At 36.2% G+C, this 72089-nt stretch overlaps 1 protein-coding gene and 1 long non-coding RNA gene across 2 annotated transcripts; one reads left to right on the top strand and one right to left on the bottom strand.

Moving 5' to 3' along the window:
- The first annotated feature begins 15967 nt into the window (after positions 1-15967).
- LOC121429587 lies at positions 15968-46141 on the top strand. Its single transcript, XR_005971950.1, has 4 exons — positions 15968-16136; positions 41262-41527; positions 43843-43896; positions 44885-46141. It is a non-coding gene; the product is annotated as an uncharacterized LOC121429587 (long non-coding RNA).
- A 1253-nt stretch (positions 46142-47394) lies between these two features.
- Positions 47395-48612, bottom strand: LOC121405726 (early nodulin-75-like). The gene has a single exon (XM_041596671.1). The coding sequence runs from the start codon at positions 48610-48612 to the stop codon at positions 47395-47397; it is 1218 nt and encodes a 405-aa protein (XP_041452605.1).
- Between the last annotated feature and the right edge of the window lie 23477 nt (positions 48613-72089).

The raw sequence follows: 72089 nt of genomic DNA, 5'->3' as shown, positions 1-72089 counted from the left end.
CAATTTTGTGGGCCAAATTTTTGGGTTACGTTCGTGTTTCCGAAGATTCGTTATTCCGAAAGTTCGAATATTCCGAAGGTTCGTTCTTCCGAAGGTTCGTAGTTCCAATGGTTCGTAATTTCGATGGTTCGCTAATCTGAAAACAAAATAATGTACGTTATTAAGAAGGTTCGTTAATCCGGAAGTGAAATAAGGTTAATTAATCAGAAAAATGAAATAATCTGTGACGAAGCCGAGAAAACATGAAGGAATAGCGTGATGGAGTAGAAAATACCGTTGCTGTTCAACTGTTGTGAGAATGGGAAGGCAGTGGCGGCGGAACAGTGGCGTAACTACGGGGGGGGGCATGGGGGGGCACGTGCCCCCCCAATCGGATGGCCAAAAAAAAAAAAAAACGGGGAAAAGGAGAAAAAGAGGGAAAAAGGAAGAGAAACGTAGTGGGGGAAAGAAGAAATTGTTGTTTATCATAGTGTTATATTATGTTATATAACATAAGAAGCATTTTTCACAACTTTATGAAACATTATTTGCTTAATTGTGTCTTCATTGTTTCTGGTGCTCGCATAGACTTTTTAACGAGACATATAAAACTGCTGTACTAAAGCCTCCCGTTTTCAAATCAATATACAACAAAATAATATATTTCCTCGCAATTAGAGTAATTATTGTTTTAAGTAGTGATATATTCTTCTTTTTCATGACTACTGAAAGTTATTGACCTATTTTAAGGTCTTAATATAAAACATTTCCTGTCCGTGCTAACGTTCGCATTAGTGGATTGGTGAGATTTCTGCTCTTCATGAACTCCTAAAATCAGTCCTTAAAATGTCAATTTTTCTGATCTGAATATCAAAAAATTTTAGCTCGCGCTTCGCGCTCGCATCATTTGGTTAGTGAAATACGTGGGGTCTTAGTGAATTCCTACAAACAAGCCTTGGAATGCCCCTCTTCATGTTTGAATTTCCTAGATTTTCAGCTCGCGCTTCGCGCTCGCAGTATTTCATTGGTGAGATGCGTATGATAATCATGATTACAATGACTTCAAAAAGTGCTCCATGTGTTTAGATGTAATTCTAACAAAATCAGCAAGCGCTTGGCACTCGCATTAGATGACTATGGTGAGATATGTATACTCTGACTTAATGGATTCGTAACTATAGTCCTTAAAATATCCATGTTTTGAGGTCAATATATACAAAAATTTCAGCTCGCGCTTCGAGCTCGCATCATTTGGTTAGTCAAATACGTAGGGTCTTAGAGAATTCCTACAAACAACCCTTAGAATGCCCCTCTTTAGGTCTATATTTCCTAAATGTTCAGCTCGCGCTTTTGCGCTTGCAGTATTTGATTAGTAAGATACGTATGATAATCATGATTACATGACTACAAAAGGTGCTTCATGACTGTGTTTAGATGTAATTCTAACAAAATCAGCAAAGGATGGCACTAGCATTAGATGACTATGGTGAGATATTTATACTCTTAATGGATTCTAAAATATAATCCTTAAAATTTCCTTGTTTAGGGTCAGTATATACAAAAATTTTAGCTCGCGCTTCGCGCTCGCATTGTTTGTTTAACGAGACAGTTAAGTATCATGATTACAAAACAATTTCCTTATAATGCCAATTTTTAGCCCTCAATATAAAAAATTTTCAGCTCGCGCTTCGCGCTCGCATTATTTAATCGGTGAGATACATATTCGTTTGATGGCACTGCATGTCCTTAAAATATCTCTATTAGGTCAGTATACCTGTCAACTGAGCGCGCTTCGCGCGCTCCCTAAGTGACCCGAAATTTTTGCTGGTGCCCCCCCCCCAATGCCGTGACCCACGGTACGCCACTGCGGCGGAACATATTTTTGTTTGGAGGCAAGGCCAAAAAGGGCACTTACATGTACATGTCAAAATAAACATTTTGGTGCAAACGGATATTTGCGTCATGAGATTGTCATATCTGTGTGAAGTAATTAAGTTGAGTGAAGCTGGTGGCTGTTTTGCCTAGGCCCCCAGCCAAAAAGAGGGGGGATCGATGTCCCTGTTTGAGGTCTCAATCGCTCCTATTGAGGTCCAAACAATTTAGGTTTGTAAGTGGTACACATTTAATCAAGAATGGATCTATTAGTAGATTTTAACTTGCAAAAAACAATTTCAAAATACATCAATACTCCCCTATAGCGTAATTGAAAGGTCTGGTAATGAGAGATAAACATTATGAACTATAGCATCATAAAACTTAGGATCACCCCTCTGAGAGAATTCTATGTACGTAAACGCTCCTGGTAACGATAGATCAGCCCCTTCCCACAGGGGCGGTGGAACCGGGGACAGGGGGCTCATGCCCCTCCTCAAGAATTCCCTGTAGTAAAAATGCCCTTTTCCCAAAATGGAAAATGCCCTTTTTTCAAAATTGAATTGGCCATTTTTCGAAATGACATACCTTTTTTGAAGTACAACATCATACATTTCAAGTGAAAAAAATTGGCTCGCGCTTCGCGCTCGCATCAGTTAGGCCTATTAAAAGCTACTCACCATATTTCTGGTTATAAACATGCTTAGAATGTCCAGTTTTCAGATTGGAATATAACACATTTTCAGTTTGCGCTTCGCGCTCGCATTATTCGATTGGTGAAACGTATATCCTATTCATGAGTCACTTAATGCAGTCCTTAACAGGTTCCTTTTATTGTAAGTATATAAAAAAAATCAGCTCGCGCTACAGCCCTTCAAAGATTAAAAAAGAACGACAAGTTTTCCCATTTATTCAAGAATATTCTCCTCAAGCATTTTCGCCTAAACATAAAACACCCATTTTGTCGGCTTATAAGGTATTCACCTCACGTTTCTCTATTCATCCTCTCCTCTCCACGAGTGCTCTTGTGCGTAGGTTTGCTTATAAGAACTAAACCTTTGTCGCTCTTCCGTCTTCTGCACTTCCAGAAATAGTTTGACCTTTCATTATTGAAATTTCTACCATGCAAACCAATTCAATATCGAAAGCAAGAATATATTTATTGTCCCTTCCTGTCAATGAAGGGAGAACAATTTGAAGTGTTTCGATTATTTAGTGATTATGATGAGTGATTTCCTTGGCTCTTATTGTAATGTGAAATAGCCGCGTCATGATGACGTATGCGGCCCCTCCTCCTCTTCCCGGTCCAATACCCCACCCTGTGAAATGATATCTTCAAATCAATCTACTTAGGTAAGTCAATGCGTTTTTCATGATTAACATCTACTTTTATTCATATAAATATTTCTAAATTCTGCGCAAATCTTTCTTCACGAACTTTTCAAAAGTCAGTGGTGTTCACTCAAGCGGGAAGATTTTTCGACAGTTATATCGCCATTTGATTAAAGAGTTCTGTACTGATGTTTAAATCTGGAAAAAGCTTCAGGATATTACAGATATATAATTTTACGGGATTATTTCTAAGTGTATATCTTTTATACGCACTATATAGTCATGTAAGTAGGGTTTGTCATTACCTCCATAATAAACAAATGTTTATGATATGCAATACAATAAACATTCTGATAAAGGTGTACATCCTTCGCGGGATGCAGAGTGCGCATGCTTTAGATTTCTTTCAGTGATCACTGCATAAAGGGGGAAAATCAATGAATGCATGAATATGTATGAAACTGACAAAGTACAATTATCCCTGGCGACAGTTCCTTAGCGCGGACTTCATTTTACGATCTTTTTGAAGATCTAATAGACGCAATAAATCAGACTGATTATTATTGCTTTCAGTTCTGACGATATATCAATACGACACATTGTTTCTATGGAAACCAATGCACAACTTCGTGTTCTTTCACTTCCAAAACTGAAGAACATAAAAGAAATATTCTTTTATCATTATCTATAACCTAGTTCATTAAAGGAAAGTGATCTTTGAATTCATTTATGTGGGTTAGCGTATTGAGAAGAGGTGAAATAACGTCACAAAAAGGCTTTACGAAATAAAGGGAAGAGGAAAGGGTTTCTCCTTTTCCTAAATTTCTACATCATTTTCCCTGAATTGAGTTCATGTGGAATGATTTATGTTTCTCATTTTATCTTCTTTAATTGTCATATATATGCACTCGCCACATTTCTACCCCACCTCCCCGTCTCTCCATCCCCCTTTATCTGTCTGTCTCTCTTTCTCTCTCTCTTCTCCCTTTTTAAGCTCTTCCCGTCTTTGTATGTCTCTTGAATATTCCTTATCTCCCATCTCTTTCACCCCTTTCCCCACTTTTTACCATTACAAAAATTGTAAAAAATCTAAATCATCATTACCTCTCTAATTTCCAATAATCTAACTATTTTTCCACCAGCAGTTGAATATCAAACTTATATAAAAAAATAATACTTCACTTACCCTCATAGGCGGCGGAAGCGGGGGGACGTGTCCCCCCCCCCCTAAATTTGAGGTGGGGGGGGGACGGTCCCCCCAAAAATGTTATAGTTTTAATATCTTACATCTTCAATACCACTTCTAAGTTCGTTCTTTAGTCACCCAAGAGATAAGGGCTATTGGTGTAAAATTTCATTCCTGCTGGCAATAATATGAGCGGCAACCGACAAATTTTTCCCGGAGGTTGTTGGGGGTGACTTCGAAAGACTTCCGATGGATAAAATGGTCACGCATCCGTGTACGACGAAAATGGACCGTGTTGGATGTCAAATTTTGAGACACGAAACCAGTTGCTGGGAGATACAGGTGCGTGCATGCCAATGATCTCATGATTCTTGCAGGTCAAGGAAAAATACATTCTATGAATTGAATATAAAGCACTTTGAAATTTCAGAATGGCAATTAAGTAGCCACCATGTATTACGATTCTCCTTCTCTCTCTCTCTCTCTCTCTCTCTGAATTCCTTTAATTCACATACCATGTCAGGTCTTTCTTAACTGCTATTTGCTTTAAAGAGTCTTCTTAAGTTCTGAGTGGAAAATGTTATATTAAAGACCTTTGAAGGGCATGTCTACGGCTGAAAAAAGATGCACAGTTTTCAATCTTATCCCTAAAAGCCTTATAGAGTTGAGGGGCATGATTGTCAAAAAAGGAATTAATAAAAATATGAAAGTGGTCGTTCTCACATCTTATTTTAACTTTTTTATCTTCAGTAGATATGAACTCTCTTACGATTAAAAATCGGATTAGACATCGTGATACGAAAAAAATGTCACATTAGATAATGAGAGGCATTCAAGAGTGTGCCTTACATCATGTACATGGGGCATTTTTTCATAAGGCGACCACTCCTCATGATGATAATAAGAGATAAGAAAGCATGGCACAGAGCTGAAATGAGTGCGTTGGGTCATTTAACTAATTAATAAGCTATCATACGTTGTACCTTCATATTTTGCTTCGGGTAACGTTTCTACTGTTAGAAAAGCCTGGCACCAACCCTGGAGGCAGTATACTGAGCCAGAAAATTGAGACAGACATGGCATATGACGATTTTTTTAATAAAAAAGTTTCTAGCGAGCGAAGCAAGCAAGAATAAAGTAATTTGATCTTCAATATAAAACTAATATTTTTTGATAGATTTTGACTTTGACAAAGTATTAAATGAAATAATATCACCTTTAATTCATTGCATTTCCTTTACTTCCCTTGTCTCCTTTTATCTCTGTCGTGAAATTTTTTTGATCCATAGCCCCAGAAAGTGGAGGTTTATTATAACGGTACAATTATTGATACATGATTGAGAGCTAGAGGTCAAAACTTCTCTTGTTTTTTAATTGCGGTAATGCGGTTCCTTAAATCAATAACAAATCAAATAATGATTTGCAAGACTTGACAGTCATATTATTCACTTAAGTGCATCGATGAATGGCGATAGCTTTCGTCGAATCGTTTTTCGTTTTTCATTGTCCCAATCAGACACTGACATGAAAGATGTCGTAGATGGCGACAGACATTGACTCGGATTCCCTGGGGGATGTTGGCTCTCAAACAGAAAGCAATGGTAACATCCTAATTAAGAGGAATGATTGACAGTATAAAGATTGAAGATAAACAAATCATATTCTGCCGTGGGATGAAGGAAATTACACCAAGTCTGTGATCCGATGCAGGATGAAAAGAAAACGGAATCATAAACTTTGAAATGTTTTTCAATGTAATCGTTTATTTCTCATCAAATGAATAAAAATATGAATTCATTTCCGATTCAAAATCAAGGGTGATGCACTTTTACATTTAGATGCGCATGCAAGGATTTTGACCTTCCATACATGCAGGAGGAATTTGACAAAACATGAAAAGAAAAAAAGGTATTTGCAAAACCATTTCCCAGAGAAAACACGCCAGTCGATTCTTTTGCAATTAAAAATTAAAACTTAGAAGCATTAAACTGGTAGGAAGTAATTCCTTAAGAAGCTGTGTGCACTCTTAACGCTCAGCTTGGTCGGGTAATATAGAAGCACCTTGAGCACCTAACAATGTGGATATGTACGCAATATAAATACCCTATATTATTATTATTGATTAATTAATTAATCTATTTATTTATTTATTTATTTATTCATGCATGTTCACAATGTACAATGCAAAAGAATACACAGATAATATATAAATATACATGAAACACAAGTAGCTAATGAACATACAAAGGTGTTGCAACATATGCTAAAAGCTTGATTGGTTGAAGCACCTTTAAACTGGTTTTGCATCCAAGAAAACAAAATAAAAATGCAAGAATAAGAAAGAGAAGAATACAAAAGTGATTGACTGCCAAGATATAACAATTAAGGTTCAAGTTGTTATTAATATATGGTAATTATATTTCTTAATCTTCAGTTACGAAGAAAAGTAAGAAAGAAAACAATTACTTGTCATGTATACGTTACTAGCACTTGACAAATTCTGTAATTTTGAAAGGAAATTGTGCTTTACAGCCAATTTAAAAGAATGTGAGGTTTTCAAATTTCGAATATTAGACGATGCATATTAATGGAATGAAGCGGACACTGAGCTAAATTGGAATGTAAAAACATTATTAGCAGACTGCAAAAATGACAATTGTTTCAAAAATTGTATATTGAAATTATACATTAGTTGAGAAATAAGAAATATAGATTTCAAACATGAAAAAAGAATATGGTTCCATTAATTATGATAGAAATGTAAAATTACAGATTAGACTGAAGAAGCTTAAGACTTTACTTTAAAAATCGAGGTAAAATCATAATCAGTTTCTCATAAAACATCAAAAGTAGATATATTTATATATATTCCATAATTGATAATAATATATAATATAACATGGACATGCTAAACATATACTAAGAGAAAGAAAAAAATACGACCCCAAAAGATAAAATGAAATAAATAAATAAATGAATGAATGAATAAATAAATAAATAAATAAATAAATAGATAAATAAATTAGATAATTAATTAATAGATAAATGAATAAATAAATAAATATAAAGCACAGGAAGTACCAACCCCTCTTCCGACTATTTTTGTCCAAGTTCACAACTATCAAGAATGACAATCTACATCAGCGCGCTTAGACAAGAGTGTGAATACGAGAAAAACGAAACAATAAAAAGAATACAAATACAATTTTGTTACAAATCCGGCATTGTTACAAATCCGGCATTATTCCAAAAATCTTTCTCATTCTCGAAACTATATAGATCATCTTGTTACAAGAATAAAATATAAGGTTTAATATCACCTGTCCTGGATGAAGATAGCTCGGGTGAAGGATTAAAGTCAAGAATTTGGATGAGCAGGTGATAGCGGTCGGTAGAAGGTATGATAACTTAGAAGACGATTACAAGCTTATACCTATATACTCTCCATTTGATTTTTAGTAGGAAGATATGATAATTTGAGAAATATAAAATCCGAAATTACATCTGTATATACATGATCTGTTTATTAGAATATCTGGAAATCTCAGTCGATACGTGAAGAAATAAATCTAAAGTTTATACCTGCTGACAATGTAATATGATCATTATTGTCATGTATATATTAAATGTGAAATCTGAAAATTTTCTAAAGCTGATAGGCTATATAAGCAAAATGAATCTTATGACTATCATCATCATCATCATGAAACTGTGTATGATATTATGATAAGCATGGTAAGGGCAAACGTTTTAAATTATACCATCGGCAAACCAAGAACAAAGATAATGCTTTCCGTTGAAGTCATAGCGAATACAGTCATGGGGAAAATATAGACTCATGCATAAAAGGGATTCTTGTACCTTTAAAGACGAGGCAGCCAAGCCAGCCAACAGGTGCCTGTAAATGATCACATATGAGATATACAAAAATATACCACGCTCTCCCTGCTATCTACTTATTGAACTTCTTTCTAATGCCCCATTTCTGTGCACGAATCAAACTGATTTCTAGTTTACTATCCCACCCGTTGTAAACCAACTTGTATTATAAAGAAGATCACTGGTTAATGAATCTTTTCAGCACCACCATGAACCTCTTACGTATTGTGGGATTGGCTCGACATGTATAATGTAAATTTTCTGGAAGCAATCAGGATGGCTGATTGAGGCTTATCGTTGCATAGCCAAAATAAATAAATACATAAAAATAAAGTAATCAATTCAGTGAGAAATAATGTTTATCATAAAGAAATGGGGCTTTGCATGCCTCTCCTATGGGCCCGAAAAATCACATTGGAGAGGCGATGTGACCTTTACTGATTTTCAATGCTGTATAAGGGCACATTCAGTAAGAGTGTTACAATACTATTTCTTTCGGGGGAGGGGGCGGGGGTCATTAATTCATCTATAATTATGTTCATTATTTTCTCTTATTTCATTTATACCTATTTTAAACATCTTAAGGTATTATTACTATAGTCAGGCTCAAAATCGATCTTTATGTATTTATTTTCTGCGGGGTGAGGGGGGGGGGGGGGGAGCATATTACCCCCGAATGCCCCGAAAAGCTTTAAAAGTACACTTAACCTGCAATTGAACATGTTAAATGTAACATAATCTGCAGTTCTCTTTTCCAATCAAGTCCATTACAAAAATGAGAAAAGATAGCGAATGGACAGAGTTTGCGATACGAGCAGCAGTGTGTGTGATTTTTATAAAGAAAGAACCTATCTGTCTCCGTATACCTGTTCTTCAGCGAGCCGTGTCATTTCTCAAAAGCCCACGAATAGAAAAGGAAAAGATAGAGGAAATTAAACCATGAACAGTTTCCGATGTTCCGATCGAAAGTGTTATTATTTTCTACACGAAATCAATCGGATAGATGTGAGTAGAAATAACTAATCGAAATCAATGATAGTGTGAGTTGCCAACTGAAAAGGATGGAGAGAAAATGATTAACCTCTACGGGAGAACTAATCCCTTTTGTTAGCGGCAGAAATTTTATTTCCCATTTTGAATTTTTTCATATTATTTTTGGACAGAATATGTATTCATTTCCTATCTCCTTCCGTCTATTCATCCCTGACGTGTTTCTCCCCCTTCCAATTTCCTCTCCATCGAAGCGTGGTTTGCATGAATATTTCAAATCACATTGCACTTGCTTGGTCAAAATGAGAATTACACGATAATGCATCTGTAATTTCTCACTGTCTCTTCACTACATATTTCCTGTTAATTATAACACTATACCACTCATGTGATAAAAAGCACGCAACACAATATCGTTACACTACAGAGTCTATGATATCATGGATATTGGTTTTATATATAGCTTCTCGCTCGCAATGTTACCTGTTGAGAGAGATGATAAGGCTAAGTTGTACATCAGTATTTAGTTAGGATTGTCCCCTCAAATCAGCTTTTATCGGCCAACCCATGAAAAGGCGGACCATGATTTTGGAGAAATATGGATAACAATATTGACAGACTCTTCAAGGTGTAATTTTGGTTTAAGAGAACGTGTCAAATGTAAAATTAGGCAAAATCAATCTCCCAGATAGTTGACCTGACCGAGTTAGGACAATGAAACCCCCAATACAATTTAAGAAACTCCACCTCAATCGAATCAACAAAAATCCAAAGGAACAACGAAAAAGTTTGCAGTCATGATGAACTGGATGTCATGAAAAACCGGATGATCAGTTTGATGATGTAGTATGTTAATTGAATACAACGGTTGATAGGGGAAATAGAAAGCAAAATAACAAATGAGGAACAATCGCTGAAATGCAATGTTTCAACAACATGTCGATTAAAAAGTGGATTATAATGCAAACACTCACGCGAATAAAGGAAATAAACCTCATCGCTGGCCGAAAAGATATTAAGTCAATTAATGCCTGGATTTACCCTATTGGAGACATTATAAAATCAGCAAGACGGTTGTTCGCTTCTAAAGTCAGTGTACTTTTGAAGATGGGTCAAAAAGGTGGATAAAGAAAGAAAGAAAGACAGAAAGAAAGAAAGAATGAGAAAGAAAGAATGAAAGAAAGAATGAAAGAAAGGAAGGAAGGAAGGAAGAAAGAAAGAAAGAAAGAAAGAAAGAAAGAAAGAAAGAAAGAAAGACAGAAAGACAGAAAGAAAGAAAGAAAGAGGTAGAAAGGGAGGTAGAATATAAGACAGAAAGATATAGATGGGGTTGGGACCGTTTGAACTGAAAATGTCATCCTATATCGATCGCCAGCGCTAAATGCTGGTATGCAAACAACTAGTTTGAGAAATTAATTACTAAGTAAGTTATTCGAAACTGAGAGAATACCTTATTATCTTATTATTTCTATCGAAGACTAAAAAGGAGTGTAGTGCCAAATTAAACTCCAATTATCTCAAGACTATGTTTGCATGACTTATTAGTTCTCATTTGTACTATTCCAAACCGCAACCGAATGGTGCATTATGTTAAAACTGGAAAGAATTCGATGTAAGTATGGGATCGAGTTTTCATTTTGCATAATTCAGTTGGCGGTTGAAGTCACAAATTGATGCTAAGGTCCGAGGGTCGAACCCCGAGCCCCAAGTCATTTATTTCGAATGATGACGTTCCTCGATCAGACCAATAAGTAATGTAAAAACCAAACCACTTATACACACACGGCTTAACCCTAAAAGGACTGGGCTATTTGAGATGTGTTGAGGACGGAGGGGGGGGGGATGATGGTCCCCTTCTGATCTCTCCCGTCGTTCGCGCGATCGCGCCGAAATTTGGCACGCAGATTCTTTACCACATTAACTACAAGCCAGTATATTAAAAATTGAAAATGATTATTTCTTATCTATTATGAATAAAATATTTTTTATTTCAGGTGTAATTTTTGTTATCTTATTTAAAGGTTTCCAAAAAAAATTGCAAAAGCCAATTTCTTTTATTACATATTTCTTTGTTTTTAGAATTTCTTTTTTTCTTTTTTGTTTTTTCATTATTTTTAATGCAAATCATTACAGACAAATTAACAACTAAATTAAATCCTAAATTAATCAAGCAGAATAATTAGAACAAAAAATAATCACCCTTTTGTAAATTTTACCTCCCATAGATTTTGTACACAAAGTAAAAAATGAGCCATTTTCGGCATGACATTTTCTCAAAAGTCACGTGACGTCGCGATGCTGTTTCTGTTTCTGTTTGTGGTAACTCCCGTAGGAACTCGGCAGGACAGCATCTTTTGCTGGTAAACGCCAAGCTGGTATATAACCAATTACCTTGGAAACATTTTACGTCTAGGTTAATCAGCCTTAGTGGCTGACATAATAGACGACAGGTATCACTCTTGGGCCTTTTTATCAAAGTGGAGACAATGGCAGAGTTGGTATTCGAACTCACAACCTTACGATTATGAGTCCATAGCTCAAACCACTGGACCACACGACCCGGTGAACCCGTATGTCGCGACTTTGGTCTCAAAAGCTGCGTGAGACTTAAAAAAAACAGTCCTAAAATTTCGCGGCGCAAAATTAAGTCCCAATGGCAGGACCTGGGAAGTGTTTCATGAAAGTACTTGTCAGACGTTTTATCAGACAAGTTCTGTTTTATCCGACAGTTACCATAGTAACAGTGCTTCTCAGCCAATCAAAATCGAGGAAAGATGTCAGATCTGACAACTTGTTGGACGAAAATATTGATGAAACGCTCTCCTGGTGTTCATACTCAGCTAAAAAAAAATAGCATACAGCTTGTGCTCATTTTGCAAAATGAATTAAAAAAATATTATGTTACAAATTTTCACGTGTTGTAAAACAAAATTGCACCTGGATATGACTGGGGAAATAAGCACATTGTTTAAGCCAGTCACTTTATCAACTAGTGTTAAAAATGGTTGGTTTAAACTATATTTTAAAGTTGTGTAAAAACTTAAATTTGTTTATTTATTTCATTTTAATTTACGTAGGATAGCCCTTTCAGTTATAGAACTGATTTACAACGAGGCCCTGCAAGGATAAAGAAGAACGTATACACATTTTACTATGGACAAGATACAATCAACAATTAAACAAATTGTTTAAAGCTTTAAACAACAGATGTTAGAGTGACGAGTTTAAACAAATTGCTTAAAATTTAAACAAAGTTTTTAGAGTATACCTGCGGAAATTCAAAAATTGTCATGGCATGGCATTCAACATGACGTTTCGAATTAAACTTCAGTCATCACGGAAAATCGAAGGAGTGTCTTGATCTATTTGCATATAGATAAAAAGAGCTTCATCCTTTATCTAAACAACCGTTTCCGGAAAAAAAATACCCGGAGGACATTTGCAAGTTGTAACCCTATATACGCTCTCGAATATTCTAAAGGCAAAAATTTGGTATTATTATGCATGAAATCAGTTAATTGTCAAATGTTGATAGGCTTGATCATTATAGTATAACTATGTCTAATTTATGTCTTGTTTTATTATCACCATCATAATCATGACCATCATATTCCTTCTTTTACAACATATTCCATTCTTCTTATTCGTTTCTTTATACTGCATGTATATAGTATTTCCAAAATTCAGATATAGAGTTTTCGACAGTTTAATGATTAATTAAATGTTTCAATAGGCCTATCTTTCAAACACCGACTTTTCTCATCATATTGCCCAAGGTTTCTCATTATTGCATGAGCAACTAGCATCAATGAATTTGTATAGCAGCGAATATATAGTTTTACTGAAAAATGTACATCGTTGTATTTAGAATAAATTCAAAATGATTTAGTATGATTATCTTAGATCACAAATTTGAACTAAAAATATCCTTATCACTATTCTAGTTCAATGAAATACCCAAATCACATCTGATGAGCTCATTTCTTCTACGAGAAACAGAAAATAATCACTGATCAACAGCAGTTCAGAGATCATAGCGGACTAGATTATTATTAGTGGGGATCTATCTCATGAGTATTAACACCGCTAAAATATAAATGAAATAGACTTATGATTACACGATTATATTTGAATTAGTGGTGAATAATAGAAGAATGCTGAAATATTGTCATGGACAATATTATAATCATGATCGTCAGTATAGAAGGTATTCGGTTGGATTCTCACCATGCATCTGTGATTGATTCACTGTGATGGATATTGGCGATGAAAATTTAATTGATCTTTGTTGTTAATTTGAGTATTTTTGGTTTTCTTGAATCAGGGTCTCCTCGATTAACTTCCAAAAAGTTCTTAGAAAAAAATCTTTTATCTCGATTGTTAAAACCTGACACAATGGTGTAATGACCCCCCCCCCAAACAAAAAATGAAGGGGGCTAGATATGGCGTATCGGGCAAAGTAAATCATTTTTTTTTTAATTAATATCAAATTTTATAACTCATTTGGACATAATGTTAACCCCAAAAAAATCATACTTCCTCTTTCCTCTTCTTTCTTTTTCTCTTTTTTTTTCTTGGTCGTGAATATATATATTTTTTGTGGGTCGGGGGGGGGGGGGAAGCGCTCTAAGGCCACCATCTACGCCACTGCCTGACAGTATAGGGGTAGACAATCTTACATAAAACAGACGGGTAGTGTAGGCCCCAACAGATATTCAAACACATGAACTCCTAAGACCATTCTGATGATACTGCGTACCTGTGACAGCATCCCATGCATATCAGGTTAATTAATATGCTTAATTATTGTACAAAATATCATCTTCATTTCGGAGGAGCGAAAACTCTTTGTTTTTTTTTGGAGGGGGGTGGTCATTTAAGAGTGTAAACCTTTTTCCCCCCAAACCAGCATGTCCCCGAACACGGATGGTAGAGCTGATGATCATTGGCGCACACGCAAACTATCTGTATGATCTCGAATCTATTTCCTCGGCCATGATATTCGAAACCACAATTCAGAATTACTACCTTTTCTCCCGTGTTACAAAGAATGATTTTTTTTTTCTATTTTACCCTACTGGCCTAATGATCACGCCTTATCCATTACATTTTCACAAGCAAGCATTAATGACACGAAACAAAGAAATACATGCTTCATAACCTTGACTATTTTCCTCCTTCGTTTCACTTCCTTTCACAGATGTCTTTTGGCCCATACCCTATACAATTTTAGGATCTTATTTGGTTTATTTCCAATTCGTCCAATTGCCAACTCGTCTACTATCATTTGGTCTACCATCAGTTCGTCCACTCATCACATGGTCTACTTTCATCAAGTCTAATGCCATTCCGTCTAATAACCAGTCGGTCAGATTGTCATTTTGTCCATTCACCAGTTGGTCTAATTGGACTATGTGTTAAATTGCGCAAAATGAATGAAAATGAAATGAACATTAGATCGATTGGTTATTAGACGAAATGGTCATGGACGAAATGATGATTAGACGTAGTGATAATTGGACCAAATGGTTGATATACGAAATATTGGTAGACGGAATGGCATTAGACTAAATGAAAGTAGACCACACGGTGTGTGGACGAGTTGGCAATAGACTAATTGGCAATTTACCTCTTATTCAAAGACGGTAATATTCCATGGACTTAAACAAAGTCGCTTCCCCGAAGATGCAATGGTGTTTTTTATTTTAAAGCAATCATAGTCATTTCAAAATTGGACATGCGGCAGTTTTCTTGAATATCTTTTTATGGTAAGGGACTTTTTGTTGCAATCTGGAAACGAAACGTAACAAAATATATTATTTTCCAATCTCGATCGTCACTAATGGAGCATCAAGAAAAATAGGAGGAGTAGATGACATGTGCATTGGAATGTTTTAAAAATGTAGCATGTATTTCAGACGGTCATTGGACATTATTGGTTTCGTTCCACATGAGATACGATGCGATCGACTTACATAATTAAACCCCATGAGAAAGAAGAGAAAATTAATCACATCTGGTTGAATAGTTTCGTACATTATGTTTCTCCCCGATTATATAAGAATTGTGACGTGAACTCGCTATGGTATTTGGAGAATAGGTATAGGTACTATTGGCTGGAAAGTGATTAGGTTAACGAAATAGCTATGACCGGATAAATGTAACGTGATATTGTTTAAAAAACCAGGATGAATATAGGCATGTATGCGTACTTTTGACATGACGCTATATTATTGATAAACAACACTTAATTTTAGTGTCGCGTCGATTATCGCCCTTTTTCGATGAAGTAAACACATCTAAACCTTGAATATTTATTTCAAGATATTTAAGATTTTAAAAATATCATTTCACTTTCTAACAAAATGTGAAAGCAACGAGTTATATCCAATTTCCAGGTTTTAGAGATATGCTCTATACCATCCCAAACATTCATCTTTTGAATTCTAAATATCAAATCTTTCCAATAGCAATTCTGTCCACCTTTCCTTGTTTAAAATAAAATATGAAAATTTTAAGTTATTACAATTAATCACTTTGCTCATCATCTGGTCGAATCCCATTTTTTTGGACAGTGCATGTGCACCACTATGTTAATGACATTCACACTGGGTTGTAAGAATGCCCAGTGAACTCGCTTATGACGACAGGCGCGATGAGAGATAGGGGGGGCCATGTGAACACTCCTCACTACGGCGTCTGATTCTTCCTCCATGGTATGTATATAAACCGCCAAAGTTGTCCGGTGTTCGGTCATTCAAACATCACGAACAAGAAGCAACGCCTCGACACAGCGACTTAGAACCAACAGACCAACACAGAGTCAACACAACACATTGGAAAAAGGCCAGACGTTTTTATTTCTACAACTTCTTGATTTAACCCATCCTTTTTTTAAGTGAGTACATCAAAATTATATTTTCTCCAAATTTTTAACTATCAGGAAAATTGAATTTGAACAATGATTTTGAATTTGGCAATTTCTTGCATTACGACTTCACTCTGTTTCAATAGTTGATAAAACTTTATTTTGTTGTTGGCTATTCGGGATTGATGATCTCTTTCATATTAAATGACACCAGATACACTTCAACTACCTAACTATAATTACAAAAGGAAGACGAATTAGTTGGAAAGCTGCTTTGAATAGATTGGATGAAAATGATTTGTGATGATTGAAGTAGGTTTCTTAGTGTTGTCAAGTGGCGACGTGTCGTATAATGTTGGTGGATATGATATTTATTTGTGGTGCCGAGTGGTAATGGGGTGTATTGTGTTTGTGATGATGATGTTAAAGAAGGTTTATTGGTGGTGCCGAGTGGTAGTGGGTTGTACATTGTTGGTGGTGGCGATGAGTGGAGATGGGGGTGTTGGTGGTGCTGAAAAAGAAGGTTTATAGCCCGGGTTTATAGGTGGTGTCAGGCGGTTATGTGTTGTACTGTGTTGGTGGTTGTGATGTCGAATTACGTTTATTGGTGGCGTCGAGTGGTAATGGGTGTACCGTGGTGTTGGTGATGATCTTAAAGAAAGTTTATTGGTGGTGTCGAGTGGAGATTATGGTGTGCCGCTTTTGTGGTGATGATGGAGTGGATGAAGGGATGATAGTGTTGATGTATTGCATACTGTTCTAAGGTGCTTACTATTTCAGTCTCTATATAATAATAGTAATATATGTGATGAAGGTGTTGATAGTGCTGGTGACATTAGTGCTGATGATTTTTATGTTCAATGGCAGTTATAAATCATATAGCTAGTTTTGTGATAGTGATGATATTCGTTATGGTTTTGTTGTGTTTAGTAGTCTAAACTGGTATACAATTTCACATGTTTTATAAATACACGCAATTAGTAGCAGTAATTCATGGTAACATAAATAGTTGTTACAAAATTACTCGATGATTAATATAGTAATCATGAATTTGAAAGAGGGAAATATGAAAACATATTCTTATCGCACACTTTACTGGATAATTATCAAGGTGAATGAGCACATGTTTCTTCTTGCACATATTTTCAAGAAGAATATTCTTTCTTTCCATTTTTAAATGTGTTTATTTTCGATCCTCTCTGAATGATTTGACTTATCCGGGGTGAATAGCATGTTTGAGAGAGTGTAGTAATTTCTTTCACTTGATGGATTTACTGCCTGGTTGATCAATATTTCACAATAATTATGGACCCTCCCTTTTCACTGAGAACGTAAATCGTGCTCTAAAGCATCGATTAAGATTGTAACGCTGAATGCGTATATCCGACAAGAAAAGGGATTGGTAAAACAATCTGTTGGTAAATAATGGTGGAAATTGAACAAATTTCTGGTAAATTCCAAACAATAATTTGATTGTATAGGACTATTTTTCTTTGAACGACAAAATTCAGCAGCACACTTGTTATTTTGTAAGACCATTGTTAGAGTTGAGTCATCATGACAATCACAGCGATATGCCACGGTGGACGGATGTATCCGGTAACACTGAGGTAGTTACATTAACTAAACCGACTCCGAACCAGAGATGTCGTTCGAAATAACGTAATCATTTTGATTGTTCTGGGGCAGGTTTTGACTGTGGTATTATCTTCAATTGTCTCTTTCGAAGAGTTTTTTTAATAGATGATTGATTCAGACAATCTGATTGCACGAAAATACTACTCATGGGGAAATGATCGGCCGTATGTGAATTCCCAGAATGTATTATTGTCATTATAAAATATAATTGGCATTACTTAATTCCATAATTATAATCCTCCTCTGAGACATGCGTGGTCTAGATTGCCAATTTTGTATTTGAAACAAGAGAGTATGATGAGGGTCAAATAAGAATGTTTGGGGATGTAAGAGAGAGAGAAAAAGAGTGAAAGAGACTGATATCGTTTTCTGAACATTATGTTTAAATTTATCTATCTCAAAATTAGATCTTTTTATTACGAAGGTCAAATTTTGTTCCATATTCATTCTTGACCAGCTAATTTGATTTGCTCATTACGCTACTGAGAGAGGGGGAGGGGGGTGTTTGTTCAGTACTTTGACACAATTTTAAGTATTATAGAAAAATAGAAAAATGCTTATAACAATTTGCTATTTGAATTTTGTACGTACCTCATAGTATTCTGTTAATCATCTATGTACGTTTCATCAATGTTCACGATTTGAGAATAAAGGTGCTGCTTGTTGAGATTCTACTCTTAAAAGTACTTTATTTAAATATTAAAATGTAATAAATGCACCCTAGAGATATGATAAACAAAATGGTAGTGTCTTTTTCGCTTTCCTTTATTGAAATCAAGGACGCATTTATCTTTTACTAACGACAGCACCATTGGCGCCACCGGTACCCCGTGGCTCAACGGTTATAGTAGTTTAGTCCATGAAAAAAGTAATGTTACGCGCAAATATGGTTTTTCGAAAGTATCACTTTGAAATATCACTTAACCTTTCATGTGTGCTTAGTTCTATATAAAATCAACTGGACAAGTCTATAAACTTGGCCATAAAAACATATTTTGTATATACATACAACATTTTCTTCTGAAGGTTAATAGAAATTAGACGGTCATTTACATAATATTCTCACTCTCGTTAAGAAAAGAATGCCTTTGATTTAATACTTGAGACAAACAACTATTATGAAATTAATTGGCAATTTTATGACTATTAAGCGATTTTTTTCTGTCGTTAAGATTGAAGGGGAAAGTTTATATGTGTGTTTGGATGGGGTGCGAGATGGAATAATGATATTGTCTATACGGATTAGGGCATATGTGTGTGCGTGAGGGCAATTAGGGTAATTAAGATTTTTGGTAAATAATGACATGATGGTGGGATTGATTTATAAAATACACCGATAATATTCAAATTGAAATAAAACATTGAATGAAAAATATTTCTGATAATACAATGATTGGTGTGAAGCAAGTAGGTTTAAGTGTAGACTTTACAAAAAGTTTGGCCCATATTTATCGTGTTTATATGAAATACGTACGTTTCGTGATAGAAAGGATATGAAATAGATTTATAAAAAAAATCAGTGATGAAAATATTCTTAAGTAGTTTATTCCAGTTTTTGAAGCATTCCTTATTCAATATTAATGAGAGAGAAAATTTATAATGGAACTCGTTTAAAAGAATATTATTCTTACATCGCCCTTCTCTCATGATTTATTGCTAAAATTTTGTGGCATAATTTACAAAAACAAAAGTGAACTAACTTTAATTAAAAATAGGTTTACTTTGATATTGATATGAGGATGCCAATAACTTGGTAACAGTAAAGTAAAAATGAAAATTGGAATGAAATTTTTGCATAAGATCATCAAAATCTCTTTCTCTATTTCATCGTTATTTGTTCCTCACATTTTTCGATAAATCAAAATACACTTCAATGCCATATTATGAAATCTCGCTTTCCTTAAGCAACAAGTTTTCCATGATTTCTTTTTTATGTCATTGCAATTTTGCTACTGATTGTGGATGACAAATCATCTTTGATCCCTTTTTTCTTTTACCCTTATACGCGAAACAAATTAATTGAAGAATCTGGATAAATGAAATGTACTTGTGTATATATTTTGTGATAGAAATGGATGAAGAGAACAATGGTAGGCGTAGCTTAAATCAAGGATCCTCAGAGCTATCTGCCCTTTGAAAAAATAGGTGATGCCGAAAATATGTCTCTGCCGGGAATCGAACCCGGGCCTCCAACTTTGAACGCCGGTGCCTTAACCACTAGACCATAGAGACGGGCTAGGGCGACCCCGATCCGATTGACCGTCAGATAAACAGATTTTCGACACTATACCAATTATAATTTCCTTTGTCGGGTGAAGGTGGGTTTTGAACATTGACAAGCCGCCATGCCTCAGCTGGATCAAAGCTATTGCTTTGATACAGTACACGTATAGGAGAAAGTATACAAATGTGTGAAGTTACACATGTACAACAGCTTTGGCAACTCTTTTATTTAAATATTTTGTGAAAGAAATGGATGAAGAGAACAATGGTAGGCATAGCTTAAATCAAGGTTCCCCAGAGCTATCTACCCTTTGGAAAAATTGGTGATGCCGGGAATCGAACCCGGGCCCCCAGCTTTGAACGCCGGTGCCTTAACCACTAGACCACAGAGACGGGTTTGTGGCTAGGGCGACCCCAATCCGATTGACCGTCAGATAGACAGATAGATAGATGCATATATATATATAAATATTCTGCTTCGGCATATGAGAGCTATGCTCCTTTTAAAATCTATGATTTTATTTCTACGGCATTTACTATACCATTTATGATATATATATATATATATATATGTGTGTGTGTGTGTGTGTGTTGTGTGTGTGTGTGAGGTGTATCTGTGTGTGTTATACATTATACATGAGCAACAGCTTTGTCAACCCTTTAATCAAATGTTCTGAAAGAAATGGGGCAAGGGAAAATGGAAGATTAAATTAAAGTTCCCCAGAAATATATTCCCTTTGGAAAAATATGTGAGACCCAAATAATGTCTATGCCGTAAATGGAACCCGGGGCCCCAGCTAAGAACGCCGCGGTGTTCCATTTACGGCGCCGGTGCCTTAACGACTAGACCACAGAGGCGGGTAAGTGGCTAGGGCGAGTCCGATCCGATTGATCGATAGATAAACAGATTTTCGACACCACCAATAGTATTTCCTTTGTTGGGTGTAGATGAGTTTTGACCAATAACAAGCCGCCATGCCTCAGCTGGATCAAAGTTGTTGCTTAGATACAGTACATGTATTGGACAAAATTATACAAGTGTGATAAATTATGTATGTACAACAGCTTTGACATCTCTGCTATTTAAATGTGCAAGAAATGGGTAATGGAATAATATATATACATCTATTTCGGAAATTGCCAAAGTCAAAGAACTTTTTCTTCCGTTTCCAAATGCAATATGAGAGCTGTAAAGAATCCAATTTTTTCCTTGAGCGTTTCGAATAGCCAATCGTACGTGCTCACATGACAGGCCGGGTTTAATGTTAGAAATTGGATCTTCTTAAAATTGGCGGTGATCTGTGCTAACGTCGAACATACCTTAGACAAAATTTAACGAAAAATGAATGGTGTCAATGTCCTTTTGATAAAAAGAGCTTTGAAAGAGGTAATATTTTCCTGTTAAGCTTCATCTCTATATAATCGATGTACTATATAGCATTACTTTTCAATAATCGTTCAAGCGCAAGTCTTTTTACCTAAAAAAGGTGAATGAAAAGATATAAATAAATAAGCCTACATCAGACTGCAATCATATTCATAATTATGTCTGTTATTTTTAAGTTGAGATCAAAATATTAATCCTTGCAAAATGGATTACATTGAATTATAATTTAAATTCTTCCTTTATCCGTATGTATCAACTGAAATTGTGATTTCAATTCTAAGTTTGGTCATACACAAACTTCCTTTTTAAGGGGTGGGTTGATGATGCTTTATTTTTTCTTCCGTCATTCACAAAATAACAAAACGATTAAAGTGATATTGAAAATATGAATATATACATAAATGTATTTTTATATTCAGGATGAAAAATGTAGAACAATTTGTTACAGCAAGAAACTTCGTAAATTACCTTCCCCCAGTCAACAAAAAGTTTGAAATGAAATTGATTCATGTTTGCTGCAATTTGGAAGTATTTTGGTACCTATCTGTACTTACCTATTTCTTATTCTTGGAAATCTTATTTCCTTTGACGAGAGCCATGTTTTGTTTCCTAATATGCGTTCTAACTATAGTGATTAATGCATACTTTATTACATTGACTTCACTTTGGGGCATTTTAATGATATTTCCTTTTCTTTCTTCCCAATATGTTCAATGAAATCCCCCAAATCAATATTGTTTGCTTTTTTCCTTTTAGACAAAATGACCAATGAATAGAGAAAAAAGAGAAAAACTTGGAACCAGAAAAGTAGATGCAAAGGGCAAACAAAAAATGAGGGGAAAATTGACAAACACAAAGTCTTAGAAATGCCCGAAGGAAATGCAACTTCCATGTTGGCCCTCTTACATCGTTAAGTTCACAGAAAAGGTGACTATTATTCAATATTTACGCCCGGTGTGAAAGAGGTACACCACTGAATTGTACTAGTTTGGGCCTCCAGAAAGGAATCGAACGTAGATCTTGGCGAAATATGTCACGTGATCTCTTAAATCAAGATGATTGATCCGACCGTTTTGTTTCAAGTATGGTAGCTTGGTTGAAGAACCCGAACGGGAACAGACGATTTTCGCCTCGGGAAAACCTGCGCAGCGTGGGACAATATCCTTTTGATTTTTGGCAGATTTTTTTTTCTTCTTCGTGTGTGAGAGCAGTAGATAAATCAATATGAGAGGAAATTTTGCTTGGAACATATTTGTCCATTAAGCCTCTGGCAGGCTCATTTCGTGTCATTTGCTCTTCAAATAGCATCCGAGTTTACATAATTGATCGAACGATATGGGATAGGAAAAAGAAGGATCCCCCGAAGTGAAACGGTCAAAATAGGATCAGGGCGAAAGATTTGTGATTTTTTCCTCTTTGTTTGCCTTAAGGGGATCTCTAGTGAGTATTGATCCAATCTGAAAGGAAGCTAGATTATGGTAATAATGATGACCGTTAGTTGGGGGAACTATATAGGGGTAACATTGAGTAGGAGATTCAATAAGAAAGTTCCTATATCCTACATACAAATCTGACAAATAATCCATAGAGTATACCTTATCCAACCACTTATAAACACAATTCTAAGGACAAAGTTATAAAAAGCTTATCATTGGCAAAGAAATACCCAAATCACTTACTATAGAAGCATTGATCCTGTCCCGAAATAGATTATCCAACTTCAATCAGAATGAAATGTTTTTATATTTCCAATTTACGAATCTATAAACATGTTTTTTATTTTACATGTTTAAAAATAAACTTCCTGGGGATCAGACAAAACCATTAACCATGTTCACAGGAAAATAAGGAGGTTAAACGGAAAAATAAGTTTCCATCTTGAATGAGAGAGGATTGCGAGCTTTAGTCATTTCAGTTAGAATATCGAACACCAGGTTGAAGAAAATGAATTTTACATAAAGGAAAAACTAATCCAACAAAGTGAGTTAAGTGTAAACCCATGTTCATACTGTATTTTTTTACCCAAAAGAGTTATCAATACGAATCTGCTTATTTTATATATATATATATATATATATATATATATATATATATATATACAGTGCGTCCCAGAAAAAACGAAACCGAGATTTAGCGATGATTTATCATAACTTAATCATAAATAAAATAGACAAATGACCTATCAATGTAAAGCTTAGAATCTCCCCTTTCATCTGGTGCTACTTAGATTATTCCTCATTCACGCATGAGTGAGTAAAAACAATTCGAAGAGAGGACGCTAAAAACTCACTTGGCGGGGGGTATCTGAATTTCAAAAAGAAAATCACATGACTAAAAAGTTCAATATCTGCTCTTTTCTTTGATACCTTAATCACAGAAAATGGTCGAGAATTAAAAAAGTTATGATCCCTCGAAACAATGCTTGTATTTCCCTAATTTCATTAAATAAACTTGTTTTCACCGGTTTCCCACAGAAGCTATCGCACGGTAACAAAAGACTTCATGCATGGCTGATCGTCAACAAAAAGGAGTGTCGAGTGAGTTTGAACCCTAGCCTCTAAAAACTCTTCATTTTCTGAAATTATTGAAATTCAAGCCTTATTTCAAATAACCAGAACTTTGTTATTTCTTTACCATTTTCTGTAATTGAGGTATCAAATTAAAGAGCAGATATTGAACCTTTTAAAAATGTGGTTTTCTTTTCAAAACACAGATACGGCCCGCCAAGTGACTTTTTGGTATCCCCTTTTCAAATTATTTTTGCTCACTCATGCGTGAATGAGAAATAATCTAAGTAATACCAGATGAAAGAAGAGATTCTAAGCTTTACATTGATAGGTCATTTGTCTATTTTATTTATGATTAAGTCATGATAAATCATCGCTAAATCTCGGTTTCGTTTTTTCTGGGACGCACTGTATAATCATATTCAATAAGTTCTGTATTCTTCCCATTTATGTATTGTATCATTTTGCTATAATATTCTTCCTTTACATTTTTAGAATCTTTACTTTCTCGTATATGTGAAAAATAATGGAAAAAGTACAAAAACTAACGTTGATGGAAGTTTGTACGTAATTTTACGAGCCCATGCTTAAAGACAGATGACGGATATAAGTCAATTTGGGGACTTTATACTTACTTAATTCAGGCATGGAATGAAGTAAGATCATGAATGGAATAAGAAGTATTGCTATCAGAGGGCGCCTTTATTGAAACCCATAGAGAAGATATGATGATATTGGAGGCATCTCTGCCGGCGGATGGTGGTAGGGTAATAATGCATAGAGGAAAAGAAGGCTTGAAAGATCGTGGCCTGGTATAATCATTCCATGTTCGGACATGATGGAGACATAGAGACTATGTTAGTGAGAGATAAAATGAATCTTCAAGGAGGGAGAAAGCCACTGGAAATGCTCATAGCTGGATGCATGGGGTTCTGCCTTTACATTCTTCACTATCGAAGTTGCACGAGCGTAAACATTTCCCATGTGTGTTAAAAATACCACTTTTAAAATTTAACAAGGTTGAAATAAGAGGGACTATTGCTTACTACCAGTTGATAAGAAATATACATGTATCTGACATTTTTCGGGAAAAAAATAGGCATTTATGAAAACATCTCAGGATGAGATCTCATACATCCCCTTCCTCCAATGAAATAATTTCAAAAGCTAAGTGAAGTTTCTTACCTTTTTGGACAAAGGGAGTTCAATGATTGCCCTTCGATCAGCGTTGAATGGCGAATCATAAGCAATACAGTTTTGTCACTCAGCTATATCAAATTAAAAATCAGAGAGAGAGACTCAAGATGAAATAGCATTCGCCTAAAATTGCAAGGAATGTATAGACACTGGGAAAAAAGTATAAACGAAAAAAAAACACGTGACGAATGAAAGAGGTGAAAAAGGGACAAGATATTATGAGGTGATTAACATATCACTTAATTTTTTGAAGAAGAGTTGTATCATCAAGATTTTTATTTTGTTTTATTTTATCTAGACCCTTTAAAAGCAAACTTGGCTTAACCTGAGTAAACCATGTAAAGTGCAATGTTAAATTGTTCAATGTGTCTCACCCTCTGCCTCTATCTTTGTTATTCTCTGTCTCTATCTCGTTCTTGCCTTTCCTCTGTCCCTTCTTCTTCTTCTCTCTCTCCTTCTCCTTCATCTATCCCACCTTTTTTTATCGTTATCCCTTTATTATATGCTTCATCAGTATGGAGAAAATCAATATTAAGCTTGAAAGTAGACAGGTGAGCAAACTCATCAAGGGTTATTAGATGAGGGATTATTATAGTCACCGCTAAGTTACTATTGCTTTTAATTGCTGCCTGATTCAATAACTCCACGTGGTGAAATACCCACTGAAATAACTATCAACAGAATGTAATTAACGATTTTCTTTTATTATTTATAAATTATGTCGGCAAAATAAAGTACGATATGGGATTTTTTAAGATTTAATTTGAGCAATTTTGAGGAGCCATCAAAATTTGATTGCTATGTTTGATTGGAAAGTATATTCGAAAAAATATTCCTCGATTGAACATAATTTTAATGGCATCATTACTTCAATCTAATTCATTATTCGATCTATGTGATTATAAAGGACATTATTATAGCATACAAAAAAGAGAGACGATTAATTTCTGACGTTCTGAGATCTATATTTGCTGGCAAATTAGTATTTTCACCTACCTGGAAAAGGTGAGTGACCAGTTCAAAGTGATATTGTTCGTCAGCCTGTTGAAGATTTATGTCGTTATCCAAGCAAACATCATTATTTCAGATTTTCTTTCCTTTTATCATGGACCTATTAAGGAATAGGTCCATGCTTTTATAAAGGGTGAATGCGCTGTCAGAGGAGGTAATATGGATTATAGATTATCATGAGAATATGAATGAGAAGCAATAGTTACTTGATAGGAATTCTGATGAATCGAGGAAACATGTAAACATAAGAAAAGGATGACCTTCAGATTCAATTTCAGTTCATTGTTAAACAAGAGTAATCTCGAAATTAACTGACGGTTCACTTTTCGCCTTTATAATGAGCGAACTATTCCCACTTTATTTATTTTTTCTTTAATCAATATATCCATTTCGAAATTGCAAGGCAGATTTAATCTCTAATAAAACTTGCTTATAATAGATGTCCGGAGTTTCTAACCGTTGATCAGTTGCACTAAATTTTGCAGAGAAAGTAGCAAAATGATGATATCGTAAGGCACTCCGATTTCATGTGGTTGAGGCACCAGCAGTATGACGGGCCGTTCATGCCATAAGCCGTCATTCATTTACTCACTCGAGTGAGTGTGTGAGTGAGTGAAATGTACGTATTTTACAATCACTCACTCGGGAGAGTGAGTGATTGAACATTTTTATCCAATCATAGAGCTAGAATCGTTATCGATTCTCCTCACTGAAGTGGTTGTATACCACACGAATGGATGTACAACCACATCAGTAAGGGGTCTCGATAACGATACTGGCTCTCTGATTGGATAAAACTCTTCAATCTCTTTCTCTCTCTCCCGAGTGAGTGATTGTAAAATACCTACAAATCATTCACTCACTCAGCATGCTTGAGTGAGTGAATGAATGACGGCTTATGGCATGAACGGCCCGTCATACAGCAGTACCCATCCCACCCGAACACACACACACACCCTCACACACACACACATACGCACATCATTCGCACGTATGTCAAAGTCACTCACACATTCACCTAACGCACCTAAGTAAATGCTACATGCACATAGAAAATGATTCAGCAGATACTACTCATTGTTCTTGTCTTAAAAAAACGGGGGCGAGGGCAGGGTACCAAATTTTACTCCTAAGAAGCGAGACACATTAGAAGAGCTTCCCCAATGGTGTTAACAGGGAAAACTATCAATTTTATATAATTGGCGTCATCGGCGGCGATCCCCGAGGGACCGGACTCCCAGAACTTTTTATTTTGTACAACAACAACTCCGAAAATTTCAAGAAGTCGCCGCAAATGAGAGCTGAAAATATCAAAATCAACCAATCCCGTATTAATTCGTAATGGACAACGGTGAAGTTGTACACACCACTGCATTTAGATGTACTCTATCTTACCTTCTTCGTGAAACCTCTGTGTTTTATAATGCACATCCTCGCCAGGGTCTGTTTAAATAATGTTTTTATTAACGTCAAAAATACTTTGAAGAAGTGTTAGCAAACCTGCACCATCAAATGGCGTGATATGAAATAATCAAGTTTGCACGTAAAGCTAGTCCAAAGTGTTATATGCACTAAATGACGTCGACGTTGGCAGCTGCAAACGATCTTTTCGACGTCTTTTCGGGTGACCGACTGTGGCAGATATTTCAGTAGAGTGGAGAGCCACCAAAAGGTTTCCCTTTTGTCTGATTTCAGATAATATTATAGGGCACCCAGCCTCGCGTTTTTTTTCATTATCCCTGATGTCCACGATTAACCTCTAACAACAAAAATGAAAATAAAACATAACGACGCAATGGCGGCGCTATGTTGACTTCAAAAGATAAATTAGCCGAGAGTCGGTTGCAAATCTCACTACATTTATCAATTTATTTTATTTTCATAGGCAAGTCCTGTAAGAAATCATTTCCCTTCTGTATTCCCCAACGCTTTCACTTTATGTCTTTCTCTTAGGAATAAATCGCTTTTAATTGCCAAAGACCGGATGGTGTTAACCGAACATTTTATTCAACAATGACTGCTAATACCAATAAATCAATACACGCATTGGGGACGCTCGCACTTGCCGTCACGGGTTTGTATTCGAAACGCCACACACTTCATGCTCGCCCGTGACTGAGTAGGGGTATATGCCAATTTCCACCAATCCTCCCAATGGAACCTGGTCCCCCAGCCGTGAACTAGGATACTCAAGTACACTGTATGCATTGTCGCTAGTCGTCTTGGGATGGTTCTCATGGCGTCTTAGGGTATCGGTTTACATCACGCTCTTCCACTCACTCTAAGAAGCCATAATGAGGTGGCGAACATCGTAAAGAATCAACAACATTTGCTGAAGAATATAAGTACCCGTTCCAGCGGGATACTGACATGAATGATGAAAAAATATGATTCTCGGTGGTGAAATTAAAAAAAAGATAAGTCCATTTGGGTCTCCAATTGTTTATATACAAGACCCTTTCTCCCACATGGAATTGTGACCATTGATCTTCTAATCAGACGTTACTTGCTGCCGTTTGCCTAAATATATGCCCCCGTTTAATTTAATTTCATTTTAAAAGTTATTTGTTTTATAGTATATATAGAGCCCATTTGAAAAAAAATCAAATTCAAATTCTGAGTTGGTGATGGAAATTTTCTATGAACTTATCATGGAACATTGTCCAATTGCAATGTTAGATTCAGGGGCGGCACCGCCGCACGGGGAAACTTTGACAAAGGGGTGAAGAAGACTTAAAGATGACATAACTTTTTTTAATGCGGATTTGCATGACAACGAACCCTCTGTTTAAGCTCTTTCTTGCTCTTTTACTTCACTTTCTCTTTCTTCTTTCCCATCTCATTTTTCATTCTTCATAAAAATCATTGAGCTGACTGCATGCCCATATGCCCCATGTAGCACCCACTGGTTAGAGACATTGGATATACGGCCTGCAGTTCACTCTTTGCTTTATAATGCATGTATTCTTCTGGAGGTAAACGGCTATATATTGATAGGTCTCCTTAGAATACAATTATTTGCTTGATGAAAAAGATGTAGGTGTCCAATCACTTCACACCGTATGTTATACGCTCTGTCTTGTCTACATTATGTTTTGTCCTACCTGGTAAAGATAATTCAAGTGTCTGGTAATGATGGCGATCCGTCAAAGACTCCTGCGACCACGAGATGAGTATTGAGATCACTCTATCAATTCTTGGTAGATTAAAACGTAAAGGGGCCCCGCCAGGAGGACGCACTCTCTCAAAGCTAGTATTAAAGACTTGTGATATCGGATGAGTGAAATAAGACGGAAATTGCTTGAACATATGATTTTGGCTTGTCCTGGGGGCCGTTTCATAAAGCTGTTCGTAAGTTAAGAGCGACTTTAAGAACGATTTGTGAACCTTTCTTACGCGCTTCATTTTCCACAAGAAAGGATCACCAGTCGTTCTTAAAGTCGGTTTAACTGCCTGACGTGTATTAAGTAGTTCATCGATACATGCAATTCAGAATGTATTTACCTGTCTATAATTTTTTTGTTTAAGTCCTTATTGTGATTATCATCGTTATTGTCACTACCGGTATTGTTTTTTCTCTGGTGATTTTAAGTCATCCTGATAGTAACAATGTGTATGATTGTGTAATATGATTTTGTGGTTGCTACACTGTAAAAACTGTGGTGTTAAAAATGACACCAGTAGGTTTTAATAGAGGACCACCCTGAGGTGTTAAAACTACACCCTAGAGATTGAACATAACACCAAAGAGTGTAAATGTAACAACAAAAGGTGTTGTAATAACACCTATGGGTGTAAAACTAACACCACCAATATACATACATACACCGTTTAACACCAGAGTTTTTGCTGTGTATCATCATTAATAACTGACTGTTCCCTCTCAGTTGATCTCTCTAATGCAAGGTAGAGAGAGGGAGAGAAGGGGAGGGGAAGGATGTGTGAGTGCGTGTGTACTTGTACGTGACGTGAGTTTGTGAAAGTATTTGGAGATTGAGACTCTCGGAAGGATCACTCTTGATGACTAATGTTACGTGATGTTTTGCATTATAGCTCATGAGAACGATTTGTCATCAGGCTATATTGATCACTGTTTAGGTCCACTGTGCATTCTAATGCTACGAGTAGGGGTGCAGAAACTTGGTTTAAGAGAGCATTTTAGCAATCCCTTCACAGACGCTTTCTATAACGCTAATTATCTTTTGTCAAAAGCCCTTCGTAACAAAGCAGTCTTTGTCGAATCGTCGATGACTCCAAACAGTAATGTCGTACCGGAGTCTGGACAAACGACATGTTTTTATCAGGTCCGAATTTTAAGACGATGTGCTATCCCGGTCCACCAACTTTCGACAATGACCTGTTATCTGTCCATTGTAATTTGGCGGGAATTTTCATTAGATTCTGAATGTTGTAGAAAGCAACGTTAAAAGCAACATGTATTGTGCTTGACGGCTTTACTTAGTCAAACAGTTTGTCGAAATGGTTTGGGAATTGCTTTGAGAAACATAACTTTAATCAACTTGAGAAGTCATAAATGACATGAGGCATTGTAACCAGGGGAAATGAACGTACGCACGAATGTCAGCTTAATGATGATAACTTATGAATCCTGAGAGACTCAATAGATCAAACTTGAGTTACGAATAATATTAACCAAACGTACTTTGCATTTTTCCGCCCCAAATCAGGGCGGAGATTAACCCTATCCATCCCGAGGGAGGGGGGGGGGCAAAACTGCCCCTCGACATTTTTTACTATAAATCTGTAACGCGAAAAGATCGCGCCGCGACGTTTCAAGGCTTTTTCAAGGCTGGATAACGCGGTTTTGAAGTTACGTAACATTTTGTAAATGCATGTCAGAAAACGTTCGAAAACGTGATTTCATGAACAAATACAGTGCAAATTCTGTATGTAGCCAAAATTCATAAATGTGTCATTATTTTTATTTTCACTTTTTAAAAGCAATTTATTTCATGTTATTTATGACTAATAAGGTGTTTCCGACGATTTCCTTCGGAAAACAATGAAAAACATAAAGTCGAAAGAGAACAAAATACATAAAAAATAAAAAAAAACAATGAAATACATCAGAAAAATGAAATTGCCATTAAGAAATATATACATGATAATAATCCTAAACAGAGTGTCCAGGCCAAAATCGAGCAGATTTCGGGCTGTAAAAAGATTTACAGTAAAATCATGACTTTATACATTAATTAGCATAATTGATTAATTAGAAATTCATTTTAATTTTTAATTGAACTGTGGAGATTAAGTCACGGGTGACGTGCGTGCCAATTTTCGTCTCGATCGCGCGATCAACGGCTGAGATCTGAGGGGGGGGGCTGCCCCCCACGGGCTATATAGGGTTAAGTCACGGTGCGCATGTTGGACGGGGGGGGGGGGAGGATGTGGCATAACTGCTTGCACGAACATGAGTAAATTGATCGGATAATTTGTTCTCTTCATCTTTACTCTTCATGTATTAGTTAAGGAAAGACTTTAAAAAACCCCAGGGCAAAATCTCACCGGGAAATATTCATGCGATATGAATACGTAACAAAAGTGACCTTATTGGCGGGAAAAGTTTTAATCCGGTTGCTCGGCTGTGATGCATTTCTTCGTCTGCCCCCGTGCTATCCCTTGAGCTTTGTCTTGTAAAGCCTCTCTCAGCCCTATGAGTTAAGAGCCCTTGAATTTTAGCCGTCGACTTCTCATCTTACCGTTTGAATATTCAAAGCTAAGACCCATAGGAAATGCTAACAAAACTGGATAAACACCTTCTTGAGAATAATGTCTAAGAGGACACACAACACCCTTGACCATGTTGACTTTAGAAAACTGCCTTGGTGGGAAAAAAAATGATTACGTCTCACATTCGAGGTCTCAAACTTTACTGTCGGGAAATCCACTTTTCATGTCTGACTACACTCTAAATTACAGGGATTTAAAAATAAGTACACATGGACTGTAGTTAGGGACCAATCGAAGTCCGGATTTAGTTTGAATCCATAAGATTCATTTTTAAATCTCTAAAGTTTTAAATTTAAATCATTTGAGATTTAAATTTAAGTCTTTAAGACTAAAACTAAATCCAGAAATCGACTGGTCCCTAACTACAGTCCAACTGGACTTATTTTAAATCCCTGTAATTTAGAGTGTAACTCTTGAAGCAGCTTTCATGCTGGAACTATCTCTAAACTTCATTAGTACATGGTAGAAATGATATCATATCAGAAACCCAGTCGTAATCATGATTATTCCCTCAACAAATTAGATCAAATAGTCCAAAAAAGAAAGGGTTTGATCTTATTACCGACATTTTTTTTAAATGATATGAATGAAGAATAGGAATTGAACAGTCACTGCACAAATAACCGAGTTTTGGAACACTCGTAGGTCTGATAAATACTTAGTATAAACCGCCTGTATTAGATTTCATTTGCCCACTATGTAACTAGAGAAGCTGTGTTTAAGTCACTTTGTGTGGTAGAATACTGGTGTAATCTTTATCAGTGTGGACTGTCTTAAGGAAATGAAGTAGGGATGAGAGATGGGATAGAATGGTACATGCATTGAGTGACATTAGAGACTTCCTATTTTCTCCCCGTATAATAAGAGGAGTTTCTGAACTCTCCATTCACAGTGGGAGATGGGTTGTGAATTTTTCGCCAAATAAGGTTGCTGAAGAGCTGAAAAGGATTTTTTTTCTTGAGTTTTTCGTTTTGTTTGTAATAATTTTGCAGACAATATCATTCATGTATAAGTCGTATACATTCATTCTCACTTTCAAAACTTCCGTCCACTCTCTCCCTTTCAATAACGTCGAACTCGACGATTTTTATAACACACATCCAATGCATGGTCAAAATGAACAATATGTTTGTACATTTCATTGAATTGAATCCGGGAATTGAATAAAGATTTTTGTTACATTCCCGCTCAGGTATTCGTGACACGTCATTAGCTCCTGTGACAATTTTCCCGGGTTTTATTTCGTACTAGATATAAGGTTAGGGTTGTAGTAGAGTACCGTAGTGATGACTTTCTTTTTTTAGCATTTCAGCGTTTTTGATACCATATTTTGGTAGAGCATGAAAAAAAAAACTACCAAAATTTGGTGGGAATCGGTTCATAGGGGCCTTAGATATGACGTAATGAATACATAATAAGCCCCATAGAAGTCAATGTATTATTGGCCTGGTTCTAAATGTAAGGAACCTGGCCAATAATACATTGACTTCAATGGGGCTAATTATGTATTCATTACGTAATATCTATGGCGCCCATGAACCGATTCCCACCAAATTTTGGTTGTGACAGTTTTCCATCATGCTCTACCAAAATATGGTATTAACAACGCTGATTTGCTAGAAGTAAAAATTGATGACGTCACACTCCGGTACTCTTTGGGGCTTTATATTAGGTTTAGAGTATGGTTTAGGGTAGGGTATAGTGTTAAATCCAGGGTTGAAGAAAGTCATTTTTTCGGATTCAGATTTTATTACCGACAGAACGTAAAGAGTATATACTACAAATTATTTTCATACATTTAAACAAACATTTACAATACGAATCATTGTTATTTGAATTATTCAATAACATCAATTTGATTATTGCGTGGAAGTCGATTTGTGTGTGGAATTTACAGAGGAGCAATTGTCATCAGAACAACTGGAACCAGATATTCAAAATCTCACTTAAAAATATGAAACATTACAGTTCAAACTAATTTCAATAAGTCAGTATCATTTTTTTAAACACTATGATGTCATGAAGATAACATAAGTAGTCTAATTCTATGAAACACGGTTATTCTTCATTAATTCAATGATTGAGTAATCCATTCACCGCTTTCTCATTTCTGCATTGTTGATGGTCCCTCAGCCTTCGCCACTGCTGGCATTCTTACGAAATATGACGTCACTTTCCCTGCATCATGCATGGAACACATGCCTATCGATTGAATTGATGACGTCATGTGACTTTTGTTGGGCCAGAAAGACAAGTACCGCTGAGACATTTTCTTTTTTCTTCCTTGTCTTGTCTTCGATTGTTGAGAGTGGACTTTACAATTGCGCTCGTTAAGCGCTCGATAATCCGATTGTAAAATATAAAAAGAGTAAAAATAATGTCATTTGATACAGAAGATATTCTTTATTTTACTAAACATAGCGACATTCATTATTCGTTTTTGATGGACAAGTGAAACGATCATCATAGAAAATAAAAGCTGTGGGTTTCTGAAGGAAAGAAATTGCGGTATTCCCCTTAATACTCTGAGTTTTAAATTTGATTGGAGCGCTTGCTGTCTATCTTTGACACACTTTCTTGTCTTTTCATGAAAATACTGCCACACTTATTAAATCCACATCATTTTTTGTTATCCTATGCGGGAAATTTAACAATGGCGGTTATTGTTCATCACACTTTACTGCAGGATGAAACAAACCTCAATAGAAACAAAAGTGCATTGCCTTTACTTCTGTGTCACATCAGTTGGTATCTTTTTAATATCTTGTTAAATATTATTATATGATAAAACTATTATTTTCTTATCAATTAAGCCTTAAACCCGAACAGAACTTTCCAGCGAAGGAATTCATTAGCTAATTTCCTGAATGAATAACCCAATTATCTTTTCAAAATGAAAAAAAAATTCTCCAAATTTTCATGGTATTAACTTGGTATAGACAGGTAATCATCTGAAAATTGCCACTCGGTGAAACCCCTCTTCTAAGAAATCTAGTAGATAATTATATTCAAGTATGATCATACTGATTGGATGGGGAACTCTGAATCTATATATCCAAAATAGCAATTAAGCAGGTTTTATGGAGTCTCATCTCAGCATAAGCATTTCCCCTGTGTTTTCACTTACTGCAAACAATTTCACTTTTCTGAGATAAACAACGTTATGGTTAATGCGATTACGCTCCAACATCATTTATTCATAATGAGATATGGAAGAAAATGTATTCCTATAATTGGCTTGCTTACTGTCAAGGCAATACTAGATTTATCCCCCATTAACTTTCTGAAACGTGGACTGAATTCTAATCTCGGGAAGTACTTGTAATATTCATCAATTTGGATTTTTATTGTACAAAGGAATATAAGAAACCACCCATGGAGGCTATTAGTAGCAACATTATTTCAATATTCAGATTTACTTTTTAAAACAATAATAATAAAAAAAAGGATTTATATCATAGCAAGTTTCAATTACAGTGAAATATATCTTTTTAAGAGTTGGATCCAATGTGTTAGAAAGAAAATGCTTCTTTCTGCAGACCAAGGATTGATAACAAAGTAAATTTGTTCGGGTGTAGAATATTCTAGAGTAATAGGTTTACCTTTTTAGCGTCAAACTTAAATTGTCGCTGATTTTGATTTGAAAAAGAAAGACAACGAAGTTGTGTGTTTTTCTGAGAACTGGGCAGGCACATTGACCGTTCGGGAGGCGATTTAAGATGTCCTATCATAATGTGACATAAAATATCACCGATATTATACCTTTACAGTTTGTTACAGTTGTTTGCAGTCGTTGGCTTTGAATTGAGTTTTTTTAAGAAAATAAAATTAAATCGCTTGATTTCGTTACTCCTTTGTATACATTTTCTTCTTTGCAAGGGCAATGAGAAAACCTTGAGAGTTGCATTTAGTGTGGTTTATAATTATGCACAGCATATTTTGCATAAAGTTGCACGGCGTACATTAAGACCATTCACTTGGAACTGGATGGAGGGCAAGAAAAGGAAACAAAATCGCATTTTGCCCTTTTCTTCCGGTATTTTTGTATATCGTGACAGGAAGATATGCATTCACCCCGAGATATATCTCTTAAGCCGTGGAACTTAAGAGGTATTCTGCTGGAATCAACACTTTCTAGATGAATTAGGATGTATATTCCAAGGAAAATGACACGTTATTCATCTTTTCTCTTTATACCACCGTGTAGGATATTGAAACCATAAACAGTTCAACAACCTGAACAAAGTTCTTTGTCGTTGACAGGCCAATGACAGGGACCAGGAGAGCTTATATGGCTTCATTAATGGAAAGTAGGTGGTAATATTTGAGGATACATCCATGGGCATTATTCTTTTGAAAGTCATGAGGCGGTACAGAAAGGGCATCAATCTCCATCCAAAAAAAAAAAATATCCGGGTTTGGCGCGCATCGTAACGCAAGAATTTCATAAACGATTCCCATGCATGACGTGATCTTTTGGAGAAAGTAGGAAGGGTGGAGAGAAGAAGGAGATGTGAGGAATAAAGATCTCAGCGATGGTGAAAGAGGGAAGAGATGAAGAGAAGATTATTGGAGGAATGGAGTCACGGAAGACCATACGAAATTGAAAGCACGAACAGAATATCGACAGATAATAAATTTGTATTAATTACAAGGATTTAAGATAAAGGAGAGAACAAAGAGAGGGAGGGATAGAGAAGATGAGAGAGAGGGGGGGGGGGGTATGGGAGGAGGAGTAGATTAGAGAAAGTGGTACAGAGAGAGGGGGAGAGAAACAAGTGGGTGTGGGTGGAGAGCATATCGGTTAATAAAGCAAATTATTTGATCTGGATTCAACCGAATTTCCGGCCACGTCAGACGGAAACGAAAGCGACGCCCAGTTATAATGCCGTCAAAATATACGTCCCTTTAGTCAAGGAGGAAGCTCCTTGCTTTAGTCAATTCATTTCCCTCTACGCCTGTACCATTGCAGCTCTCTCGATGACCACCGACCGGTCCTTTATTTACAAAGGATTTGACGGTTTAATGAAACGGTTGGTGACAGAAGTCGAAAAGTCTTGGGCGTCTCTAGGCATCCGAACCAGGACTTAGCCACAAAATGCCCCTTTGTGTCTTTTCAGGGAAATACGAGTTCATTTGACATCTTGGATCTTGAAGAGGCAGATTGGGAATGATTCGTTAAAGCTTTATGAACAATATTGAAAAAAAAACACAGACAGGGTGTTATTTATTTTAATGAATGGTTGGTATATGCTTGACGTGATTTGATTAATTTAACACTGATGGTCAAGTGGTCATTCATAAAACAGACCGAATTCCTTTGTTGTCAACATCTACTGTGCTACAAACAGGAGTAAATCCTCCCCAAGGAAATTAAAAATACTGATATAGCTCTGTATTAAAAATGTGTTTCAATTCGGTACACAATATTCAATCGACGATCATTTTGTAGGTTTATAGGATTACAGCCAACAAAAATAAACTGAGGTACATTTGTTTAGTTTTTGAAATTTCAGCAAACTATAAATGCAGTTTCGAAACCAAGTCAATCTTATGATGAGATGATTGAATCAAGAAGAATAAAAATCATTGATATATGTTGCTTGTTTTCAAGAATACATGTGCTCTTTAAAGGAAAAAAAAGCTTGAATAAACATATAAAAAGAGAAAGACAAATATATTGTTGGTATTAATTTACAAGCATATGGGATTCTGAATTGGAGCAATCGTGATGAAATTGTCTATGAGCATGATCTTTGTTAGATATGAAATTATTAATGTCGGTCACATTTACTGTAGGTCTTTAAAGAATGCCATTTTCTTGGTGGAAAATTGTCCGAGTTTGGTTAAGACATGAAAAGCTTGATGTTGATGGAGAGTATAACTTTCATACCATTTATAAATTCTCGGTGACATTCCATAATGCTGATAAACCTAACATCGTTATGAATACTTTACGTGGTTGATAAATGAATTATACCTTGGTAAAGACAGAACACTGACATTATCAAACATTGTTCGCCTCCAGTTATTGATTAACAAGTGTCGTAACTAATACACCCCAATATTCTTTTTTTTATTGTAAATATATGCTTTAAAGATTATTCATAAAAGGTTGATACCCTAACTACCGAGTAACGTGACCTTTTGTATAATTTTCATTAGGCAAAATATTTATTATGTTTACTCTCAATCGTACCTACCGCGATATGTCCTTATGTATGAATGTCTACTTTTTATGTTGTATTCTGCCCTCTTTTCAACGTTCTAAATTATTTTTGAAAATTGGTTTATTGTTATTCTCTCCTCTTCTCGTTACCCTGCCCCTCTCTTTAAAGCTCTTGATGTTTTCTGAAATGTAGACTTTAATGTGTACCTTTACAAACGATGACTTGGTATAATTCGACCAAGGTGGTTAACAAAATCAACACGTGTCTTCTTGAGGGGTATAGTATAGACCTGCAGTTTGGTGAAGAAAGTATTACATTACATTGATTTACTTAGAAGTGACAGTGTGAAAGCTGAGAGTTCTGTCTTGTAAAACATCCTTTGTGGGGAAATTCTGTTTATTTATTTTAAACATAAAGCAGTTCATTCGATTTCACTCTTCTTTTCATTTTTTACCTCTCCCAAAGCAATCTTTCCCCCCTTTTTTGCATTTCCTTTTCTTACCAAAGCGAGCTGGTTTGAAAAGAAGACTTTGCCCCCTTTTCCAAAGGTACCTTAACTTTCTGATGATGCTATTATTGGCAATAAATACGAATTGCGAACAGTACAATAAAAACCGAGTTATGAAACTATACTTGGAGACTTTTTTAAAAACGTTTATTCATTCCTCTTTTTTGTATTCGAGATTTCGCAATTTTCACTCTATGTTATTTTCAACTCCGGAGAAATGATGGTATTTGCTGCATGCCATCGAAACTACTTGTATGTCACATGATCTCTCGTGTAACGTTGTAGACTTTACTTGACAGCGAATGTCTCTAGTAGCCCAGTTTTCACAGACGACAAAATGGTTTTCTTGACGTTAGGTTTGAGTTCAGATTCAAAATTATCATCAAGCTTAAAGGAGCAAATGGACAAGAATGGGGTGGGGATGAAAAAAAAGGCTAAAGTTGGATATTCATCCGGAGAAATCAAATTACGACTTTTTAAAACCATTGTTAAATGACAAGAGATTTAGAGTTTTTATCTTCCTCTCTCGACTTTTCAAGAGTATGCCCACCTACGTCTTTTTTAAGTCTCCATCTTATACGATCTTTTTCATTGTGGGTCTAGCTTCAAATTATCTATTATTTTTATCTTGATATCGTTTGCATTTGCATCAATTTCAATTTGTGAAGACGGGGTGATTTGGCGCTCCCTGTGAATGGGATAACTAGTCAATTACGAGCCCACACTCACTACCAGTCTTGTTTACACTGCTATCCACAGCCTTAACAATTTATTTTACCTTCAATAACGAACTCCGTATGGTAGCTTGAGCGCGCCCACACGAAATGAAATTTGTTCCTAACACACACACAAATCCGTCATAAATCATGGCAAACAAGGCATCGTTATGGAGACACATGAGGACTTATATTGGTACTTGCAGAAGGTGATGAAAGACCATATTTCTCTGCTTTTTATCTTTATTTTTCTAGGATTCCTGTGTGTGATCGAAGATAAGTCACGATTTGTTTGAGCTCTCTTTTCTCAGGCTGTTAATTGGGGTGTCTAGAGGATTGTTCGTAGTATTTGGTCAAGCTCATTTTCATTACATTCGAGTGCTCACTTGTCTTAGCTTACTTTCTTGAAGATATCAGTCGTATATTATTTCTCCTAATCCATACGCTCTTGCTTTTTTTCTCCCAAAACTTTCGTCAATTTATGCAACATTCCGTGTCGAGTTTCATTATCTTGTTTACATCCGAAGTATGCAATTGCATTATATATATAAAAAAGTTACAATGTAGTTTCTTCTTTCTATTGTGCTCTCATCTGTATCAGAAGAGTCCTACTATTATTTTTTTAATGAAACTTATCAAGTTTTCCCATAGATATGCTTGCTCATTGGTTTACTGTTTACTCAGCAGAAAAAGGTTTTATATTATCAAATTCCATATAACGAATACATATTTGGTCACAATCGGCCTTTAGGAAATCTCAATAGCCAGAGGATGATGTAGTGACCCAACACTATTGTTATTTATTAATTTGTTATTAAACGGTTTATTTCAAATTTACACTGAAAATAGCAGCCAAAAGGCTGAATTGTATTCAGTTTCCAACATGGTATATATACACATATAAAAAATATAATTTACAATAAAAAAGGCAAAGAAAAAATGAATTGGTTATATATAATAATTATATAAAACGGAAAGCTCAGAGGTTTTACAAAGTAGCTAGAACATGGTAAAAAGAAAAACAAAGTGAAATAGGGAAAGGAGGGAGACAAGAACAAAGTCAAAGAGGTTGGGAATTTAGACAAGATGAAAACAATTATCGGAAAAAGTAATTATATAGTGTAACAAAATAGACTTGAAATATGAATATATTGCAATGAAACATTCTAACCACGTGTTAAGCACATCTAATCACCTTGAACATACATTGCTGACTATTTTCTGACCATTTTCTACGGGTTAGTGGCCAGAAAAGATTGTTCTCCTCGCTCTCATTGAGTTTGAACGGCGATCTAATCATGGCCACTTTGCAGAGCTGTTCTTCAAGGACTCTTTCATCCCTCAAAGTGCCACTAGAGAAGTGCCCCCCTTCCCCTAGGGGAAGACCCCAAAATCTTTAGTCGTTTGTCCCCTAGCCGTAATTTCCCCCCACTCAAGTCTTCGCGGAAGTTTATCCCTTGGGCATTTATGGTAGCGAACCTGAGAAAAGTTCGCTGATAAGAGAGAGATACGTGCTACATATTTTGGGTGTACTTTGGTTTCATGCATGGGCTAACCTATTCATTTTTAAAGAGGCAGACTTCAAAGCGGGCTTCAAAGGCTCTAGCAGAGTGTAACAAAGTTTAAGGAAGGGGATCACCATAGAAAGAACGAGTGAAGAGTTTAAATATGTCTAATAAAAGTGAGCAAAGATGCAACCAAATTTATCCATCCGATTCTAATTCCATCAATATAAAAATTGACTTGAAATGTGGCGTGGTGTCACACGAAATCATTAAAATACAAGCCAATGTGACGTTAACTTTGCGACTTAAAAGTTCGTCTACTGGTGTCCAAACACCATGAAACTCATTCTAAATTGTCAAAATTTTAAATCATCGACTGACATGACAATATGAGGATTATGAATAAGTTAGTAATATTTGATTATCTTCCATTCTACTTCTTCTCCTTTCTTTCTCTCTCCTCATTTTCTTCCTATTTCTCATTCTTCTCCTTATTCTTTCCGTCATTCCTCTTTTGTTCTTCTCCTATCCGTCTTCAGGTCACTATGGCAAATAGACAACTCGTCGCCATCGCCGTCATCGTGTCCCTCGCCCTCACTGTCGTCGACGCAAGGAACTTCCATGCGATCGGTGGTCCTCGACCATGGGCTGCTGGAGGAGCCAAGCAGCAATTAAGCGCTCTTCCCGGTGGTAAAGATGGCAACCCATTCATCAAGAGACTGAGGCAGCTTGTCTTCCAACCAGAAGCATTCTACGATCCTGGAATGGACCAGTTCGCCTTTGGAGAGGGTTTCAACGCCGATGAGTATGTACCAATTTGCCACTTAAAACACAATATAACATTGTTAGCATAATATTATCATGATTAAAAGGATCAAAGTTAATATAATATAATAATCATTACACAGAAATATCTGAAAATGTAAATTGAGACTGATAGCAATCAGAAATTTTGAACATATACTCTCGTCTGGAGAACCACGTTTTGGCAATCATTTAAAAAAAGTGTCTAAGTTATTACTATCAACAACAGTCCACCCCAACATAAAGTTGGTTTGAATAAAAAGATAAATATCAAAGAAGCATAACACTGAAAAATTTCATCAATATCGGATGTAAAATAAGCAAGTTTGAAGTTATGCTTGATTTCTCAAAATAATTATATTTATATCCACATTGGTATGCAATTGTGTATGGACTGATGACATATTATCATTCACTCACATGGAATATGAAATATTCTAAATATTTCCCCTCATTGTCCTGTGAAACGAAATTTTGTTCCTTCCAAAACATGTGTATATACGTATATATCATTGTCTTAAGATGTTGTGGTTAAAACTAGGGGAATCTTCGTGTTAAATCCGTAAAAATGGAAATATTGTATAATTCAAACTATGAGAAACAAAAAAAATATTGAGGACATAATCGACTCTTTCATTTGCATATCACTGCGTTGTGGATATTAATGTTTTTTTTTAATGAGTGAAATTCTCAAATGTCATAATTTTCTTATTTTACTGCCGATTTTTAGGAGATTTTCAATGTTGTGTTTGATTTTTCTCTTTTTATTCAAATCAACCTTTTTCTAGGGTGGACTTGACATTTAACTTATTTCCGTAAGAAATCTTGTGTTCTGTATTTTTAATAATAAAGAAATCATCAGATTTTCAATCTGTGAACTGGATGAGCAAAGTGAAACCATATTTCATAGTGCTTTGATGATGAATAAATGAAGTCTAGAAGAAAAAGACAGAACATTATATGTATTTATAAATATTATAATCTCTGACCTAATAATCATAAGTGACAACTCTGAAGAATCTTGCTTGAAAAACATAAATAAATGAATTCTCGTTTGTACATGAAAAGTAAAGACTACGCTTTCCGATTCCTGTCGGAGTTTTGTTAACTTTTTACTTTTTTCATTTACATTATTTAAAAAACTGAAAACTATTGAGTAGTTTCACCATGGACACACAACTTCCATACTTTAGCTCTTTTGTACTATGTTGAGTTATTTGTAATTACTTAAGTATCATATCAATGCCAACCAAACATGGCGTGGATAACCGAAACATCGTATTATGATATGTGCGAATGAATTACCAAACCCATAATATTGTAACACTATATTTACATTTCACTAATTATATTGTTCGCGCTGTTTTTTAATTATTATTTTACAACAAAAAGGCGCTTTATGAAATGAGTATCGGTGAATATAAAGGGACGAAAACAGACCATTCTCCATAGTGCCAATCGGATGGTGCTCCTCAAGTTTCTACTTCCTACTCTCCATTCATTTCCTGCATATGCTTATGAAGTGTCAGCTTTTCTGTATATATATATGCTTATAATGTATAATATAGCTTATGCTGCATTGCTCTCTTTAACTTTCAACTTCACAATATCACTTTCTCGCATTTATTAATAAACCATACAGTGTAACATGGGGTAACAATCCTAAATCCTTTTCTATGCCGTATTTTACTGTTATTCACTTTAGATTATTACTGATGCAACAGGTATCTGTATTTCAACTTATTTTTCTAGTCTGCTGGGCAAACCCTTCACTCGAAATACGGGTCTAAATGTGCAGCCTACTCATGCCTTGTGTACTGAAGGCTCTCGAACAGCAAGTTTTGTATGTGCTAGTCTTTGCGTGGAGGCACACTTGTTGATCAAAGTTCAAATGAGGGTCTGTGCCTGCAGACTATTATTTTTCCGTGGAGAAAAGTCACTAAATTGCAGACATGCTAGAATTAAAATTGTATTAATGGAAGGAGAGAAACGAGAAAATACCTAAAATAGACATGGTAACAATGCAAAAAGCGTTGTCTTGATCTGTTTCTCGTATTGTTCATTGACTCTGAGATATGATGACAAATTGCAGCATAATTTTTTTTAAGTGAATTTAGCTGTAGCCAGTGAAAATGTTCCAGAGCGATAAGTTACAATATGCTTGCACACGATGATACTTATATCACAGAAGATGTAACATTTCATGCAATTCAACAATTTATAATGATCATCATAATGATAGAAAGCTAAAACTATTAAGTATATCTTTTTGCGACGCGTATCTCTTATTCATTTTCTTTTCTTGATAATTTTCAGATAGAGAACTCATCAACGACACAGACGATATTGAGTAAACATTTATTTTTTCAGGTAAGTGTTTTTGCTTGAATAAGCGAAACAAACTCGAATAGAAACATGTCATACCATTTTCAATACCTATAACTGTTGTAGTCCTCAGATTCGTTTAATTTTACGTAAATTTATGTATGATTTAGTGTTTAACTTCATCCATGTTGGGGGAAATGGAGAGGGGAGTGATAACTCAAAATATGATATACACACATGTACATGCTAAATAAGCATTTAAAGAGAAATTCTAGTAGTTGCAGTAAACACTGATTTCATGAGAAAGTCTGCAAAACCAGGCTTAATTGTCAGTATATCATCGAGGATGAAGATCTGGTACAGTTACATAAACTGAACTTTGTGAAATCTTGAAATCTACGCTGAAAAACGTTCACACTGAAGATCACCAACACAGATAGGCACACGTGGGACAGTGTATTATTATTGCTGGAATAAAGACCCGACGGAAGTGACCGAATCCGAGCTTATTTTGCTTATTTCTCAGCAATTACACAGTTTCTCCCAATATCCGTTGGCACATATTTTTTATTCATACAAACAGACACTTGGGTGGTCATTATATTAGATTCTGTAAAAAGTCATTTTGAGATCGTTACCAAAACTGGAATTTATCTTTAATTCGAAAACATTCAAGTAATATTTATCTGTACTTACCACACGGATGATACCGTGTTTCTTACTTGGTGTTTGGACTACCAGATTTCTCCAGATCAGGGGCCCAATGCAGAAAGAGTTGCGTTTAAAACAAAAGCCAAAAAATCAATCGAAAGTCCCAAATGCGCGCTATTGATTGGTTGAAAATCAAGTTGAGCATTATTTTTAGAATTGCGATTGGTTGCAACTCTTTCTGCAACGGGCCCCAGATTAAGAACTTTAGGGTGAACCAAATACTTCACCAGGCACTACATTGAACCAATATATACTGCATCATGATTGCTTAAACATATATTTCGTAATTTATTAATCAAACTTCTCTCTCACTTTGACACAGGAAATTACCCCCACCAGCCTAGCATTGCAGTTAGAATCCTGCAGACTCTAGCTTATGATGACGCCCTCTGTTGATTACCTCAGCACCGGAATGTGCACCAACCCTACCCATGAATCCAGAGTTCTGCTCCCACCCGATTGCCTGTTTTAGTTGCAAACCACTATTTTGTTCCATCTCATAATACGTTCGTTATGGAGACCAACTTGCAAGCACTTTCGTGTGGCAAAGTATTGAAGCAATACGACAAAATGGTGAACTAACAGCTGTCATCCAAATAAACGGAGATATTTTACAGTAACTCATTCGTGAAAGGGAAATGGTACTTCGACATATAAAAGAAGGTGACAACACTCTTTTCCAGTAGTAATGTGCATCATGCAAATTTCGAGAGGTGGAGGAGAGAAAAAGGGTGTGTGTATGTGTGTGTGTGAGAGAGAGAGAGAGAGAGAGAAAGAAAAAGAAAAAGGGGGAGAGAGATCTCAAATATAGTATTTTCCGGTTGGCCACTTCGAATATGCATAAACTGCAAACAAATTGGCAAGATACATTGCATTGCTTTCAAATTAGATACTATATAATCTCATTTGATGGAATGAAATAATTACAAAACCGTGGACCAAATCAAAAGATGACGACGATCATTCATTATAAACAACCATAAAACCACTATTCATTTTACGTGCAATCTTTATTTGTCCTCTAATGTGCAATGTTATTTGAAGTTTAAAATTATTGTTATACTCCTACACAAAGATGATGACTGCAATTTGTCATACCTGTAGATGAAAGTAATTTATTTTCTTGTAAATACTAATAGTTTACCTGTGGCTTATTTTCTACATTCTGTAAAAAAATATTAATTTTATGAATTCGCACGCAATCCGCCATGTGTAATTATGTAAGCACATAATTTAGATGTGTGTTATTGCTTAAGTTTGTATAGGAAGAGATATAGCGCCAATTGCGGCATTTATTGTTTGATGAGTAAGTGTATTTTAGAAACACCAGCCATCCATACTAAATCCGCAGTGATACTAGAAAACCTACATAATACCAGATTGATCAGAGAACATTCTGAGCCCAACAATTTTCTATCTCACCTAGCCTTGTCTTATCACAATGACAATAACCAAGTGTCATGTATATAATTCGTTACGAAGATTTTATCAATTTGTTGGTCCAAATTGTTTTCTCATTGTATTTATTTATTCAGTTATATATGAAATAAATTAGTTCACAGCCCACACTGTGCTTACACCCCTAAATTCAATGACAAACTTTCCTTTTTTTCTCACAGTAAAGAGAGTTGTGTATGGAGAAGTGGGAAGAATGAAGTGTACTCAAATGAAAACAAAATCGGAAAACGATGGTTGAGAAGAATATACATATTCTTCTCAATATATATATATATATATATATATATTGTTAAAGAAATGGATGAAGAGAACAATGGTAGGCGTAGTTTAAGTCAAGGTTCCCCAGAGCTATCTACCCTTTGGAAAAATTGGTGATGCTTTTGCTTTGATCCAGCTGAGGCATGGCGGCTTGTCATAGTTCAAAATCCACCTACAACAAATTATAATTGGTATAGTGTCGAAAATCTGTCTAACTAACGGTCAATCGGATCAGGGTCGCCCTAGCCGCTAACCCGTCTCTGTGGTCTCGTGGTTAAGGCACCGGCGTTCAAAGCTGCGGGCCCGGGTTCGATTCCCGGCAGAGGCATTTTTTCGGCATCACCAATTTTTTTCAAAGGGTAGATAATTCTGGGGAACCTTGATTTAAATTACGCCTACCATTGTTCTCTTCATCCATTTCTTTCACACAATATTTAAAATAAAAGAGTTGCCAAAGCTGTTTTACATGTATAATTTCACACACACACACGCACACCCTCACACACACACACACACACACACATATATATATATATACACACACACACATATATATATATATACGCATAAACCTAGATTCCCTGAATCAAAATGGCTTAGCTTTTTAACGACAAGGCTTTGAGCTAAATTACTTGATAAGTGTGTCTCTAAATTTGTTGCACAATATCCTTGTACAAAATCAAATTGATTTGCCAAGTCGTGTTTGAGTAACCACTTATGAAGGCGAAATAGTATTTTTTTCAAGATTCACAAAGGAAAAAAAGGGTAAAGCAATGGCAGTAATCTCTAACATTTCTAGTTTATTTTATCACGTTTCATGCAGTGCTTACTAATTTGACCAAGCTATTTTCGACTACCTCTTTTGTTTCTGCAATACATTATAGGTATCGGCATAAATGTGACGAGGTCTAACGATGGTTGATGATTAACTGAACAAATCACTATTTCAGCATTCATGAGAAAAAAAAATCATAATAAAAAACTACATGAAATTAAAAGCGAAAATGGGAATATTGAATTTAAATGATGTAGTTATGCAAAAAGTGAAGGGTCTTAAAACCTTTTCCCAAAGCCTTTTTTAAGTCAACCGAAGCTGGCTCATTTTCATCAAGGAGACTACTGTTGTGATACAGGCGGAAGTCTGGTGTCAGGATTTTGAAATTGTGAGTTAACGTGTGGTGCTTCGTGGTCTGGTGTGAGTGGATATGGATCCGTGTATTTGGTAGGTGTCTGGTGTATGGTGGTGAGTTCGTGTGTTGGTAGGTGTCTGGTGTAAGGTGGTGAGTTCGTGTGGTGGTAGGTGTCTGGTGTAAGGTGGTGAGTTCGTGTGTTGTTAGGTGTCTGGTGTAAGGTAGTGAGTTTGTGTGTTGGTAGGTGTCTGATGTAAGGTGGTGAGTTCGTGTGGTGGTAGGTGTCTGGTGTAAGGTGGTGAGTTCGGGTGTTTGTAGGTGTCTGGTGTAAGGTAGTGAGTTTGTGTGGTGGTAGGTGTCTGGTGTAAGTTGGTGAGTTCGTGTGGTGGTAGGTGTCTGATGTAAGGTGGTGAGTTCGTGTGTTGGAAGGTGTCTGGTGTAAGTTGGTGAGTTCATGTGGTGGTAGGTGTCTGGTGTAAGGTGGTGACTTCGTGTGTTGGAAGGTGTCTGGTGTAAGGTGGTGAGTTCGTATGGTGGTAGGTGTCTGGTGTAAGTTGTTGAGTTCGTGTGGTGGTAGGTGTCTGGTGTAAGGTGGTGAGTTCGTGTGGTGGTATGTGTCTGGTGTAAGGTGGTGAGTTCGTGTGGTGGTAGGTGTCTGGTGTAAGGTGGTGAGTTCGTGTGTTTGTAGGTGTCTGGTGTAAGGTAGTGAGTTTGTGTGTTGATAGGTGTCTGGTGTAAGGTGGTGAGTTCGTGTGGTGGTAGGTGTATGGTGAAAGTTGGTAGGTTCGTGTGGTGGTAGGTGACTGGTGTAAGGTGGTGAGTTCGTGTGTTGGAAGGTGTCTGGTGTAAGTTGGTGAGTTCGTGTGGTGGAAGGTGTCTGGTGTAAGGTGGTGAGTTCGTGTGTTGGTAGGTGTCTGGTGTAAGGTGGTGAGTTCGTGTGTTGGTAGGTGTCTGGTGTAAGGTGGTGATTTCGTGCATTGGAAGGTGTCTGGTGTAAGGTGGTGACTTCGTGTGTTGGAAGGTGTCTGGTGTAAGGTGGTGAGTTCGTGTATTGGAAGGTGTCTGGTGTAAGTTGGTGAGTTCGTGTGGTGGTAGGTGTCTGGTGTAAGGTGGTGAGTTCGTGTGGTGGTAGGTGTCTGGTGTAAGGTGGTGAGTTCGTGTGTTGGTTGATGTCTGGTGAGGGTGAGTGGATGAGACGGTGCATACGGCGGCGTATCCCGGGTTGCTTTGGGTAATCTGTTGTGAATTAGGAGGAAGTTGGTGTATATTACATGATGTGGGTGGGTGGATGGGGGTGTATGTAGGGTGTGTGTGAGTGGGTAGATGAGGTAGTGTGTATTGGGTAGATGGATGAGGGTGTGCGTATTGCGTTGGTGTCTTTTGTGCGTGAGTGTTGAGGATGTTCATGCATTGTTTATCGGGGAGGGGTGGCTGTGGGTTCTTTGTTATAAGTTTGGTGGGCGTGGCCTGTATCGGGTGGGTGTATCATATGAGTGGGTTGATGAGGGTGTGTGTGTTGAGTGGGTGTATGGTGTGAGTGGGTTATTTGGTGTGCGTGTGGTGTTTATCTGTGGTTGACTGGGGGGTTGTCTGTTGTGAGTTTGGTGAACGTGGGTGTGTGGGTGTCTTGTGTGTAAGGGTGGGAGTGTATGTGCATTGGGTGGGCGTCGGTTGTAAGCGGGTGGATGATAGTGTTTATTGGGTGGCGTCTGGTGTGAGTGCGTGGATGAGGATATGAGTGAGGGTTTTATCTTGAGTTGGTAGGATTAGATGTAGGTGTATATTGGGTTAATGTCGGGTGTGAGTTGAAAGATGAGATGCACATTTTGGTGAGTGACTTCCGTTGAATTATGTTGACTGATGTGAATTGGGTGGATTTGAGGGTGTGTGTGTGTCGTTTATCTGTGGTTGGCTGGGGGTTGTCTGTAGTGAGTTTGATGAATGAGAGTTAGACGTGGCAGTGCGTGTGATAGTTTTACTGTTTTCACGTCTGTTGTGTGATAGGTGTCTATGAATTAAGTAAATATTTGTGCCCAATTTAAGCATGCATTGCAAAAACTCAGGTGTTGATTTAACACCAGCCCGGAATCAATATCTGTCCACACCAGAGAAGTGTTACTGTTAAACAACACCAGTTTGGTTTGGTTTAACACCATATTATGTGTTTATACATCACCAATTATCGGTTTGATTCCAAACTGGTGATATTTCAATACTTCTCTGATGTGGACAGATAAAGATTCTGTTGTTAAATCAACACCAGAGTTTGTGCAGTGTGCTGATTTGGTATTTTTGGACTTGGTGAAAAGTACAGGTTTAAGGGTGCATGGGGGTGTGTGCGAATGAAGGAAGAGAATAGGAAATAGTAAAATAAGTGGATGGTGAGAGGGGAATAATATGAAAGAGGCGGGAGAGGCTGGAAAACGTATTAGAGGAAGTTTGCATACTGAAATGGTATCAGACCATAATATAACCTATTTCTATTTCCATTTTTTATGAGAACATAACCCAATAAGAAAGCTTGAAATTGATTTCATATCAAAGGATAGTGGGTTATTATCTGCATCCTTGATTGATGTAATTGACACCCATTCGTGGTCCTCCATTTTTTATCAACTGGGGAGAGGTCTTTCAGAAAAAAATAAGGGTTATACCAATCACTATTTGCCATATCGTCTCAACGGTCTCATGAGCAAGCGCTACAGGTTAAATCACCAAGAGGTAGCGTGTTTGTGTGCCCTGCAAAAGCGTCGCTGTTGATTTAACACCGGCCCGGAATCTATATATGTCCGCACCAGTGAAGTATTGAAACAACACCGGATTGGAATCAAACCGATGCTATTTAATACTAATTGGTGTTGTATAAACACCTATCTGGTGTTACAACAAAACCAAACTGGTGTTGTTTAACACTTTTCTGGTGTGGACATATATAGATTCCGGTCTGGTGTTAAATAAACACCAGAGTTTTTGCAGTGTGCGTTTGCACTTTGAGTGTGCAAATAACGGCATTATAAGACGCTCTCGCCAGTCGCGATCGCTAAATTATCAGTAACCAGTGGTGATCAGTAACATACCGCTCATTCACACGGTAAAACAATCGTAATTTGAATGATAACTCCAGTTGAAAATTAGGCTAATGGCGAATATTTAGCACGTGTGAAACCAAACTAGAACATGATTAGAACCACGAACGCTAATCATAATCACGAATTCAAATTCCACTCCAGAGGTGAATTCCAGTTAAATTTCGATCAATTTACGGTACGAATTTTGCGTGTGAAAGGCTTGACCTCCAAAACATATTTTAGGGGCGGAGCTTACGTGACCTTTCAAGCACTTCCGAAGATAATATATTTGTCATGCACTCATCGTAGTTTGTATTTGCGAAGCAGTGCCTTGATTGACAAGTCACCAAGGACACATACCGCCTTTGCTCGGGAATTTGAATTCAAATTAATCAATTAATTAATAACGTTTTATTTACCCAAGGTATGGCCACTTCGGTTAGGAAACTGCTCTACCAGCGGGTCCTGCATAACACAATGTTATTATTATCTTTTTCCAATCCAAGTCTTTGGTATGACTCGGCCGAGGATCGAACCCACAACCCCCCGTTCATGAGGCAGACGCTCTACCACTGGACCACCATGACCAGATTTCGAGTGAGAAAAGTGAAAGTTTTGCAATCAAAATTACAATGATCATTCAAGACTCACGTGTGAAAAGCCCCATAAATACATGCGATCAATTACTGCTGATGTTAGCTACCACGGTCAATCATGAGTGGCAATAACGTCAAAATGGGGGTTCTTGATCTTTATTTTGACAACTCTACAAGGGCATGCCTTAATTTATCCTTTCCTTGCGCTCTGATTACACCCAACTGCATTTCATCCAAGATAATTTAATACCTTGTTGCATCGTTTCATTAGAGTTCATATATTTCCTTTCACATTTTATTCATTTTTGTCGTCCCTTTCAAGCTAATAAGACTCGCTAGGCAGCCTAAAAAGCTTGCTCGCGAAAATAGAATTGTTCATTAAGCTGAAAATTGGTGACTCTTACGAGAGCTGGTTGGTCGCAACAAAGATTGGATGACAGCGTCAGTGTTGGCTTTGCAATCAAGCAGTTTTCACCCGAAGCTATCCTCTTCACACATGTAGGATAACCTTTAAAAATGTAGCAGTGCATTGTTATTCAACAGTGTCGTTGCAAATCAAAGCCTCTTTTAGAACATCCACATGGTAGATGATGTGCTTCTGAAAAAAAGTGGAGGATATAGGCCTATTCGGCATCGCATTCACGCGAAGAAAATTGTGCTACCCACTTTATACAGACGGCATTGATCGTTTTGGTGCAGAGTAATAACAATTTTTCCTGTGTTTTGAATTCTCACTGTTCCTTTTTTCCATGGAACTGTCATGTATACGTAACTACCAAGTTTATGTAACAAGGCGAAAGGCGTGAGGATAGAGACAGCTCTCTCAGGTCAGTCACATTCAACAACAAAGTAAATTCCATGATAAGCAGAGGGATACATCTGTGTGTAACTTTGAATTATTCTCGACCTCTTTGTTAATAATTTATCTTTGTAAATAAGAAACAACTTGTTACCTAACAATTTTGTTATTCATGGTTAGGAAAATGGAATTTAACATGGTAATTTTGTGCCAAATACTTTTGAGCATGTTCAGCGGCTTTAACTTCTGTTCCTATATCTTCATTATCGTGTGCATAATACGACATCCTAATCTTCAAACCATCACCAATTACAGTTTGTTCTCGACGGGTATGGCTCATATTTTATTTCAGTTTATGTGCATCATCTTCATCTTTAAAACGGATAACCTTTGTTCCATTGATAGCCCTGGTATTTTTCTTGCAGTCATCTTCATCGGGATGATCGCTGTCTTTTATAACACTGTTTTAGTTACGATAGAAACTTATCTCAAGGTATGCTATCCCTTCTTCTATGCCCGCTTCATAACTGACCGGAAGTGTTTTGCTTCGTTGATATTGATCTGGATAGTGAGCATTTGCTCGGGAGCTATGGCCGGAACTTTCTTAGAACAAGATAACGATGATCCATGCCATCCATGCCTGTTTTATTACATCATGAGCAAAAGCGGTGATAACGTGGCTTGGACAATGAACGCATCACTTATACCATCTTTGTTAATCATCACTGTCTTAAAGATTCTGGTAATCCTTACTGCGAGAAAACAGGCCATGAGATTAGAACCGATTAAACCAAGAGGGATTCAAGATCAGGAACAGAAAGGTTACATTGTCGAACAACTACAAATTAAATTCAAGAATATTCGAAAGAGCACATTCAATCTCGCGATCTTTGTAGGGACATACATGTGTGGTTGGGTACCTATTCTCATCACCATAAATGTCTGTTTGTTTGGACAATGTATAGTGTCTGATAAGGCTTCGGTCATTGTTTTCCTAATTGTGGCAAACCTGACATCAGTAGGACCATTGGTATATACTTTAAGACAAACAGAATTCTCTCGCCTGCAAAAGCTGTACCGCCAACAACTAAAAGATTTTGTGTGTCGACACGGAAAAATATGCGAAAGGGCCCGAAGGGTTCGGGTTAACATCGTCATGTCCAAAGAAACCAAAAACACTGAGTTTGGCTAAACTGAAACTCGGTAATACTCACGGAACATGCATCATAGTCAATCAATTAATCAATGAATAAGTCAAGTCGTTTGTATTTCGTAGATCTACGAATAAACTTTTGAATCGTTTTTATCTCTCATTTATCGATGTATCAGTGAATTCAGAATTTAATTACGTCTATAGCCCAATAAGGCGGTGGTAGATCATGTCATCAAGGAATTACTTGGCAGTGATGACTTTGAAGAAACTCTAAAAACTGCAACACGGAAAGGAGACCGATCAGTTATGATTAAGCTCCAGTCATTTGCAACACAACAGAAGAAAGTGAAAACAGTACAGGTATAACCATTCAAGAAGATCTAACAGAAAAGAACAGGGAATTGCTTCAAAAGCATACAAACTCTTGAAAAAAGGGAACAGTCAGTGGTGCTTGGTTTTCATAAGGAAAAATATTTGTGTCGATCATTCCAAAAAGAACTGGAAATCCCAGGTATAGGTGAAAGCAAATCCTGCAAAGAAGTTCTGACAAAAATCTATCGAAAAATTGATCAACCTGTTTAAAATACTTTAGACAAATGGTAGGAACAATTTCTTTTTCTTCTAATGATTGCTTGATGCACATTTCAAGTTTTATTCTGCACCATGTCTAGACTGGTTACACTTCGTAATTCCGAAGGTTCGTAATTCCGAAGGCTTGTTATTCTGAAACACGTAAATTGCCTATACCTCGATGTTCGTTAATCCGAAAACGTAAAAGGGTTCGTTAATCCGAACATTTGTGGCGTTATTCCGAAGGTTCGTTATTCAAAAGGTTTCGATAATCCGAAAACGAAATAAGGTTCGATGTTCCGAAGGTTCGTTAATCTGAAAACGAAATAAGGTTTGTTGTTCCGAAGGTTCGTTATTCCGAAAACGAAATCTGGTTTGTTAATCATTTCGTTTTCGGACTTACGAACCGTCGGAATTACGAACCTCATTTCGTTTTCGGACTAACGAACCTTCGGAATTACGAACTTTCGGAAATACGAACCTTCTGAATAACGAACCTTCGGAATATCCGAACCTTAGGAATAACGAAGCTTCGGAAATGCGAATGTACGCGGTCTAGACTATATTACATCACTTTATAGGCCTATACATCTACTAGTATTTTATTTGAATTTCTAATAATATTCTTCTGATCACTTTCTTGTCCTTCTGATTAGACTATATTAAACATGTTTAATGTATGTCTTTTATTATGGGTGAATAGTACCTGGGTAGTTTGAACTTGCAAAAGATAGTTTAGAACATTGTTTGAGTACTCAGTCAACATTTCACGATGATGAAATTATCGCATACATTCGTAATTCCGAAGCTTCGTTATTCCGAAGGTTCGGATTTTCCGAAGGTTCGTTATTCCGAAGGTTCGTATTTCCGAAGGTTCGTAATTCCGAAGGTTCGTTAGTCCAAAAACAAAATGAGGTTCGTTTATAATCCGAAAACGAAATGAAGTTCGTAATTCCTCAGGTTCGTTAGTCCGAAAACTACAATATTTCGTTTTCGGATTAACGAACCTTTGGAACAACGAACCTTATTTCGCTTTCGGATTAACGAACCTTCGGAACATCGACCTTATTTCATTTTCGGATTATCAAACCTTCGGAATAACGCCACAAATGTTCGGATGAACGAACACTTTTACGTTTTCGGATTATCGAACATCGAGGTATAGGCAATTTACGTGTTTCGGAATTACGAACCTTTGGAATAAAGAACCTTCGGAATTACGAACCTTTGGAATTACGAAGTGTAACCGAAATTATTAATGGAGTGTATGATAATAATTCTTGATTTATATTACTCCCCAGACAGTCTCAATGATATGGTCAGTAAATGCAATATTCAAAATTCGAGAAACCTCTCATGAACTGCCGTAGCTCGAATAAAAAACTGGAGCTGTATCAAACTTTTTTACAATAATTTGTTAAAAATTTGATGTTATTGCTTTTAGTGAAAAAAAAATGGTGTTATTGCTTTAAGTGAAAAAAAATGATGTCATTTCTTTAGGTGAAAAATAGCTCACTGATGGGCTGAATTCTATATTAACATTACCTATCTGCATTTTATGGGAACACACGGAGAAACTCGTGGTGGTATTTTATTTAAAACAATAAATAAAAATACCGTAAAGGATCGACAGAATTTAAATGTTTGCCATGATAATACAAAGCTTCACTGTGGTGAAATGGTGCAAAAGGTAAAAAATTTTGTTGTTGATGTTGTGTACAAACCAACAAAAAAAGGGTAGGGATGCTTAATTTCAGAATTCTATTCAAATTGTGAGATGAAAATAAACGAATGTACTTTGAGATTTTAATTTGAATGTACTGTATGAATATAAAATCGAAATATAAATTTACTAATAAATGCACATTCTTTTAATCCTATTCTAACAAACCTACAAGTAGTCTTGCACCACATTAATTGATTTTCACAAATGAAAAGGGTTGGATTGACAAAAAGTGGTATATTCTTGCAGATATCAGTCCATCTACCTATATTTGTACTAACTTTATGAATAGGTTCATGTGACTCTGTTTTTCATGTTATGTCTGAAAAGAAAGATTATTCGGAGTTTCGAAATCACATAAGTAAAATATCCTGGAGGGAGTCATAGAAAGTGTAACGGCAGAATATGACAGGTTTATGATTATTTTGAATGACATCTTTAATATCTCTTTTCCAATAGTTAAAAGAAAAATTTATAAACACAAAAGACCTGGCTTACGCCTGGTGTATTAAAATCATGCAAGAAAAGGCTATGTGTGTATAAAAAGGTTTTGAAGAAGTTAACTGAAATTAAACACAAAAAAATTATAAAAGGTATCCAAATATTCTTATATAAAACCATTCGAATTGCCAAACATGAATATTATACAAAGAAAATTTATGATGATAAAACAGATGAAATTTTAGGAAGAACGAAGAAGAAAACCACGCCTCTAAACTTCATTACTAATGACGGTTGATTATCGATGAACGTATTGTATAATAAGAAATAGATTTAATCAATACTTTGTATTGGAACTGACTCTACTGATGCATCAAATACTAATATTTCTCCCCGCTTGGGTTGCTTTTCATGTGTCGCAATCTATGTTTTCAAAACCAATAGAGGAATATAAGATTTTATAGGTATCTAACAAGTTTAAGCAGAAGGAAAGACTTGGTCATGATAATATTAGTACCAGGGTTGTAATATATATATATATATATGTGTGTGTGTGTAAAGTTATACATGTACAACAGCTTTTGGCAACTCTTTTTTATTTAAATATTGTAAAGAAATGGATGAAGAGAACAATGGTAGGCGTAGCTTAAATCAAGGTTCCCCAGAGCTATCTACCCTTTGGAAAAATTGGTGATGCCGAAAAAATGTCTCTGCCGGGAATCGAACCCGGGCCCCCAGCTTTGAACGCCGGTGCCTTAACCACTAGACCACAGATACGGTTAGTAGCTAGGGCGAGCCCGATCCGATTGACCGTCAGATAGACAGATTTTCGACACTATACCAATTACATATTCCTTTGTCGGGTGAAGGTAAGTATATATATATATATATATATATATATACATATATATATATATATATATGTGTGTGTGTATGTGTGTGTAAAGTTATACATGTACAACAGCTTTTGGCAACTCTTTTTTTATTTAAATATTGTAAAGAAATATAAATATTGTAAATATATATATATATATATATATGTTAACCACTTCATCATATATTCAACTTGTCATTTGAATCTAGTCTGGTACCACAGAGTCTTAAATTAGCAAAAGTATCATATTTAAAAAATGCCATGAAGATCTTTTCGAAAATTGCCGCCCATTTTCAGTGTTAGCTATATTTTCAAAAATGCTCTAACTTATAAGCGTTTGCTTTCATTTCTAGAGAAAAATAACATTTTATTAAATTTTCAATATAGATTTAAATCTGGTCATTCAACCATATTAGCAGTCACCGACTTCTTAGATCAGTTTGCCAATGCTAATGACAATACGAAACATAACATTAAATTTAACTAGATATTTCAAAGGCCTTCCATTGTATCAATCATCAATTACCATTAAACAAATTAAAATATCATGAAATTCGAGGGATACTGTCTTACTGCATTGAGGATTACTTATAAAAAACACAAGACAATTTGTAAATCATAATGGTGTTCATTTCAGTGAACTTAAAATTTCATGTGGAATTCCACACAGTTTGATTCTCGGGCCCCTATTTCTTCTAATATGTACAGTATCCATGACCTTCCTTATGTCTCTGAAGTACTCTCATATAACATAATTGCAGATTATACAGTTATTTTAATTAACCAGATTAGATGTTACTAATGCGTAAAAATGAATGCAGAAATTAGTAAGAACTTTGATTGGTTAATGGTTTTCGGGTTTACTTAGATAAAATGAAATAATGCATTTCACTCTTTAAAATACAACATATGATAATGATTTATTGAGAACATGAATATAAATAATGCCCCTATGTATAAAGGTATTACAAGGATAAATAGCATACAGTTTTTAGGTCTAATCCGTGATGAAAAACTAATGTGGTCTAACCTTATTGATAGTGTATGTTCTAAGATTGCTATAGAGTCATTGTCATTATGAGCAGAATGAAATCTTTTATACCCCCAAATACATACTTGTAACTAATTAATAATGCCATACTTATCATATGGTAACATAATTAGGGTCAGTTGTTCAAATAATCTATCAAATAAAATATTTTTTATTACAGAAACGTGCCACGGGAGTTCTTGACAAAGTGAATCATAGATTTTTTTTTCCAAAGTATAATGTATTAACGATAATATCAACTATGTGACCAACAACTTGTAGAATATAGATATGAATATACTAATAGTCTATTACCACAACAATCTTTAATTGGTACACTTTGAATAAATCCATTCATAATTATGATACCAGAAACTAATAATGTATAATAGTATTTATTTCAAAGAGTGTTAGATACAGAGCTCAAGAGCTGTTAAATGGTTTAGATGATATTCTAATAAAATTTACTTTAATTTTTTTGGTTAAAACAAAACCCTCTTCATAATCTTTTATTCAAAAATTCACTGATCACCCTCTCTCTGCCTTATAAAGATTTGATGATGCAGGGGGGGGGGGGGTAACCCACACAAACAATATTCTGCTTTTGTTATTCCTCTCCATGTACTTGCTACTTCTCATATTCTTTTGTGCATACAATGCAATTTTATTTGTATTTGCATGCTTTTACCATTACTGGAAAATAAATTGGATTGAATTGAACATTAACCCTTGACCTAATTGCACCAGGTAGGGTTTGTACAAGGATTTAAAACTTGCAGGAGAGTTGATTCGACGGGTAAACTGAGAAATGTGTAGTATTTAGAGAACGTCATTCGTATTGAGTTTTAATAACGTATGCTTTTCTTTAGTTTTAAGTTTTTTTCCCATTCAAATGGAGGGGGAGGGGGCGGGGCTAACCACAATTTGACAACGTATGAAATGTATAACGTCTTTGGTATAAACTCACAATTAGTTATTGCCGTGGTACGATCGTTATTATTATTATTATTATTATCATGATAATTTTTCTTAATCGCCACCTGCAGAACTAAGGAACAAAAATATAATTTGTAAAGTGCGAGTAAAAAGCTAATTACATAATTATTTTTCATCATATGTCACTATGGTTATGGAGGTACTCTATTCATTACGACCTATTATCTCTCACGGCATGATTTTTTACGGAATACACCTAATACTGATTGTTTATTAGGTGTAAGAGGTGGATGGGTACATGTAAAACATGCAAATAGAATACGAAATGTATAACGTATTTGCACTTAGCCTTCTTAGTTTAACCGAGAATGCAAAATGAGAGAGAAACGGAGAATGGAAAAGCAATGAGTAGGAAGATAGAGAAAAAAATATGCAAAAGGCCTCCCGTTAAAGCCTCTAATGGTAAAACCCTCGAAGTTCATGTTGTTATTTCAATGAATTAATAGATTGTATAAAATCAATATGCTTTAACCATTGGGGGATATGAATATAAAACGTGTTGTATTGGATTAATTCTCACATTTTACATAAATTTATTTTTTTATCGGTTACCCGATTAAAATGCAATAAATGTGATTTTTTTTTTAAATATATACAATGTATTCCCAAGCACGAAAACGGCTTGACATGTTAGGACATATATTCGTCTGTATCATCTATCTGTTATCCAATGCACTAAACATGTAGAATGAATGCTCAAATTGGATTTTCTAAAGAAAATAAAAACTTCAGAGGGCGCTAGATATCCCGAAATTTAATTCAAATTTCCACACATGTAGTCGTTGGATTGTTTCATCAAATATCATTTGCATTTAGGCAGGCTTTAAAGTGCTCGTTTCTTAAGGGCCGGCGAAATATCTGTGCCGTGTCTCTCTTATATAAAATAAAAATGCAGCGATAACAGATAAATAAACTCTCAAACATTTTTTAATTCTTGAAGGACAAAATTTGAATAAACAAAATTTCAGACAATTACATAAAATAGCAAGTGCGGATATTACATTACTATTTTTTTCATCGAATATTCATGAAGATATGCATAGAACGTTTTCAACGAAACAGTGCAAATCTTTAAAATATCATAATTTTGTTATTCCTTGTCGGAATTCGATAACAATCTTTAGTCTGATTTTTCGTTGTCTGTCTAAATCATAATAATACCCCTTAAAGATGGAAAATTATGAAAGATGTAAGAAAGTCGAAAGAGAAAGTAAAGAATTAGAATTAAAAAAAGAATAATTATTAACTGTTACCCTTCCTATTAAGTTTAACATTTATTCATTTTTCTTTTGACCTTTTTCTTCCATCGTCCTCGAAGTAGGGAAGGGAGCTATACCTCTCGATATCCTTGATTTTTATATGACTTGTATTTCATGAAATCGAAATAACTAATTAACTTGACTTCAACTATGGTTGTTAGTCCTTGATGTGTGGGGCAATAGAGCAATAATAGAGCACTTAAGGGATAATGAATATGGTATTTACTGCTATTACGCTGATATTGTGTCCGCCTTCAATCACGGACGATCAACCATGGTCTGTCAATATGCGATGTTAAGAATAATAGGAAATTAAGTTTCCCATCTCGTCATGTTCATTATGTGATTTTGAAGCACGATCGCGTGATGAATCCGTTGAATAAAATACATTTGCACATCCATGGTAACAAACAATCACACTCATAATTACATGTATCACAGGTTTGAGATGATACCATTTTCCCATGTTAAAGTTAATTCACAAAAAAATAAAGTTAAGTCTTGCTTTAAATATTGATGAAGGAAACTTGTTATGTAATGTTTGCAACGGTGAATTATTAGTTAAATCTAAAAATAGGTATTGATTAAACGAAAATGATGATGTAATTCGTTCCTACTAACACGAACATGACACTTGGCAATTAATAGAGATCAAGAAGATTTACCTATTGATTATCAAAGTAGACGGCTGAGATATAGCGTAATATTTCCAAATAGGTTTCAATTATAAGACATCACGTTTACATCTATTGAAAGTATTTATCCAAACAAGTTACATAGAAATGACGATCTATAGACGAGGGAATAATGGATAAGTCTCAGACTTCTTGATGGTTGATGGTCAATGGAGCCATCCATTATCTCAAGGGGCAAAATACAGATACAGAGGAACTGAAACTTTGGGATTCTTCAACACAGTAGGCTGTTTTCATATTAACACTGTAGACCCCTTCTTATACATAAAAAAATCAGTTCTGTCATTACACCGTTTGGAAAGAACTGAGAGGTGTTGTAACTCAGTAGATAAAGCTCCGGACTTTGAACCACTAGATCCGGGGTTCAAATCCCAACGCAGCACTAGTGTCCTTTGGCAAGGCGTTTATCTGGTTACACTTCGTAATTCCGAAGGTTCTTTATTCCGAAGGTTTGTAATTCCGAAACACGTAAATTGCCTATACCTCGATGTTCGTTAATCCGAAAACGTAAAAGGGTTCGTCAATCCGAACATTTGTGGCGCTATTCCGAAGGTTCGATAATCCGAAAACGAAATAAGGTTCGATGTTCCGAAGGTTCGTTCGTCCGAAAATGAAATAAGGTTCGTTAATCATTACGTTTTCGGACTAACGAACCTTCGAAATTACGAACCTTATTTCGTTTTCGGACTTACGAACCTTCGGAATTACGAACACTCTGAAAACAAGAAATTTTAAATTAACATTTGAAAGGTTGGAGGAGTGACATCATTTTCTAAATGTTGCATTTACCACTTTAAATGGTTCTACCCAACACTTAAAATGTTTGGATTCAGCTTTATACAAGGTTGGATGTAACATTTGGAAAAGGTTCAAATGTTGATTTAACATTCGATTTTTTAGAGTGAACCTTCGGAAATACGAACCTTCGGAATAACGAACCTTCGGAATATCCGAACATTCGGAATAACGAAGATTCGGAATTACGAATGTATGCGGTTTATCTACATTTGCCACTCTACCCACCCGGTAGGAAGTAATTCCTTGAATGCTCGAGCATCCGATCAGGACAGCCTTTTACTGAAGTCGGGGTATAAATAGTATGCAGCACTTAGAAACATAATTGTATTAAGCGCTATATCAATGTTATTGCATAAAAGGAGGAGCAAAGATTGTCGAAACTACACCATATTCGGCTCACTCTACTGATGGGAAGTTGAATTATAGTATGCATACTGCTCACCTAAGCCCTTAAGTTTGATTAATTGTCTTTTGATGATTGTGATACCCTGACAGGTGACTGAAATTAGTTGATGGAGATGATCACTTTCCAATAGATTGGGAGGGGCTTGGTGGCTGTAATAATTTTCACCCCGAAGTCTCTCGAACAAGAACAAAAAAAAAGAGAAAAGGAAATGAAATGAAAGGGAAAATGGTGAATCATATCGTTTTCGGAATAGTATGTCAAAATCTATTAAAAAAACAGACTTTCCACATTTTAAATGGTTTGTTCGTTTCCAAATTTTCAGAGGTTTTGCCCCATTTGCCAGGTTTGGCCCCTTAATATTTTTGCCTCATAACCCCACAGACAACATTGATGAAGATGATGGTGGTGGCGGTGGTGAAAGTGGTGGTGATGATGATGATGATGATGATGACAATTTTGATGATTATCATTACGATGGTGATGCGGGTGATTGTGGTGATCTCTAGGTGGTTTGTGTTGTAATATCTGCTACAAATTGAAAGGCACAAACTTTTGCATATTCTAACAAAGTTGCTCCACTTAGATTCTTATACTTATGGGGTTTTTTTTCTCTCATTTTTTTGTATGTTTTTTCCCTAGTTCTAAGGCTGAGTTTTCTCTACGGCGCGCTGCGGAGGTCGTACGTCGAGCATACTGGGCCGCGCCACTGTTCTGAGGTCTAAGTTTTCCCTCCATTCCCCTTCTTCTTTGGTGTCCTCTCCTTGGAAGGCATGGTGGGACACTTTGGAAACTTTCTGAAGTGAAATATCTATTGTAAAATATCATGATGAGTGTGACAAGCCGCTCATTGCATAGCCCCCCACCCCTGTGGCGCGCCGTGAGAGCGCCTTGCAAAGCAACCTTGCGTCTGCCGTATATTATTTTCCCGAAAACCTACGCCTGATACGCTGCATAGTCGCCTTTTTCGGTGACCGAAAATTTTATAATCTACGGCGGCCGCAGCAAGTGTTACTGAAGTATTAATGTGTTCTCATTTTTTTGAATTACATTTTCCATATTGAATCTGACGATGAACTATAAAATAGCCTTCATGTAGTTCAATCCTTACGAACATGAAAAGTCCCAAATAAAACATCGAAAGTCAGGGTATGATTGATATGTCCTTGATCGATCAGCCTTCCAATCATTTCTCTAATTACACAATAACAATTATTCTTTGTTGTTTGCCCAAGCCTTGTCCGGAGTTCAAATTATTGTTTACACTGCTGTTATTCATTGAAAGTTTTGTCACGCGATTGAGTTTCAACCTCCAAACTTAATTTAACTGACAGAAATACTGACGATGAATACTTGACGATCAACTCTGGTATTGCTTGGTGTGGCAATTTACCGTAGACATTTTTTTCCTCATTTTCATATTGGGCATGGCTTATTGATGAAATGCCATTTATCAAGCAGAGCTGATGAAGAATGAAGCTGAATAACTAAACTATAATAACTTTCCAAATAATTATGTTACCGTCAACTCCAAACTTTCATAAAAGTGGTATGACTGTATCATCGAATACAGACCTTCTTTGGCCAAGTTTTCAGGACAATGTTTCAGACGATACGACACAAGTTCCCGAGATCCACGAAAACCTGCCGATGTGGTTACAGGCCATTATTTACATCCTGTTTGGCGTCCTTTTAACCCTCAGTTTCATCGGTTTAACTGCCCTCATCTTCGCCTCGTACAAAATGAAAGACTCATGGACCCCGACACACAGTATTGTTTTATCAGCGGCTTTAAGCCAGCTTTGCATGGACATTACAGTTATGGCTACTCTTCCATTTCTCACTGATGTCTGTGAATTCAAAACGCAAATTGGAATCAAGGCATTCATAGTGGTGATGATTTTCAATGCATGTAATACACTTTCTCATACAACAATTTTCTCGACCGACACGTTTCTTAAAATCCGTTGTCCATTTTCGTATAACCGGATGGCACGATCATGGAAAGCGAATGGTGCACTGGCAGCCACTTGGATCGTTAGTGCTATAATCAGCTGGTGTATGTTATTCTGGATTACTTTCCCACAAGGTGATGATACACATTGTCTTCTATACAGCGGCAACTTTATCTTGAATAAAGAAGGTGTCATCATCAGTACGAATGTGCCATGCATTGCTATGGTCATCATTGTAGTGGTGGAAGAGGTCATTATTATGAGGATAGCGAGAAAGCAAGCTATGCAGATCCAAAACCAAACCCGTTCGTTGGAACGACCCCAAGAAGACACGGCAGGATCTAATGAAGATGTGGAACAACCTCGTATAGCTTCGCGAATACGAAGACGTATACAGAAACAAGTGGGGCCATTATCTCGCCGAACCATCATTTCCTTTCTCGCATTCTTGTGGTCTATAATCTTTTGTTGGATTACCTTAATCCTCACATTCGATCTATATATTATGAAAGGCCCTGATTACATTTATTATTTGGTCTTTGCTTTCATACTTACACTCAATGTTACCGGATTTGGTTTGATTGCTTATTCTAACAAAATATCGGATTACAGAGTAGTCTTACTAAAGCTGAGGACTGGTTTTTTGATTGCCATGAAGAGCCACGGATTACTCTTTTGGTCAAGTAAAGAAAATATGTAATTTTTTAATTTTGGGTTGGTTTGGCAAGTTGGTGGAATATGGACTAACGATAATGCAAAACCAATACAAAGATGTAAATATGTCCCATGAGAGTGTCATGTAAATGCACGTCTAATGCTCATTGTAAAATCTGAAAAAAAACTTTTCTATCAATTTCTCCGATTCTCAGATCAACAAAAGTTTGAGGAAAATCGAACAAATAATGAGAAAGTTATGAGCATTTGAATATTGCGATCACTAATGCTATGGAGATACTCACATTGGCAATACAACAAATATATGTGTGCTGTCACTTGTGAACAACTCTCCCCATTACTTTAGTATATATTTCACTTAAACTGCCTATTTTATCGCATCTATCATTAGATCATGTGTTCTTTCTATAGGAGGGCCTGTAATACAGATTTTCAAAGAATACATCATGGATAAAGAGTTTGTATCACCATAAGAAAAAGCAAAAAGAGACATTTTGGGGCTACTTTTATAGTCCATTAAAGAGAAAGTTGTTCACTTGTGACATCACACATCCTTGTCGCATTACAAATTGGAGGATCTCCATGGCATTAGTGATTGCAATATTGAAATGCTCATAACTTTCTGATTATTTATCCGATTTTTCTCAAACTTTCTTTGTTCTTATTCTTTGATTTTTCTATATTGACACAATCCTACTTGTTCCAAAGGTTTCATTCCCCTTTAACTTACAACGCAATCGTAACATTCTATTGAAATGTCAAGTTGGTTCACATGATACCATTTCTTATTGCTTCAGACAAAATTGCCGTTTTAAATAGTTTTTAAACAGTTTTGGTTAGTAGATTCATACAATTAGTTTGTCAAGAGGGTTTGCTCCATTAAAAGAGAAGTCGGAAAGATAGAGGTCCTTTGTAAAGTATTTTTATCTTGAGATGAGGCTATTGGTGCGGTAATCAACACGGAAATATGAATAGTAACGTTACAGTGTAACTATCAATTGTTGCTACTTTAAAATGTTCTTGAAGTCATGTGCTTCTTATTAACCAACGAGTATGGTTTCACAACCAAATTTTACGAGGTCTTTGTATACTGTTACCAACATTGCATAACATGTACTGTGCACTTACATGGTCATTAATATTGTCCCAGTAGGAAGAATATAAATGTGTTGTCCTTTCAAGGATGACAGCCTAAAATTCAAATTCAAATTTTTTTATTCTCTAAGTAAAATCTTACATAAAACAAATATAATACAAAATTTAGATACATGCAGTATTACAAATCGGTGAACAAGACAGTCTAAAAATTGCATTATGGTTCAAAATATGTGTTTAGGCCCACTCAAAGTTGGATCAAATGTAAAGAGGATCAATATCGAGTATGTTTGTGATGTAATAATACTGGTTGATTCTTGTTTTGATGGATTTATTGTAAAGAAGATTATAATTTTCGATGTTTTAATAAAGTCTTCAAACTTGTATAATACTCTGATTCAATTTGTCTTTTCCCCCTATCTGAAAGAACAAGAGAAGGATGAGACTGTCACTATTGTTAGTTGATTTATAACTTAACCATGGAGGGAGAGAGAGAAGGAGGGAGAGAGAGAGAGAGGGGGAGAGCAGGGACTAGGAGTATGAGGGGGGCGGGAGAGATTCTTTACCAAGCACCTATAACGACAAAATTAATATCCTGACAACAGTTGATTTTGTCCCATGTAACCAGATCTTTTAAACCCTTTTAATAATAACAATAATGTTGATAATACTTCTATTATTAAGCGGGGTGCTGAGGGTAGTATGGTATGCAAATTGGGAAAATATAAGGAAAATTATCCACATTTTGTAGTGAACCCTTTTTTTCTTTGGTCAAATGAATAATAATAATAATTTTTTTCGGGGGGGGGGGGGCTCTTGTCATATTTACTTCAGCACCTCATGCAAAAAAAGAAAAAGAAAATCGTTCCCGTGGCCCTGTACTACTACAACAACGACAACTCCTCATAGCAATAACAATTAATATAAAATGATAATTAATAAATAACATAATAAATCAATATACATATATTATACACGTGTGTAAAGTTATACATGTACAACAGCTTTGGCAACTCTTTAATTTAAATTAAGCCTGAGTCGAATCGATTTTAAAATCGGTGTTCGATCGATGTCATCGAACACCGGTGCAGATTTTGCAAAATCGGTGCATCGAAAAAAAAAAAAAAAATACGTCGGCCGATTCGTTTGGTTTACACAATCAATCATCAAAATATCAGTAATGTCCAACTTTACTACTACTTACTTGATTTCTATTGCCCCCAAAATGAAACCGAATGAGTAATTATGATGCTATTCACCATTAATTTGAAGTTTATTTCGATCATAGTTCGAGTCTTAATTACTCGTCTGCTCGTGCCGAGATAATTTATGCACGATGAATTCATGAACATTTGGAAGTCATGGCCATCGATCGTGCATGCGCAGTACTGTTCTTTAATCAAACCAGAAAATGGCCGGAAATTGACGCGATCAACGTAAAATAAATCTTGCTTTCATGAACAATATTAAAATCATGACCATAGAACATTATTTAATCGTAATATTTAACAATAATTTGCATATGATAATCATTTATATGAATTTAGAGCTTGATGTGAAACGTATTTCGTTTCAATTTTCAATGGCGGACATCTCATGACGATCGACTTGACTTCTTGAGTCGAGCTAGTGCACTTGTCTAAAAAAAATAATCATCACGTCAGGATTGATTCTCGAACATTGTCTACATGCAAAAACTCTGTTCAAGTTCGTAATATCACCATATAATAACATTTTACATGAAAAAACAGAGAAAATTGCGTTTGATATTTTTTCCCATCAATTTGAAGCTAGTTTGTGCCCAACTTTGGGCTCTGATTTCATGAATGGGAAAATATGTCATACGTCATCAAACACGCATGCGCATTGTGCTTATTTTCTCGGAGCTTGGAGGAGACGTCCAGAGTCTATGGAATAACAATAGAAATAATCCCAGTATTATTTCTTCCATATGAACATAACATACTTTGCTGACATCGTCAATATTCTTAATATGACCATAAAATCTTGTTAAATCGCAATAATTTAGATGAATTTAGGGCTCGATTCGAAACATTCGTATTTATTTTGATCGCATGCTCAATTGCATCTAAAAAAACTGGATTGTCATTATCAGGATTAATTCTAGAAGATCGTCATAACTCATATTCCACAATCTTTCCTCACAATCGTTATATCAGCATTGAATAGCAATTCAAATGACCATCCAGAGAAAATTAAGTATTTATTCCCATAAATTTATTTGGAGCTCATTTTGGATCCAACTACACAATCTCAGGCAAGTTACAGCGCTCTCCGTTGATTGCAATTGTTTGCTGGCGCTGACGTCAAGCACGCCTGTCGTTTCGGGAGAGTGAGTGTACGGAGCTGCGGACGGGGCTGGTGAATGGACTGCGAATGCTAGTCGACCGAAAATCATTCGGATCGACTCTGCGTGATTCATGTCTTTATTATTGTTTCATTTTAAACTTATATGTTGTCATCTGCAAATATCATTGTTGAAGATATTTTGGGAAGAATTCTGCTTTGGTCCCCGGCCTTTTTTGTGTGTTTTGTGATCATGGAAAATACAAACGAACTTTGCTCTGTCATCTGCTTGTGCAACGCTCACCCGGCCAACGCCAGCGCATATCGTCAGTGCGTAGTGCAATATGCAAAGCGCATCGCATCGACGCAAAAACAAGACTAAATTTTCCCCGCCTTCAATATTCGATGCATCGATGTTCGATCGAATTAGAGCTGTCGAACACCGGTTTTCAAAATAATCGATATGACTCAGGCTTAATTTAAATATTGTGTGAAAGAAATAGATGAAGAGAACAATGCTAGGCGTATAGCTTAAATCAAGGTTCGCCAGAGCTATCTATATCCTTTGGAAAATTGGTGATGCCGAACAAAAATGTCTCTGCCTGGACTCGAATCCGGGCTTCCAGCTTTGAACGCCGGTGCCTTAACCGGACCACAGAGACGGGTTAGTGGCTAGGGCGACCCCGATCCGATTGACCGTCAGATAGACAGATTTTCGACACTATACCAATCGTAATTTCCTTCGTCTGGTGTAGGTGAGTTTTGAACAATGACAGGCCGCCATGCCTCAGCTGGATGAAGATATTGCTTTGATCCAGTAGATTTATGGAACAAATTATATCAAGACGTAGCTTTCTGATCGTATTTAATTGGCGAATATCGGGTTTTCATCAGGCTTATATACATTCACGTTGAAACAAACAAAACATATAACAGAAACCATGCAAATTAATTCTTAATAACAAGTAATTGAAAGGTTACAAAAAATACTAAGTACTTAGCTATAAATGTGATGATACAAGTAGGGCCTACAATAGTCCTATGGCGTTAAAATTAGTAAAATAATTTCAAAAGTAGTTAATTTATGCTTGTGCATCGCCTATCAAAGGAGGGGGGGGGGTGGTATTAGCAAATACAAATGCGAACATGCAGCATCACTATCAAGAAGTTCCAGGCAACCTTATTCAAAGATACACACGCGCTAAATACGCGTCATCATCACCGTCATAATTCTGAAAACCTTATTTTCACCTTTAATAACGATATGTCACTTTGTGACGACGTTTAGTTTTGTTTGGTAATAACAAAGTCTAAGCTATCAATCATTGGTTAATTATTCATGATCATCATTTCAAAATGAATGTTCCTGATAATGGAGCTTGAAATCCCAACTGACAGCAATAGGTTTGTATCAACAATATTCGGCATTCATTATCTTCAGTACGATAATTGGAATAGCGTTTCAAAAATGTCATCTGTCACGTTGCATATTACTTTTACTGATATGAAATCATTCACTTTTCAAGGGAATATTGTACACCGAAAAATGGGAGAAAGAATCATTCTGCAAATTGTAATGGAAAATTACACAATGGAAAGGAATAGCATACGTCTATTGAAAACGGAGAAATTTTTAATATTTGTTTTTCTTACTTTTGAATCTTGAAGCCGAAAAGTTTACTAACCGGACAAAAGGCGTCATTCTGTAGTGGTTCTATCCCATATCGCTTGTTGAGTCGTGGGTTCACATCCTAATGTTGGTGTTAACTTCCTTCAATTACGCTTCACTCATGAAGTAACGGGTAGGGGGACGGGGCAGAAATGTATTCATTGAAATGCAAGATTACATCACAGCTGCACTGTATTTTAGAATGCTTCTGATAAAAAGTACTAATTATAGTAAAATTACTGCATTTCTCCAGGCTTTCCTGCAGGTTGTCTTCCGGGAGATTTAAGAGAATTTGTTTGTAACAAACTGATATAGGCGCAATGGCCTAGATATAACACACGAAGCACCCTCTACATAAGACCGTTCATTTTTATACGTTCATTGCAATGTAAGTTATTCTTATAGCTTAGCATATTCAAACCTTATTTTTGTAATTATTATCATTTTTATTACATAATCACTATATCATCGGCTTAAGTCCTGAGCAGAAAAAACGTTGAATCTGAAAGGAGCCATCAATAAAATTCAAATCAGTGGTCAGACAATGGAGGATAAAAATCATTTTCAAACCGATCATCCTTTAAAAGAAAACATGATGATGAGATAAGTAGGCCGCGTCTTACACCTTTAAATTCAAGTAGTTGATATTACTTAATGGGACACTTGTATGCCAGGTACTTGAGCAGGTCGCTTGGAATATTGTCCCGATTTTAAAAAGTGGATCACAACGAGATGAAAATGTATTTCGAGAATTAAATCATGTAAATGATCATTTTAGGATCTACTTAAATATTGTGTATTTTCCCTGAATTGGATAAAACATTCAATCCTGTTTGGACAAGAATGACCTAATTTTCGATATTGATTCCAGCAAAATAACTCTGGCATTGCGAATTTCGCTTGTGGGACGGACAACAAATCTAACCGGACTATGTTCCCTGGAGCATAGGGTACCTTCCAAAATCATTTAGATGATGGCAATCATAAGAGGACTCTCCATCCATTTCTATCATGAAATCGATGTAAGGCATGGATTGAAAAGCTTAGCAGCAGCATATGAGAAGGAGTGAGGAAAATCAAGCATCCGAGCTCTTGAAATCACAACATAAATAACTCATTCCCATTAGTCTTGTACATAAAGAGAACAAACGCTTGACAATAGCCGCCTTGCTTTGATATAACCTTCAGAGACCGATTCTGACTTTGGTCTATTTTCATTCTTGTCACGCTCAAGTTCAGATCTTCAAGACCCTTTCCTCTCGACTAATTTCTATAAAAGCACAGTGGATGTTGAGTTCGTGATGTTTATGTGTATATTTATGTGATATTCTAGAAATGTATTGATCGAGGATGTCAGCACAAACTTTTTTCTTGACCATAATGACTGGACTTTCAAAGTTACTGCATCATTGAACAAGAAAATGCAGATATCCTCTGTGGAGGAAATTTAAACTTTTGGGGCCAACTTTAATTAGAATGGAATATGATAAATAAACTCCTGTATCTAATGTCTTCTTTAATGGTGATTCTCCAATGACTTAGACAAAAATGAAATAGGCGTTAAAGAAATCTGTACAGCATTTTGAATCGATATTGCCTCAAACCTTGATGAATGTTATGAAGCACAATGGCAAGTGTCGGCCCTGTAACACCTGAAGCCTTCCCTTCGGTTTTGTCAACTGAACCGATGCCACAGCGATTCCCAAAGTGGTGTTTGACCTTGGTTCACTTCTTGATGGGTACCATGACCGCTCTCAATTCCATTGGATTCGGTATAATCGTTTTCGGCAGCATTAAGTTCAAGATGGAGTTAACACCAAGTCAAATAATTACTTTGTCTCTGGGACTTGGTCAGATCGCTCTCGATGTCATCATGTTGGTATGCCTTCCATATGTCCTGGATGTCTGTAGGCTAGAAACGCATGTAGAAATCCTTTGCAGATTAGCATTTCTCATCGGATTCGGCTCCAATGTTTTCCTCCACACCATCATCCATTCATTGGACCTGTGTTTCAAGATTCGCAATCCGTTCACGTACCTCCGAAAAATGACAGAGAAACGGGCCTTAATTCTTGTCATATTTTCGTGGGTGATATGTCCTTGTACTGGACTTGCCATGGTTCAATTCATTCACTTCAACGACGATCTTACCAAAATCAAGTGCCCTGTAGTGGGCATTGAACTCAAGTATAAGATACCTTTCTTGTTTTTCATGAACAGTATCATCGTCATCTTACTTCTCCTGGTGGTTGTCCCTACACTACTGGTCGTCCGTACTGCCAGAAAGCATGCTCGCAAGATAAAACACCAGGAGGAAATCCTTCATGGAGTTTACGAGAGAAATGTTGCATGCCACGATGACGATGCCCGCAGAATGAATCGTATGATTGCTAAGAAGAATTGTCCTGCGCGTCCGACTTCAGGAAAGGCCATCACAGACTTCCTCTTCTTTGTTTCGTGTTTCATTACAGCCTGGATAGCCATACTTCTCGGCATTGACATCGTCGTCTTAAGCGATGAGGACATCATTCACAAGATAAACCTCCTAACTGGACTGATTATTCTGCTCTACAAC

This window comes from Lytechinus variegatus, chromosome 1 (genome assembly GCF_018143015.1).
Source record: "Lytechinus variegatus isolate NC3 chromosome 1, Lvar_3.0, whole genome shotgun sequence".
NCBI lineage: Eukaryota > Metazoa > Echinodermata > Echinoidea > Temnopleuroida > Toxopneustidae > Lytechinus > Lytechinus variegatus.
Note: the sequence above shows the minus strand (reverse complement) of the source record. Positions and strands in the feature narration are given on the sequence as shown.

What these genes read in the sequence shown, in the direction of transcription:
- LOC121405726 (XM_041596671.1), bottom strand. Translation starts at nt 48,612, where the DNA reads ATGCACCGTCTCATCCACTCACCCTCACCAGACATCAACCAACACACG.